The sequence below is a fragment of the Hydractinia symbiolongicarpus genome, chromosome 7, assembly GCF_029227915.1.
Source record: "Hydractinia symbiolongicarpus strain clone_291-10 chromosome 7, HSymV2.1, whole genome shotgun sequence".
In the NCBI taxonomy this organism is placed as follows: Eukaryota; Metazoa; Cnidaria; class Hydrozoa; order Anthoathecata; family Hydractiniidae; genus Hydractinia; species Hydractinia symbiolongicarpus.
In genome coordinates, this window is record NC_079881.1 from 10,419,320 (window position 1) to 10,484,891 (window position 65,572).

At 32.4% G+C, this 65,572-nt stretch overlaps 2 protein-coding genes across 7 annotated transcripts; both read left to right on the top strand.

Annotated features, from left to right (window-relative positions):
- Positions 1 to 4,631: 4,631 nt before the first annotated feature.
- Positions 4,632 to 32,248, top strand: LOC130648891 (atrial natriuretic peptide receptor 1-like). Of its 4 annotated transcripts, none has more exons than XM_057455011.1 (20): positions 4,632 to 5,534; positions 14,179 to 14,479; positions 15,104 to 15,268; positions 16,474 to 16,715; positions 17,104 to 17,239; positions 17,646 to 17,726; positions 18,016 to 18,090; positions 21,784 to 22,029; positions 22,393 to 22,471; positions 23,167 to 23,272; positions 23,450 to 23,602; positions 24,140 to 24,244; positions 24,560 to 24,797; positions 26,597 to 26,746; positions 27,394 to 27,577; positions 27,663 to 27,927; positions 28,738 to 28,806; positions 29,114 to 29,387; positions 30,341 to 30,432; positions 30,809 to 32,248. In XM_057455011.1, the coding sequence occupies exons 1-20, from the start codon at positions 4,734 to 4,736 to the stop codon at positions 31,151 to 31,153; spliced, it is 4,107 nt and encodes a 1,368-aa protein (XP_057310994.1). In that variant the 5' UTR covers positions 4,632 to 4,733; the 3' UTR covers positions 31,154 to 32,248. The 4 variants fall into 4 exon arrangements, with proteins under 4 accessions (XP_057310994.1, XP_057310993.1, XP_057310995.1 ...); XM_057455010.1 differs by having other exon boundaries at positions 4,633 to 5,534; positions 15,104 to 15,280; XM_057455012.1 differs by lacking the exon at positions 18,016 to 18,090 and adding an exon at positions 20,061 to 20,099 and having other exon boundaries at positions 4,633 to 5,534; positions 15,104 to 15,280.
- Positions 32,249 to 32,398: 150 nt separating this feature from the next.
- On the top strand, positions 32,399 to 57,822 carry LOC130648892 (atrial natriuretic peptide receptor 1-like). Of its 3 annotated transcripts, XM_057455015.1 has the most exons (20): positions 32,399 to 33,844; positions 33,948 to 34,722; positions 36,517 to 36,817; positions 38,312 to 38,488; positions 42,080 to 42,321; positions 42,936 to 43,071; positions 43,396 to 43,476; positions 44,389 to 44,589; positions 45,461 to 45,539; positions 47,922 to 48,027; positions 48,892 to 49,044; positions 49,494 to 49,598; positions 49,783 to 50,020; positions 50,866 to 51,015; positions 52,332 to 52,515; positions 52,891 to 53,125; positions 53,558 to 53,626; positions 54,217 to 54,490; positions 56,313 to 56,404; positions 56,899 to 57,822. In XM_057455015.1, exons 2-20 carry the CDS (start codon positions 33,958 to 33,960, stop codon positions 57,091 to 57,093), a joined length of 3,783 nt encoding a protein of 1,260 aa, XP_057310998.1. In that variant the 5' UTR covers positions 32,399 to 33,844; positions 33,948 to 33,957; the 3' UTR covers positions 57,094 to 57,822. The 3 variants fall into 3 exon arrangements, with proteins under 3 accessions (XP_057310998.1, XP_057310997.1, XP_057310999.1); XM_057455014.1 differs by having other exon boundaries at positions 32,399 to 34,722; XM_057455016.1 differs by lacking the exons at positions 56,313 to 56,404; positions 56,899 to 57,822 and having other exon boundaries at positions 32,399 to 34,722; positions 52,891 to 53,027; positions 54,217 to 54,355.
- The last annotated feature ends 7,750 nt before the right edge of the window (positions 57,823 to 65,572 follow it).

Below are 65,572 nucleotides of genomic sequence, written 5' to 3' on the forward strand. Positions count from 1 at the left end.
AGGTCACACTCGGCTGCAATGCTACTAATGATGACTTTAGACTTTGCTGTGTTCACCCTTAGCCCTTTCTCTTCTATTCCTTTCTTCCACTTCTCAAACCTTTGAACTAATTCTTCCATCGACTCTGCTATGAGAACCAAATCATCTGCATACAATAACTCCCATGGACAACCTGTTCTGAACTCCATCGGCAGCTCTTCTAAGACTAATAGCACAAAAAACAAAGGACTAAGTACAGAACCCTGGTGTACACCAACATTAACACTAAATTCATCACTAAGTGAATCGTTAATCCTGACACGACTTCTAGCATTGCTGTACATAGACTGTACCATTGTAATTAGTCACTCATCCACACCTAATTTTCTCATAGCCCACCAAACAACTTTACGTGGCACTATATCAAAAGCTTTCTCTAAATCTACAAAGGCAAAATAGAGATTCTTTCTCTTTCCTAAATACTTTTCCTGAAGATATTATTTCGGTTTGTCTGTTCAGATTCATATTACTGTGGAAAGTTTATCATTTCTTGAACATGATAGTTTAGTAGGCGACGTTTCGGGAGATCCTTCTCCCATTATCGGGCAAAGTAAATAATTCTTCTAAGCTACCCTTCTCTCCTCCTCTGTGCTAGCCAAAACACCTTCATCATTACGTATACACTTCTCACCTACAACATCTTGAATAGTTTTCCTCATTTGCTTTGCTATCTTGAATACCTCATTGTGCTGGTCTTCCCTTCTTAACACATCTGCAAATCTGTTTCTCTCTGCTTCTGATTTTGCCTTATACACTGCTGTACAAGCACAACGCTTAGCTTTTAAGTAAATATTTTTACTACCACCTGACTTGGACTCTTTCCAAAGTTTCCTCTTTTCCTTTATACACTGGTCAACCTCATTATTCAACCACCAGGTCTGTCTATGTCTAGCTGGTCTACCCACAGGTATCATCAGAAGCTTCTAGAGAACAATTTCTCAAAGTAGTCCAACTACTTTCAACATTGCCACTATTACACTGACCATTGTGGGCTAACTGCTGAATTTTTGCATTATATTGTCTTCCTACAATCTCTTTCTTCAGCTTCCAGACTTTACGACGGGGTCTGTATTTTCCCTTGGCTTCTTTAACACTCTTCAAGATAATATCACAAACCAGCAACCTATGCTGGGAAACACACTCTTCCCCGATATAACTTTCATGTCCTTCACCACTTTCTTGTCTGACTTTCTAACCAGGAAGTAATCTATCTGTGTCCTACAGCCACCTGACTCATATGTTATCAGCCTACTCTGTCTCTTACTGAATGCTGTGTTGCAAACCACCATGTCCCTTGCCATTCCAAACTCAAGCAATCAGATCAGGATAAACAATTCACTAAGTGATGAATTTGGTGTAAACGTTGGTGTACATAGCAGTTCCGTACACTTGTTTGTTTTAGTCTTAGAAGTGCAGGCGCCGTAGAATTTATGGCGCCGTAGAATAGTGGTTATAGCTCTCGTACTCTGTGCGGCAGACCGGGGTTCGATTCCTCTTGACAGCGATTCAACATGGGCAAGTGAATGTTACATAGCCCCGGGTTAACCCAAGCCATGTGATGGAAATTGGGAAGATGGCACACTGTGTGGGCCGTTGGATGTTGCCGGGAGTTGTCTAGTAGAGCGCGGGCTCTAATTGGGTCTGCGTAGCTCAAAATGAGCATTAAATATTCTAGGACTCTCCATCTACGCCATGGCCCCTCCTGGAAATAATAGACAGGGTATATCCCTCGATATTTGTGAGGCTAGCCATGTAAAAATATGCACATCTATTTATCTATCTAGGCCTATAAATAAGGGGAGAGCGATTTTTCTTGCTCACGGAAAGACTCGCCCAATTCTGAGAAATGAGAAACTAGCCGTGCCATTACTTGTTCCCCCAATTCCACAAAAAGTGACTGGCTGAGCAATAAATATCAATTTATCTCACATGGAAATCATTGTTACCTTTCTTATTATTTACAGTAAAAAATAACCAAAATAAATAAATAAAGATAAAATAAAATGAAAAAAGACTTTGTAATAAAATATGCGTTTATAAACTTATTTTACTTATTTATATTTGCTCGCTCAGTTCAAATATTTAACCTTGGGTGAGCTATTTATGCTCTAGTGTTATTTTCATATTGATAGGCTTGAAGTGCTGTGGATGGAGTTCAGAACAGGTTGCCCATGGGAGTGATAATGCCAGAGTCGATGGAAGAATTAGTTAAAAAAGTTTGAGAAGTGGAAGAAAGGACTAGAAGAGGAATGGTCAGGGTTCGAATTAGAAATAAAAAGTAGGTTCTCAAAAATTTCCACTCCGTAAGGAAGTGAACCACCTGGAAGATGTGGTCTGAGAACACTGTAGACCACTTATCATAGAATACTTGTTCAATTTCTCTTTTTTTACTTTTTTCAGTGTTTTCCAGTGCATTCCTTCCTAATCCTAGGTTAAGAGTGAATGCAGCAAAGTTGAAAGTCATGATTAGTAGCATTGAACCAAGTGTGACCTTGTAAGAAACTGGCCTAAAGTTTAAGGAGGGAGGGACAATGTTACTGGCAGGATAGGTTCTGCTTGGAAAAGGTTCAGAGAGGAATTCGAGTTTAGATCTAACACAGTCTGGATCAGATTAGAAAAGGGTTATTAATATACCGTCCCAGCCATGTTAGCATTGAAAACAGACATTAAGCTATTTCCATTATGTTCATATAAATATATAAAGTTAAATTAAGTGGGATAAATATATGTATATACTATTTTTGTTTTTTAAATAAGAATATGTCTTGTTATCTTTGCTTAAAAATTTATTTATGAACGTATACTTTACATGTTTATTTTCTAGTAAATGGTCATGAAGGAAGAACCATGGGAATAGCATTAGCTAGTTATAGCTAATGCTATTATATGTAGCTACAACTTTAAAATACTACTAATTTCTATCTGACACAAAGACACAATCTAAAGCTTCAATCTGACACAAGTTATGGATGCCACTTGATCCTAATGCTAAAGTATATGGGAAACATTACACCTCTTCACAGTTTAATTGTTCATTCGTTTTCTGTATATATTTAAAAAAGGAAGTAAAGAGAGTGAATTTAAAAAGGTTTTGAACATTATGAATATTTTTCATTTTCTAAAGAAATAGTTGGTTGCATGGCATGAAAATTACTTAAAACATATGTGAAGGAATTGTACTGTTCTTTTTAAAAAATATATTACAAAAAATTATTTCAATATTCTTTATGGTCAGAGCCTCCTTAATTCATAACAGTTCACTTTCTTTTTTCAATTCTTAATAAGTGCGTTGTAACAAAATAAAGATATTTTTAAACAATGGTTAGCTACAACTGTGAATTCGTGTATACACAATATCTCTCAAAATGCAGTCTAATCGATATCCAAAACTGCATATGTTTTGAATATATCTACTTTTGGGTAAAATATGATGCTCGACCCAGGCTCCCTGGCAATGGACAGAGCAATGCAAGCAGCTAACCCACTATCCATCGTTGCGGGGAAAAAATATATAGGTGAAACACGATAAAACATAATCAGGGGAAAAAAAGGGAAAATGGGTGGGTGTTTGGGGCGGTTTGATATTAAAAAAGCGTACTTAATACAAATCCTACACTATGTTAAAGAAGAAACTCTTGGCTTTCTGAAAACCACAGAACCTATCTAATTTGTATAACACACAAGTAAAATAACGACTTTTAAAAATATTACGCTCGCTGTTAACCCACTTGAAAATTAATTTCTGTTTGATTGAAACAAGCTACGAAAGAAGCGTTGGAAAATATCCTTTTTGGTGATATTTTTTGTAACAAGTTTTATCCAGCTTAAGATATTATATTAGAGGAATTTGTCAAAAAAAGAAGGTATATTATGCTTTTTTGATGAAATCTGGACATATATATCCACATTTGGATATAATTGACATATATACCCATTTTCAGATATCGAGATCAGATTAAAATGTTAGACCTCCTTAGCTGCTAGTTAGCTAGATAACTAGCTAGAAAGCGAATTAGCTAGATAGCTGACAAGAAGTTATTATATGTCATGTTGTAAACACAGTATCCAATGCTTGAAAGGAAAGATAGTTTAGATAGCTTAGTCGAAAACAAATAAAATAGAATGTCTTTCGCCGACGAATCAAATCATGCAGTCATTCGCCCGTGTTCGCACATGTCTGAGCTGCCATTTTAATAGAATACTAGTGCCAGACTGTTTGGAACTTTGTTTATACTTTTCATGAAATTGAATTCAGACGAAGGAGGAGAACAAGCTAGCTCGCCACTCACTGTGATATTGCTATTGTTATACTTTCAATGTAGTGAAAATATATATTTTATGTCACACAATATCAATGCGTCTTTTTCACAACATGCATTAATATTTTCTAAATCTAAAGAAGTTTTTTTAGATATGGTTTTAGTTAATAAATATATTTATGTTGATCAGCTAGCTAAAGTCCTTGTTTGAATCTGTCAACATAATCTGATAATGTCGGATGTTTTTTGGCTTGTCGCACTTTCCATGGATGACATTGACATTCGCTATTATATATAATATTGCAAAACACAAACAATCTTTCTAAATATATATATTATGTGTTTTAGGGTTTTTTTTCTAGATTGATATAATATGAGAATGATATATGAAATGTACAACCCAAACTGGTTTCAGGGAAAAATACTGACTTAAAAATGTTATCATTTACTATATGTACTCCAAGAAGTAGCACAATGAACCTTGCAATTTTATTTATGATATTTATAATTCCTCCGATCCAGACGCATTTTCGTCACAATGCAGATGACGATGATATGTTAAAAAAACAACATTATTCAAATGCAACTTGTGTAAAAGAAGATTATAATTCAACAATGATCATGGTAAAGAATATGACTACAAATGAAATTGTACCTACGAATGTCAGTTTAAGTCGGTATTGTCATTGTCCAAATCCAGGAAAGAACTTATATAATTTTTTGTGCAAATGTGAGAAGCCAAATACTGTTGGTTCAGAGTCTTCTAAATATTACATCGATAGATACAATTCCATTAACTATATCTGTAACTGTTTAAAAAGACTAAATGACACTTTTTCAACAGAATGTTGGTGTTTTAACACAGAAGATCAAATGTTCAATTTAACATGTCATCACTTCCCTCATCCAAAAAAGGGAAAAGATGTTATTTTACTTGGTGTTTTAATACCGTACACCCTTGGTGATTCTCACCTTACATCATACTACAGTGGGAAATATTATGCTTCGGCAATGTATTTAGCTATAGATGATATAAATAACAACAAAAATCTTTTACCCAATCACAGGGTAGAGATAGTTTGGGCTGACACCATGTGTGATTGGAAAAAAGCTGTCACACTTCAAATGGGAATGATACATAATGAAAGTGTTGATGCATTTATTGGAGGAGGGTGCCAGGGATGTAAAGCAACAGCTCGTAATGCTGGTGCCATTAATGTTCCCATGATATCACATGTAAGTCACAAATTTAATTTTGTGTGTGTATTAAGTTTTGGGACTTGTTCTTGATGCCTGGCCTTGATTATAGGCACTTAACTGCTATTGCATAAGCTTTGAAGTACTATATTTTTGTTAATTTGTTTTGTGGAATAAGCAGCTGGCAGCCTAAAATATTGCAATTCATTAGAAAACCTAGCATTCCTTTTGTTCATGAATTCTTCAAAAGGTCTTTTGTAAAAGGTGATGAAAAAGAATATAATATTAAATATTTTTTATCCAAAATTGTATGAAATAGAAAGAACAATATTACAAGCTTTGTAACAAGCAATCAATTTTTAAAACAAATTAAATTACCATGGTTTTAAATAATTGAACATCTATTAATTTTTTACAATCAAAGTTTCTTTTTTTAGTTTAACATTTTATAGCTTGCAATATTAAAAGCATAACACATAAAAGGGAATCTTTGTTGAAACTGTATTTAAACACTTGCAACATGTATATATTTAAAATGTTGTTTTAAACTTTTGAACCTTTTTTGAATCTTTTTAAAAAATCCTCTGACACAACTACCATTAACATAAGTATCCATTGTAATGAATACTGGTATGGATACCTAAGAAATTTTTATCATATTCTTAAACTGGTAGATTGGCTAAGGAAAAAATCCACTTAATTCAATGTTTACAGAAATATAACTTTGTTTGCAATAACATGCAAAAAAAGGAAATTGTTTTTAGGAAACTAGGCTGTTACCACTATTTTGTACAGCTTAAAGTGCTGATAAAAATCTGCAGGATCATATAAATTTTTGGCAATTCAAATTGTATCAGGATTAATTTTTTATGATTCACCAAGGACCCCTCCATACACATATTTTTTTTTCCCTAGAAATTTGTTGATGGTGTCATCATTTCACCCAAAGCATATTGGGTAACTCAGCCTTAAGAAACTTACCAATAAGTGTAATATGATTGCTTTTTAAATTTTAATGAAACATTTGATGTCAACCTGATGTTATAACATTGACGTAGCGTCAAAATAACTTATCGTTCAGGGATTAAGATATAGAAAAGTGCATATCCGCATTGCCCCTTGCAAACACATTAAATTATTGTGCTATTATAAGAGATTTGTTCTCTATATATACTATTTTTTTTCCATTTATTTGATGCTGTTAGAGCTAACTTGTGGCAGTTGCTGTACCACTGTCCAATTTTCCATAAAAGGCATCTTTTGCAAGCAATGTTCTTGTTTTTTCCTGCATTTTCAAATGTTGTGATAGTTCTTGTAATCAGCAGTCTTTTGTATATAATACAGGCCAAAAATCCAAAAGCAATAAAAATTCTCTTTTCATAGTGTTATCACAGACTCATGCAAATCTTTTGCTGATATATTAATGAAGTTTACACCATATGTCCTTTTGTTTTTTATTAGATTGTCTGTAACCAACCAAAAACCTATTAAACTTTATATGACATCGTGGGAATGTCTGATACCATATACCACATGTGGAGATAAAGATAAATCTTGAGTACATTATCAGGAAAAATACATGTAATTGTAAAATAAAACATGATAAAACACTGTCAGATTAAAAATCTCAATAAATAATGTAAAAATATGTCTGGGCTTAAAATATTAATTATTTCATTTTAATTTAGAAAACCAAGCTAAAGTTGTATAAACCAGATTTGCTGTCAAAAATATATTAAATAAAAATAATAATCTTCATAGGCATTAAATCAAGGAAAATTTTTAAAATATTATAAACTATCTAGAACATATAAACCATCTAGAATTTGACATAAAATATTGAGTTTTTAACAAAAAACAGAAGTAAGGAATCAGCCAGTATATGTCCTCAAAACTTTATGCTTAGTTTTGTAGTATTTTAGGCACAACAAACTTATAAATCTAGGATTTTGCATTTCCTTTAATTGTGCAGCGATTTTGTTTGTATTCATATATCCTATTGTGCGTCTCTAATAAAAAAATGGTGGTGCTGTTTTGTTCTACTTGCTTGCATTATAAATTTGTTTTGTGAGAATATATTTTAAGTTTTTTATTGTCTGTCTGTTTGTTTTTTTTGTTTAGTTTCCATGTACAAGATTTAGAGTATACTGAAAGAAATAGAATAATAAAGTATACACATCACCCAATTTTTTATTTAACTTTTCATAAAGTTTTAAACTTGCTGTTTGAAATAAAGCTTTGTAATTCACTTGTCTATCTAAGATTCTTGTTTCTAAATAACTAAAGTAAGATGTCACTGTAGGAATGATTCATTATTTTTAAAAAGTTAATTAATGTTTAATTATTTTATAAATCATTACAATTCGATGTGAGGATACCATATACCCTTTGAGCTTGACTTTTAAAAAAAGGAAAAAAAAACACTGTGAATTAACTACACTCACCTTTTTATAATAAACAGAATGTACTTGAATAACAGCATTGTAGAGAAGGCTACCTGGTTTTTTGGCCAGTGCACATAGTAATTAGTGTCATTATGGCGTCGTAGCTTAGTCGTTACGACTCTCTAACTTTGCGCAGGAGATAACAGATGTGCATACTTTACATGACTAGCCTCACAAAAATCAAGGGGTATACCCTGTCTATTATTTTAAGGAGGGGCCAATGCATTTGTTTTTATTTTCTTGTTTTGACAAAATCATGTTACCCAAGTTGTTTTCTTGGCCTTTTGAAAGCACAAGTGAAGTGTTCAGGCTATCATAAATTAAGAACCAACAAAATTGCGCATGACATACTATACAAGCACAAATGGGTAGAGTGCTCTGTGATGTTCTTTGATGATAATATGGATTTCTTATTATCTCCAACATCGGTATCAATTTTTTATTTTAAGAATTTTAAAAAAAGACTGTCTCAAAACATGTTAAATTTTATAAAAACAATCTGTTTGAGTTGCCGAAATTTAAAAAAAATCAAAACATTGTTTGTTTATCTAGTCTATTACTCCTTAAATAGCCATACAAACAAACAATTTCAGGTTATTTGATATAAGTGCTGTTGTTTTTATTTCAATTGTTAAAATTTGAACTAACAATGTTTTTTTTAAACAACTAGGACCTCAGCTATCTGAATAAATAAACTCAAAGTATTTTATTAGCATTAAGCTTAATTTTAGACAGGTTTCATTTTTATGTAATGTTGTTGTTTACTGTGTAAATTCTACGGGCCTTTCAAAGAAAGCATTCGGTCAATTATGGTGACATATGCTTGCTGGTATTTGTCTTTTGCAATTTTTTTTATTTTGAAATAATATATGTGTTATGATATTTTTGTCTGTTTAACATAAAATTTCTCTATTTACCAACAAGGTTTTGACCTTATCATATTTCTTGTGGTTTTTATCACAAGTTGGAAAAGTAAAACTAAACAAATAAAAACTGAAATTAATTTTCTTCCCATTTTGACAAGAGGTTTTAGACATTTTAAGTATGTGTAAAACCAATTCAGGAAACATGTCTCTATCTGCAAAATCGAGGTTGATCTGCCACCTTGAGTCATGCTCTATATGTGGTGTGCATTTGTTATAAAAGTTTTTGGCACAGTTGTTATAACATAATGACGTACAAAAATATTATTTTCAATGCAGGAATCCCTTTATACAATTGCATTGATGTGAATACTATTTTGCTGTTTAAAATTTTTAATGATAACATCTAAAATTCAGCTGGGGCTGAATGTGCTTATTTTTTATACTTGCTTTAGCCTCAAATGTTATTATTCGTAATTCTTCTGAAAAACAGGGAAATATAATTATATACAACTAAGAAAAATATAAGACTTTAGAAACATATATATAATGAAAACCTATCTGAAAAAAGTGTTTTTTAGAAGCTTTACACTCACAGTATTTTGTGATCAATGAAGGCTAAGTATGTCCTTTTATGTTTTTAATATTTAGCAAAATTTCAACTTTGTTCTTATAAAAAGCATATTGTAGGTAAGCAAAGTAAAAAATATTTATGAGAGTTCGAGAGCGGAGTGCAAAGAATCTTTTATCCTAGATTGTTCTAATTTCATGGCAAAGTTCTTAGTTTTAAAACCAAAAATATGAGCCATGAGCTTTTCTTATTTTGTTTTCATTTTTCAGCAGCATTCAAGGCTTATGTTTTTAACATTGTTTACACACTCAAGACAACTTTCGTGCTTTTACATTTTACATTCTCACTTGTGATATCCATTTAGCTTCCATTCCTTTTTGTCCTGTCCCTTCCTTATTTTTTCATTTCAAAAATTCCATGTAAAACTAGGAAAGAAGTGACACTGTACAGCAATTGTAAAGCTTTAAATGTCTGACACAGAAATTGAATCACAAGGATTATTGAAACTTATAGTCTTGTTTTAATTACTCCACACCAATATATATATAATGACAGTAACTGTGTAACAGGCAAAGGTGATCAGTTTAATTTCATTTAAATATGTTAATACATGAATCAAGGTGAGTGAAGCTGTGACATTACACTTATATTAAATTACACAAGTTAAGGCCTAATAACTTGGAATCCAGTAAATAGAACTGATCTCAACTTCTCACTGGGTAACTAGAGGCCACCTGGGACTGAAATTAGGCCAAGTCACCATGGACCTGCCAACTTGTTTCTTAACTAGTGCTATATGCTTACTGTGTCCATGTGTGTATGGCTTGCAAATTGTAATATATTTTCCCATTTTGCTTCTGTAATATCTATGAAACATCACTTAAACTCTTTTTATTTATCAAAATATTGCTGTCAATAAAGATTGATGTCAAATTTGCTTCAGTTTTTAGCAAAACATTGCTGTCAAAGATTATTAATAAGATTATTCAAGCCATTGTGTTGCACTTATATAACATGTAAACAGTCGAACATTAAAAAAAGTGATATCTTATATATAATATTATGCTGTGCCTGACAGGCATAGTCAATGTAGTCAATGTTTTTTTGAAGTTGCAAAAAATGGATGTGGCAAATGCTAATCAACAAATTAACCATCACAACATCGTTAACAATAATTTAACGTTGATAGCTTAATTTAAATTAACAAAGCCGTTACAATGCACTTATTAACTGGTGGAAAATACCTCTCCTGTGTGGGTAACTAGGGACAACTTGAGACCAAAATGGGACCTGTTACAGAACATAAAAATTGATGACATCATCAAAAAAACTTTTAAACCTCAATATTTCTGCAACCGTTCAACAAAATTACATGATTTGTTGCATTTTTGTAAGCAGTGTTTCAAGAGTAAATGAAAATGAATGTTTGTGTGTTGTTGGGTCATTGCTAACATCAGCAAAATTTTTAAACCCTTAGAGCATGATCCTACACATTATTTTTATTACAGTTTCATACTCTCTACAATAAACTTATAGTAGTCTATAGGTCATTACTGACAACGTAGAACTTGATTAACATATTACTTTCGTTTTTCTTCAGTGGATTTTTCAACAAGTCAGGGAATTTGTTTTAAGTAACTGCGAGGAACTCGATAGTAGAGTTAATGGGTTAACAAATTTCTAGATATAATCTGTTCATTTTTTAAAAAAGAATTTTTCTCCTATAGATGGACCATTTCTTATTGCATTTGGGTCTTTAGTGATGATTGTGTATGAAATTTTTTTAAATCAATTACATTTCAGTGTTCCACAGGGACAAGGATTTTTTTAAACTTTAAAAACAAGATAAGAAATTAGTTTTTAAAACGTTTTTATAAGTATATTATATACATTTTTCAACCCCATGTATTTCACTAAAGTTGCCTACACACCTGATTCATATATTAGCTTATTTTGTTGCAGGTCACAACATTTTACCCAACAGTGAAAAGAGGATGTATGTCCACAGGAAAATGATGAAAAAAAATTGTAACTTTTTTTCTCTATTAAGAAGGTAAAAAATAGTTAGCAAAACATTTTTTAAAGGAGTGATTCAAATCTTTTCTCCTTTCAATCATCAACATATAGGCTTCATTAATAAAGCATTTCAGGGTCTTTATAACTGGTTTTTCGTCCTTGGTGATTGGAGAATTGTTCTATTAAAATTTGCATCTTAGTGAAGTGACAATGTATTTAGTACATTATTATTTTTATGAGTATAGGGTATGTTTTTAAAAGGATATAGTTGATACGGTTAAAGGTTAATAATGTAATGTGCAATGACTAGTAGCATAAACAACAAGGTCACTTACACTTCATAGCAAAGAAAAATTTAATATGTGGTTTTTGCTCATACTCAAAGCATGCTATTAGAGGAAGTCATGAAATCTGTGTAAAAAGAAATTTCATGAAAAAAGTCATTGTAGCCACATTTTTAGTGGCGTTCTACTTTTTTTCATTTATATGTCTGTTTTTAAAAGAGCAGGATTTCAAAGTTATTTTAATTCATTTTTTAATTTATTTAGGCAAAGCATGTTATTCTCAAATCACTCTGTATTCATTACTTCCAGTTTATTACAATTAAAATAAACAGGATTAGCAGGCTTAACAAAATTAATCATGTAATCTCTTAAATGGTCATGTTCATAAATCAATGCACTATTGTTTCTTAAATTTTATTATGATCTAATGATTTTATGAAATATAGTTGTTTCAGGCACCTTGAAACGTGGTGTTAATAAGAAATAAGATTTTGGCATTTTTGAGGTAGAAATACAACATTTAAAATTACAAAGAACCTGATAACCTTTCATTGTAAATTGTCATTCTTCAATTTGGTGGGTAGAACAAAAATGGCAGCATAGCCGCTGTGAGATTTTCTGGTACCATTTAAGTATTGCAATTACAGGGACTTTCCAAAGATAGAGAAAAATTCTGTTTATTCTTGTGAAGATGTTAATAAATTCTTGCTGTCAAATATTTTGTTTAATCCTGGCATTATTAGTGTTTTGCAGTCATTTTTTTTTATTGGTGGATAATCTGTATTAAAGTACAGAACAATTTATGAAAGATTAATATATAAAAGAGCTTACTCTTGCTTAAAAAAGTATAAAATAGTCTGACCCTTGGTTCTGTAATAATATCCTTATTGACATATTCTTTAATTCAATTTGGGAGATTGACATTTTTATCATGAATCTAATAATAATCTAATATAATGTGTGTCTGAAAAATTCACATTTTTATTATCTATATAATAATATGCCAGTTCTGTGTCTCTGTAACAGGCAAAGTGGATGTGTTCATTTTCTATTAATGTTGCCGAAAAATGCATGTCAAATATGTTAAATTTTTTGACGTCAATAACACCAATTTAACGTCAATATGTTATATTAAATTAATGAAGTTGAGGGCACTTTCAGGGCAAATAACTTGGAAACGAGGTGGTGACGTTAATAATTTTTCAAGGGACCACCTAGCACCAATTTGGGTAATTTTCCCAAACATGGGTCCCCGAATCTGTTTCGGAATGGACAGGTTATTGACGTCATCAAAAACCTTCAAATCCTAATATCTCTGCAACCGTTTGTCAAAATTACATGATCCTATACATTTTCCTGATCAGTGTTTCAAGATCTATACAATGAAGGCAACAGGTATACGAATTTCTTAAAAAAAAATTTCGGGTTTTGATGGGCCATTGCTGACGTCAGCACAATTTTTAAGTCCTTATACTCCTTAGGCGTTTGTCGAAAACATATGATCCTATACATTATTTTGATCAGCGTTTTAATCTCTACGCATTACAGACATAGAATAAATAAAACTTCGCCAATTTTTTTGGTACCTGCACTGCTGACGTCAGCAAAAATCTAAAACAACATATTTTTTTATTGTCCTTCTGCCTAAGTGGATTTCTCCACGGGCCTTATTATCGACTAGTGAATCTAATAATAATCTAATAATAAGTTATGTATGTGAAAAACAAAAGAGGTGTGTTCATTTTCCTTTCAATAAACTAAGCATATTATGTTTTTTGCATGTTCCAGTAATTTTAAAGTCACAACTCTCCTCAGTTAGCCAGATATTTTTCAACAATTTTTATTTTCAATGTATCTTGTCTTGGGTATGCAGTGTAAATAGTTTCAGGGTGTCCGCTCTGTCAGAAATTATAAAAATATAGGTCAGGGAAATTTGTTCTTTTTATATGTCAGAAATTCTAAACTTTTCATTTTAATTCAATGTTCCCTAATTTCAGTTTTTATTTTCAGCTTGTATTTTTTTCATTTTTCGTTTATTTTTTCTTTATGTAGTATATTGCAATTTTTCTTCTTCCTTAAACAGTCAACTAATTTATCAGCAATAACTATAGAAAAAGTAGGGAAGAAAATTGTCAAAAAAATGTCAGGAATGTAGAAAAAATCAAGGTCAATATTTAAGTGGATGCCCGGAACTTTATTGTGGCATTAACCAAACATTGTCAGTGTAACAAGCATTCTCCAGTCACATCAAATTTAGATGTAACTTCCATAAAATAGATATACATGGTCTCAAAACATTAAAAAATCCAGGACTTCTGACGGGTAAATCTAGGTTGTAAGTTGATTATTATTGTCATGAACAAACAAAAAAGCATATAAATACGGTAAATTTCAAAGTTTATATTTTTGCTTTTCTGCTTAGTTACAATTCTAAAAGGAATTATGATGTCACATTATTCCTTGTTGTGTTTCCTTACAAATAAAAGCAACTGTCTTATTATTTAGATGTGTCTTGATTCTGAGCTTTCAGAAAAGGAAACATATCCAACATTTGCACGAACAGAGCCAATCGGGCGTCAGTTAACACCTGCAATCCAAGAGCTGTTAAGATATTTCAAGTGGACAAAATTTGCAATGGTGGTTGAAAATTCCACTATGTATAGACGGGCACATAAGAATATAAAAGAGAAGTTTGCATCTCAAATATTAGCTACAAAATATATACCTGCCCCTTCACAGTATACTTATGAATATCATTACCACAAAGCTGTTGAAGATATGAAATATTTGTCAAAGAGAGCTCGAAGTAAGTCTAACTTTGCACAAATGCAATGTATTGTTTAAAATGAAAGAAAGATGCAGATAGAAAAAAGAGCCTTTGAAAACGGGAATAAAAATTCAAAAGCTAGTTCAAAGTAACTGGTAATGCTATAGCTACATATTAATCTGAATGTTTTATGTTTTACCTACCTCCTAATATTACCTTTACCCAATTCCTAATTTTGAAACAAAAACAAACAGATGTACAGCAAGCATGATAATATAGTTAATCTGCAGTATATATACATAAATAGTTAAATACTTCATTTAAGAAAAAAACACAGGGATATTACTTATAATATATTTTACTTTTGTCCACCAAATGTAATTTTACCACATGTTGTAAGACATTTTTATTGATTCAGTTTAAGCTTAAGAACATATTTGATGATTGATTTTTGACCCAGAATTTTTGTGTTGAAATGCTTCTATTTGAAGCACATTAAGTAGGCTCTAGAAAAACAGTTTCTGTTTTTCTCTTTGATATTTTTTATTCACGCAGAAAATTAAGCATGTGAAATATCTTGTATGCCTGGATAGTTGTTGCACATGTGTGTGTGTGCATGCAATTTCTATTCCTTACATTTTTCTTCACCTTTATCTTTTCTAGTTATCTTGTTGCTGATGAGTGTCCGTGTTGTCAAAGAGTGTTTAATAGCAGCTGCTGATCTTAATATGGTTAATGGAGACTATGTGTTCCTTGCCTTTGAAATTGATCTATCTGGTGGAAAAGCACGTCAAGAACGCACATTCAAATGGGCAACTGCTGATTTTGGTAATTTTCGAGGTCAATAAAAACACTTAATCACTAACCTTTTTATTAAAGTAAAATACCAAGCATAGAAGGTAAAAAATCAAAAGATTAAAATATGAGAGAAGCTTTTCGTAAAAACTATTTACATCATAAGTCTCTATGTACAACTATATTCTTATAATAAAATCAACCTACTTTTAAACTTTTAACCCTTCATAATTATTCCATATTATTACTCTACGCAAACCGGAATTATATGATCAGGTAGATCACCAATCATTGTCACTTTTTCGCAATGGGATTACCTAAATTTACGTAACTTAATCGTGATTTTAAGTACTCCCAAGTGGAATAATTATGAAGGGTTAAAAGTTTAAAAGTAGGTTGATTTTATTATGAGAATTTAGTTGTACATATAGACTGATGATGTAAGTAGTTTTTACCAAAAGCGTCTCTCATATTTTAATCTGTTGATTTTTTACGGTCTATGCTTGGTATTTTACTTTAAAAATGGCGTGTTATTCCTTTTCATTTACTAACCTTTTTATTATTATGTTTATGCTCATAATATTAATACTTCACATCAGAAACATGCATGTTTGTATACACCAACAGAACATCAGGGCAATGTCTTAATAAAAACAATAGTTATCATTTCCATGTTGTTTCTAAAAACTCCTAGTACAGATATTAATGAATTTTTATTTAAGGGCAGGGGATTTTAAAGAAGAGAAACTTGGTTTTTTGTTTCAATATCAACCCAGGTCTGTTCTCCGAAACATAGATGCTCTCAAAATAGGTTATACGTCCTGTCCACAAGTGGGTAAAACAATTATCAACCAGAAGGCTTCATGGAGGAGTAGTACCTTTTCTCACCTAAACAATAGTTTTTTTAAGGCAGTATCAGTACCAAATATCCATTTCTATGTTCAATTGGAAAGTCCTGGAATTTTTTTTTTTTTTTTCTGTGACTGGGCCTGAAAAATTTGAACCATGCAGTTTAAGGAATATGTTTGGTTAGTATAGTAATGTGCATTCATCTTTCAATCAAATAACTTACTAATTCCTTTTTGTTTTATGCTATAAAGATAAAGAAAAACTACTCAAAAACATTGACATTTCAAAAAACAATAGGCATGTCAAAGGCATTGCATGTGTTTTGCATAGTTTATTGCATAGTTTAAAAAACTATGGGAATAATTAATGTTGGGTTATTTGTTGTTTAGCTAAAGTAGAAGATCCAAGGGACAACTATCAGTCATTTATTAAAAGAAGTAAAAAATTGTGCAAAGCTTGGGAAGCAACTTTGCTCATGATGACCAAATTACCAAAAGAAACAACACTTACCAGTAACAGTACTCTAGCAGATTTCCATGATCGTGTACGGATTGGAATGAAAACAATGTTTAATGTCTCAGTTTACCATGGGATTATAGATAACACTAATTACTCAAAACATCACTCAAAGGTATTATAGCTCTCATTTCCATTGATGGTTTACAGACCCATTAAGCAAGATGAGGTGTAGAATTATGTTTTATTTTAAAAAACTTATAACCACAGCATAATTTATCTAAAAATTATGTGTTTTGCACAGGACACCTGCACTCTCCCATATGTGTGCCTTGTACTTGAACTTGTGTGACATGGTTCCAAATGGTTAACTCCTCTTCTTTTCCTATGGCAGAAAAGCTTTAAAAGGTTATGTTGATGCCACTTCAACCCTTCTAATTTTTGTGAAATTGAGATAACCATTTTTACGAAGTTCACAGCTCTAAGAGAATCTGTGTGTACATTCATTACAAAAGCCTAAAAGCTAATTATTGTAAGGAAAATAAATTTGTTTTTATTCACAGCCTCCCACTTATGCTCAAAATTTGTATGATGCCATCATGTTTTACTCAATTGCTGTTAATGACACCATGAATAAGGGTCAGGATTATCACGATGGATTGCAAGTTATTGAAAATATGAAGAACAAAGTTTTTTCAAGTACAGTTTATTTTTTAATTCTTCACTTTGATTAGAATAATATGTTTTAGTCTTTGGTTTGTGAGGTGTACTACAAAATAATAGGAGTCATTGCATTTTGTCTTAATTTTCTGGAGACTTAAGATTATTTATGACTTTGTCGTTCATGTATAATATTCTTTTTTTCTATTGGGTCATTAAAACAAATAAACAAACCGTTTTTTTAGAATTTTTTTTAATGCAATTGCAAACAACCCAAATGAGTTTGGACAAGTGGTGGCTTCCTGGGCTTTCATCTAATCATTTCTGTTATTGAAGTACATTATGTATCAGATTATCAACACCATATAAGACTGCTAATTGAAGTTGTACATCAATGTAACATTTACATTTAACATTGTTTTTACATGGAATAAATGCATTTTAGGTATCCATGGTTATGAGATGTTTTTTGATAAAAATGGTGAAGTTCAATATCCCTTTCGACTTCACCATTTTGGAAAAAAACGTAAGAGTTGTCGTTATTTTTTGATTTGTCTTATGCCGAAGTCACATTGTTTTGTTTTAATCAAGAAAGTTACAAATGTTTTACTTTGTCATTAAGTACTGTCAAAAGTTAATGGTAAACATTTGACTAATCCAATATAGATGTAATTATTGGAAGATACTTAAAACATTGGGTAATAAATGCAATGTTGACAAAATAAGAACTAAAGGTTAAAGTAGTTAGTCTGGGCCGACAACAAATGATAAAGACTGAAAGCAAAAGTTCACTTGTTTAATGCTTTTTTTTCTAGTGGTTTGCTATCCGAATAATCAAAAAACATTTTACGCAGAGGGTGAAAAACCTTTGAATTGTAACAACACGTCAGGTTTGGAGATGGTTCTAATAATATAAAAAATAAAATTAATATTAAGTTTTACACTCATCAAAGAACGGATCTTTAAAATCAAGGATGTGCCTGTAAACAATGATATAAAAAGGATATATATCGTATATCAACCGTTAAATGTGTTACTACACAAGTTAAATTATTAAAATTGGAAATATTTTGATGAGTGTAAAATATCTGAAAACATAGACAAAATTAACCAATTAAAACTTAACATTAACATGCACAAGAATATATCACTTCCTGCATGAAAATATTTAATACCATTTAACCGCATGTTCATGCACTGTAACTAGATGGTGACTGACGATTTACATGTGCCGACTTTAATAACATGCAGAAACCAACTAATGGTTCTATGACAAACAAATAAGATGAATCCAACTTAATTGGGCCTGTGGTTGTTCCACAGGCCCAAAAATAATAATCTCAAGCAAAAGTTTTTAAAAAATAAAAAGAAAACCAACCCGCATTTTCTCATCCCATCTCGTGAAAGCATAGAAATGGGCATAGAAAAAAATGAATGATCAATTTTTTGTTCGTTGAATATCAGTCTATAATTAAACTAAACAAGGTGAATCAATAATGTTCCTTTTAGACCACCGTTGGTAATTCATTCTCAATAAAATTATTTTTATTTTGCCGACTGACCGACCATAAGCTACTATCGACTTCGCCCATAGAACAACTAATTACGTTGGAGTCGCCTAAGAGTTCATAATACAGTGCAATTATTTTTATTATTTACCAATAACCGACGTTATTTGGCATAAAAAAATATTTCATGTTGCACAAGACTACAGCACAAATAAGTGACCAGAAGGAAGGATAAGCCTTTACACTTTAACCCTTATTGGTCTGGGGTTTTTCAACCAGCACCGTCCCTGCTTCTCACCCATAACTTTTGATAGGTTTACCAAATATAACCAAATTTGACACAGTTGCAGTATTTCATAAAAAGGAAGAAAATGGTAGCTCTTTTTCATGAAGTCATCAAAACTGTGAAATTTATCTAAAAAAACACTTTCTGGCAAAAATGCATTTACTTCAGTTCTAGAAGCAATTTTAGTGTTAAGAACTAACACAGTCTAGGTGAAATTGAAAAAAGTCATTACTATACCTGTTCAACCTATGTTAGCATGGAAAAAGGACTGAAGCCTATGGTGGAAGTGGTAATAGTGGTGCCGGTGGTGTGGTGGTGGATGATGATTTTTAAGTTTTTAATAGACCAATATCTGGATTTTTATTTAAAATCCCCTAAATTAGGAAACACAGTTGTACAACGATCCCCTTTGGCAAATTAGAGATATGGTGTAAAAATCAAATTTTACAATAATCCTAAAGGAGGTTATTGTTACACCAAGGAGAATCAGAATCAGGCAGAATCCATCATTAAGTTGATGTCTGTTCTTTCGAATAGAAATTATGAACCAATTTCACTATGGATTTCTTCATTAGCGAACGGTTCTTATTTAAAAAAATATAAATCAGCTAAATAAAAATGAAGTAAAATGTTAAAAAATGGTGCTGATTGTGTTTGATATAAAATTAAAATGTTATTTACCAGTTAAGCTTTTTAAAAAACCTAATATGTTTGGAGTTTGTTGGTTAATATTGAAGTATACAATTCAGTCCTATTTGAATGTAGCCAGCCCATTTTTTGGCCTCTATAAAATTTTTATTCTCTGTCAATTTGAATATTTGATAAATATAAAAAAAAAAAATTCAATTAACTTGAGTGTTTAGCTTAGCAGAGGTGTACTATGGTATAAAGCGAAGCAAACAAGAATAATTTTTTACCTTGTCTAATCAAAGTGTAATGCAGTTATTTTAAGGTTAAATTAAAACTTAATGCAAAACATAAGAGTATTTGCCAAATTGCATGTCAAGATCTTTATGTTTATTTGATGTAAAACTGTGGTGTTAATGAATGGTTTTATATTTTGTAGCTGCTGGTCGCATATGTGCGTGTTACCTTACCCTTTCACGTAAGTGTTTCCTAATTAACCTTATCCATGCAAGAATAATTAACAAATCCATAACTCATATAATACACATAAATAATAATTTATCTAAACAGCTAGTCCATTTCCGACAGACAATGTTAGAGAAACTGCTTGAAGAAAAAGAGAATTAATTTCTAGTGAAGCATTATTTTTGTCCAAACATGTCCAGAGGAAATTGACTTAATGAAACATTAATTAACATTTTTTTTTAACTGATAACTAACAAAATAATTTCAGTGCAGTTTAATATCATTTGTGTATTTAACAAAATGTTTTTAAAATACTGCTTTTGTTTGCGAATCATCTTTTGAAGAGATACTAAGAAGCTAAATTCACCAGCCATATTTTAGACTTTATGTTTTACTTTTTGAAATCATAGGTATTAATGATATAACTGTACTGAGACTGATGTAACATTGGACATTATCAAAGTTCAACATTTTAAAATAGCCACAAAGCGGGCAGAAAAGCAACTCATTTATCTGATAAAATTGAGCATGATTCAAACCTGTAAGACACTTATCCACAGACTTTTTCAAAAAGAAAAAAACGAAATTTTTTTAAATATTTTTTCCTTTGTTTGGTTATTTATACAAGTGAGAAGAAAGTAAAGTACTAAAAAAAGAGAATTTGTGTAGACAAAGTTTGAGTTGTTTGAACCATGCTCAAAAGACCACCGAAGACCATACTTAAACTAACCAACATAACAGTTACAAATATTAACATGTGACAAGAACTTTAATCATGTTAAAAGTTAATTGACTAACAAATCTCAAACTAGGAGCAGCACCTTGCACCTTGCACCTTTGCACTTGCACATTAACACTACAATGGCAACTTTCATCGCAGAAACATGTCACATCCAATTGTGATGTGTCATGTACTATTATATGGACACTGGACAGACAATTGCACAAATCTCTCATTGTAATACAGCTGCCATTCTATGTAATTTACCGAACGTCTGCACAGAATCTTAAATAATTGCATGCTTATCCTAATTTACACATGCATGTTTAATTCCATAGCACAATAATCATGACCAGCAATGCATGTTTGTTAACAAATTATTAATTTGCTTCTGTTAGATGCAATGTTTAAGCATAGATGTTTTTTGTTTTGTTGTGAAGAGTCTTATAATACAAACTGTGAAGAGTCAATGGCAAATGTCTAAACATTGAACTATCAAATAACTAATATTTATCTTACAGTGTATTTTTTCCAAAAGAGTTGATGCTATTCTGGTAGATATTAGCTGTACTTGTGATTCCTATCTTTTACGTATTCTTCAATTTATTTGAATGTAATTGAAGTAATTGTACAAGGAGATGAGTCAGCTATAATCAGTTTAACATCATCTTGTTTAAAGTTGCTACGAATTGGATGTCTTCCTGTGTATTAAGTGACAATAACTTAGACTAACTTTTCATTTATCTGTTGTATCTTTTATTACTCGCCAATACTCCATGTCGTAGCTCCTTTAAAGCCAAAGAGAACTGATTTGACAACTGCAGCTCTTTAGCTTTGTAGCCTTTTTGTATGATCATTTGCTTACCTTTATAAACAATCATGAACATTGTAGTGTGTTAAATCGTTCTTTAGGCTTTTCTTGTTGGTTTGTTTGTTGTTGTACGTGTTTTTGACTTTTTGTATATCTTCTTTGTAGCCAATAACAGATGTGAGATTCCTTTTCCAAAGATGGAAGCTATAGGTGATTTGGAGCTAAATCGAGAAAATGTAACAGTGACTAGCAAAAATGGCACTGTAAGAATAGAAGAGGAGTGGCAATTTGAATATAAACCTATAGCAGATGCACCTATGTATTGGCCAAACGGTATGAGTCTTAAAGATATCAAGGATGAGCCAGAGTGTGGCTTTGATGGAAGTAGATGTGCCAAAGAACCATTAAAGAGTGAGTAATTTTAAAATTTTTAAATGTAAATTTATAAAACCTGTCTTGATCAATGTTTAGCAGGCTTTGTGATAGTGAACTTCCACTGAAACCAATGCAACCTTTTTTAGTAGAAAAAGGTCTGGTGTAAAGTAAGAAAATATTTATACTTATTGTTTACAACCTGAAAGCATACATGCTGCCATATTATTAAACAATGAAAGACTTAATTTTTATTTCCTAAATATCGCACTCAGATCTCCATGTAGGTTTTAGGAAATATCAAAACGCGTGTTCCTACCTAGTCATATAAGACAAATGGCACATAGTTTTATGGAGTTTATGTATCAGGTGGTTGAAAAATAATACATATCTAAATTTTAGGTAAAATTATACTTGGCGTGGCTATTGCCTTGACAATTGTTGCAGTGGTTTTGATCATTATACCAATTGTTATGGTGAGGTAAGATTTATAGTTACAGGTTTGTATCTAGATTTTGGTAATTACAACTAAGTTAATAATGTACCTATCAATGTTTATATTAACTCCTTATTACTTATATCAAGATTTCAAAATAATAATGCCAGTACTATGATGTCCTTGAAAAAATCCTAGTAACAAATTCTACTATCAAAAAGTTAAGATAACATCAACATGATGCATTTTTTGAAATTCTGGGCAAATCGTTTGAACTAATTCTTCAACTTCGACAAAAAAGACACCCAATCCCCCATCTTTATTTCACAAATAATTACGAATATGAAAACACACATAATCATGCTTGCAGTAAGAAATATATGCACAGTAAGATTTTTAATATGAATTGTGAATTTTTAACCAAATTTGAGATCATTAAAATGTTCCTAAAATCATTTTGTAAACAGAGATAACCACATCAGATTGTAAAACGTATCAGCCAAGTCTTGGTCATTTCTGAAACCATATGCTGTCCAGTCCTGAAGCTAGATAGATTATTTCATTCTTATTGATCCCAATTATGTTGATTCAATTGGTTACCAATCTACCATCCTTCTGGTTTGCCAAAATAACAAGATTAAACACAAGCATTGGTTCATTTACTTTTAAGTTTCATTTGATGTCTCTCTTAGTTGTAAAGCCAATCAGCACTTGTTATATACATTTTTTATACCTTTTAGACAATATAAACTGGAACGGGAATTAACAAGTCAGCTGTGGAAGATACCTTATGATGATTTGTTTTTCAGAGATTTTCGATCTTCACAAAATTCGTTGGGCAGTTTTGTTAGTGTCTGTCTTTTCTTTTGTTCTGAATGGCTTGTCAAATTTCTGATGTGGGCCACCAACTTGCATGGAATATTGGTTGCCCACATCAGAAATTTTGCAACAAAATAGCCAATCTGGCATTTTAATGTCATGTGACAAGCAGTAAAACTGCAATGGTTTACTTGTAATCTTTAGGGTGGACAGAGTTACAACAGTTATGGCACAGATGTCATGACTAGACAGAAGTTCACATGCGTTGCAATATACAAGGGAAGTTTTGTTGCTGTAAGGAAACTATATAAAAGAACTGTTGAATTAAATCGAAATGTTCTCATGGAATTAAAACAGGTACACACTTGACTATTTTAGTGATTCTAATAGCAAGGGCTAAAATAACAACAATAAAACAAAAAAAAAAATTCTTTACAGAGTTTTACTTACTCTGCAAGTACCTGTAATATAACTTTGCATTTTTAATAAATCCATAGTAAATGAATTTGCTATGATCATATGTTCTTCTTATGTTCAAACCCAAGCCGAATGCAGTTAAATTATGTTAAGATGTTAACTGTGTTATTTATATTCATAAAATAGTTTTTATTTCCCTGTACATAGAACTAGCCTGTTTGCACAAATAGCCAAATTGTGTTTACTATTTTTTTTAAATGAAAAAACTTCTTTTGTTGTTGTAGACAACAAACGTTTTTTATTATTCAAGCAAAAATGGAAATCGTAATACGTGTTGAGTTATTTATTTATAGCAAATTTATTATATGACTTTTTTTGCATTGTCAAGCAACACAAAAAACAATTACACAAATGTGGTAGTCTGTTAATTGTGACGCCAATGAATAAAAATAACACAGAGATAAACGTTTGATTTAGATGCGTGATATTCGGCATGATAATATTAATCCATTTCTCGGTGCATGTGTCGAAACTGGTAATGTGCACATTGTCACGCAGTATGGTGTCAGAGGAAGTTTGCAGGTATTACAATTTGTTTACCTAATTATAGTTGTTGTTGTTTTATAAGGATGTATAAATTGATTAATAACTACACAAAGATTCATATTGTGTTGTCATTAATGCGGCTTGTACAGCACTTTGTATTAGGAATAGGCTCTTTCTTTTTAATTTTCTTATTGTAAGAAAAAGAAAAGTTTACTATCACATCAACATTATTTATCAGATATGGAAAATGCGAAAGTAAATTTTATGAATATCATTCATCATTGGAGGCTTTTTGACTGAAATATTTGTTTAAATTTTACCCTTTTTTTAGTTAGGTATTGTTTTTTGTAGGATATTCTTGAAAACGAAGACATTAAACTGGATACAGTTTTCTGTTTATCCCTTTTACATGATATTGTCAAAGGAATGCAATACCTGCACAGTATTGATATAAAGTCACATGGCAATTTGAAGTCGTCCAACTGCATCATAGACAGTCGGTGGGTGCTAAAGGTGACTGACTTCGGCTTGGTTGAATTTAAAAGCAAACAAGATCTGTCGCACATTGAACCTCATCAATTTAACCGAAGTAAGTTTTCTTTTTATGGAGTAGAAAGAAAACTTATCTCACCACAGATACCAATATGAGTATCTGTGATGTTATTGGTTTCTTCTCTTTTGTGTGGTTTTGCATTAAATTAAGTTAGCCAGGCGTTATTTATATTCAATGATTGTTGTGGTTAAAAAAAAAACGTTTTTTTTAATTTGTTTATCTGTTCTTACATTAAGGTTCTTTTTATACCTTTTTTTTACTATCTACTTATTTGGACAGGCTTGACAGCCACATTAGATATTGCTTTTACAAGTGATATAGCTATGCAGTATAAAATATCCACTTGATCAGAAAGGCGAACTTTTAAAGGGCGATGAATGTTAAAAAATATTTTAAAGATTTTCATTCAAGAATGTAGTAATATGTTAACGTAATTAGTCTCTAAAAATGATTAAAATGCTTAATTTGTAAACAAAAGTAATAACTATGGTTTTTGATGAAAAAGCATTCAATTTTGTGACGTTACTTTTGCAGGAAGAAAGATTATAGTTGCTACTGCTGCAACCAAAAATAATGTTAAGTTTTATTCAAAGCTTATCCTATCCCTTGTATATTAGCAAATACAATTTTTTTTTATTTAAAAATTTTATGAATTTTAACCCATTTACTTTTTTTTAGATTTCAACTTATTTATATTCTTTTTCTTTATTGATTAGTGCTATTGTATAATAAAACTAATTTCACTGTTAGAGAGTGGTTACTTTACTTGATCAACTTTTTGTGAATAAAAAATGTACACATGCACATGCACATATTAATCTAAAATGAAGAAAAGAAACATCAAGTAGGAGACAAGGGCATGAAGAATAAAAAATATATCTCACCAGTAAAAGATGTAACACAAACATGCAGAACTGTATTTCTTTTTCTTGTAAAAATTTAGACACAACTAAATCTTTCTGGGTCATGTTAGGATGTGGCTACATTTATAGTTTATTTCACACAAATAGTATATTTACTTATAGTATCATAACTATTAGAACGTTATTGTAGTTTGATATCAACATCATCACCATCATCATTGGCTAAACGTCTGTTTTCCATGCTAGCATGGGTTGGACCTTTCAATCTGATGTTACATCTAAACTCAAATTCCTCTGCATAAGTTTGTCTTTATTACCTCCTTTCAAGTCTTTTTCAGTCTACCCCTGTTCTTTGTCCCAGGAACTATCAAGTCTCTACACTTCCTTGACCAATTATCCCCCTCCATTCTTTCCAAGTGTTCCAACTTACTCAATCTTCTTATCTGGATAACATCTTTAATGCTACGGATACCTAGCCTGTTTGTTAGCTCATCTGAACTCTTTCTGTCTCTCAGACTGATCTTACACAAAAACAAAACAGTTTTTTACTTTATTTTCAGAGGTTCCTCCAACCACACTAACTTTTAATTTTTATATCAATCTATTATCTCTCCTGCAATAGTGATGTTGCATGACAATATAAACTATACAGCAACCATAATCAAATGGCGACGAATGTAGGATGAAACAATTGGGTATTTTAAAATCAAAGTTTTAAAACTAAATTTTGATGACATCAGCTATAAGCTGCCTACAACAAAAAAAATTATTTCACAGATTTAATAACCTGTTACAGCCATTGTTGTTATTATGTGTAATGTGTAACACAAGTATTGTCTGCCTGCATGATTCAGTGGTTAGCAAACATTAATACTCCAAATTTCTATAACCTGCATGTTTTGTGTGTGTCTTTTAGTAATTGTGAGGCTGATGTTCCTCTGCATATTTACTATGAACTTATTGTTTTTATAGATTTGTTGTACAAAGCACCAGAATTGTTGCGTTTAAGTAATCATCCAGCTCGTGGAACACAGAAAGGTGATGTGTACAGTTTTGCGATCATTACCCAAGAATTTCACACACGGGAAGGACCATGGAGCACATCATATTTAGAACCAAAAGGTTAGTATTGGTATTATATTTAATTATTTAAATTTCACATACAGTATTTGCTTTATATAAGTGTTTATATATAAACTTTATTTGGATACACAATTTTATAGAAAGAAATAGTGGATAAATGTTGTATAAATGTAACTTTCCTACCTACCTTGTGTTTAGATTTGTAAAAAAAAGATAAAAAGAATGTTTATGTATTTTGTATTTTGCTTTATGATATGTAAATTATGCTAACTAAAAAGTCTTTTTTAAAAACTACTTTATTTCAGGAAATTAAGGAGCCAAAAAATTAGAGATCACCAAATTTACATAAAGGAAATTATCATGAATGTCTATAACAACCTATAAAAAATAATTAAATTAACACGATTTAGTTTAACTGAATTACAAAAATCATTAAAGTAACTCCACTCGAATGCGCAAATATATTTATCTGGACAACACAAATTTTGAATATTCATGTTAATTTTGTGCTTCGTTATTTTCCTGGAATAAGGTATTAAAGAAGTACATGTGGGGCGCTATCATTAAATAACTTTGTCATAGTTTTGCAAACTAAATTCTTGTATACCTTTTGTATTTAAATAACCTTATGTGTACTCTGCATTAAGTTAAAATCACTCTTGTTACCACTGTTTTTCCCAATTTAGACATCGTTCAGCGTGTAAAAAAAGTTGAGAATCCACCATTCAGACCACATGTCCCACAGCTCATTGAAAACGCTGAGCAATTACGTGATCTTATGAAGCGTTGTTGGGATGAGAATGCAGATGAGCGACCAGCCTTTCCTGAGATTAGAAAAGAAATTGAGAATCTGATGAAACGAAATGGATTGTGAGTTTTGTTTATAATTGTTTTTTTAGTCGATTGAGCTGGTACATTTATATTGTTGCAATGTGAGAAATATTTATTTTTATAGAAAAACAAACATATTAGATAACATGGTAGCCATGATGGAAAAATATACAAACCATCTAGAAGAAGTTGTTGAACAACGTACTGGGGAACTAATCAGTGAAAAGCAGCGCACAGAGGCACTATTATTAAGGATGTTGCCTAAATCTGTGGCACGACAGCTAATGAAAGGTCAGGAAGTTGAAGCAGAATCCTTTGACGAAGTAACAATCTATTTCAGCGATATTGTTGGTTTCACATCATTGTGCTCTTTTAGTTCACCATTGCAGGTACGTGATATTACCTGTAGAAAACCAGCTTTAGATGCTACTTACCTAACGTATGCATAAAAAAAGTAGCTCTTCCGCAGGCTACTGTCTGCAGAATGTACAAGTGATGCCTCTTGCCAACTTTGTATAATGCCCAAAATTGTCATTGTCTATTTTAGCAAGAGATTTTAGTTTAAGTGACATGATTTCCGTTTAATGCAAAAATCAAAATCAATTTTTATATTGTGAAACATGTACATTACCAATGTCACATTGGCAATCTTAGATTTGTTGCTGCAACAACTGGAACAGGCTTTTGCGTGCCATGGTTCACTTCTATATATATTAGCCTTGTATACGCCCCTTGCGCTGAGAAGTCTGATATATGATCTAAACACCAAATAGGATTTTGATTTGTGTCTGTTGAGCAAATTGAAGTAAAGGTATTGTAAACCAGCTTTAATAGCTTCTTTAATTATATCTAAAAATTTTTACTTAAAGCAGAAAAAGCCAATTCAATTTGGCCAGCAAAAATTTAAGAGGCATGAAACAAGCAAACTAGTGCTCCAATTTTTTCATATCTTTTTTTATGATATTCCATTTTGTTTTTATAACATTTATTTATTCCTGAAGTTGGAATAAATATCCTAACTGGTTTGAAATTATGGCATAAAAAGTCACCCGCAACTTTATTGGGTAAATATGGCGCAATTCAAATCTGACGATTTTTAGCTAGATTATCTTGAGAGAGAATTGCTCTGCATATAAGTTTAATATTTTTTGTCACCATGGATGCGCTTTAATAAGTTACCTACATGCCTATTTTTTTAGGTGGTATCCCTATTGAATGACTTGTACACCCTCTTCGACAATGTGATTTCTCATTATGATGTGTATAAGGTATGTGAAATGAGTTTTTCCTGTTAGTCTGTTTTTCACCTCCTTCCCAATCTTCCTTTTTACTTCTCATCCATTTTAGTTATTTATGTTGTGATAGAGCATTGAAGTTTTTATGGTTGCTTACATGTCTGAGTATTTAAGTGGACTCTATGTTTTCAAAAGCATCTTGGTTGAATAAAAAAGAATTTTGTTTTCTTTAGATGTTTATAAGTATACATAAAAAAGAACATGTTAAATATGTCATAGTGTAGTTATATTGCCTGTTAGAAAACCTGTTTTAGTTCACTACTAGATTTGTTGCTTTTAGGTTGAAACGATAGGCGATGCTTACATGGTTGTATCTGGTCTACCAATCAGAAATGGCCGTCAACATGCCCGTGAGATTTCTGCCATGGCGCTGCATATTCTTGCTGCAGTCAAGACGTTCAAAATAAGACATAAACCAGATCAGCCACTACTAGTTAGAATAGGCTTGCATTCCGGACCTGTAGTTGCAGGAGTCGTTGGTACAACCATGCCAAGATATTGTTTGTTTGGTGATGCTGTTAATTTTGCATCCAGAATGGAATCAACTGGTGAACGTAAGTTTTTGTTTTGTTTTTGTTTCGGAAAAAAATATTCAAGGTGTAGTTCATTGTTTTTTTTATTATTTGTTGAAGAAGTGAAAAATGTTGATTGCTACCTTATGCTACCTTAACAGGAAAACAGTTTACAGGAAAAAAAATTTGTGGAACTTATTTTTGCAATTTTGGACCCTGTTCACAAAACTAAATTAGGCAAAATACACGTGGCAAAAGTTGATCTATTGAATAAAATAAGTTTCATATTCTTTTAAAAAAAACTAGTAAAGTTTGTATTTAAACATTTCATACTTTATGTAGTTAATCTTTAACATAAAAAAAAATCAGAAAAATTGTTAGTTGCTAGTCTGTAGCAAAATCGCAAAAATAGTTTCTGTGAAAATGTATTTTAAGTAAAATTTCTACACTTTGGGCATTCATTCTTCTCATCATTGCTCTTGTAAATATGAACTGCGTTATCTTTTATCAGCATTCAGATATTTCAAGTCATCTTTTTTCTTCAGTTTTCTCCGAGTCTTCTTCTCGAGCCTTCTCCATTTTTCTCTAAGCCTTTCTCTAAATGCAAAATGGCTTTCTCATTCGAATATTAATATTTATTCAAATATTCAATTTGTGTGATGTTTCTAAAAATAAAAAAATAAAAACCGTTAGGTAATTAGGGATAAAGATTTCCACCAGTGTAAATATTAATGTGTCATTCAGCATTACATTCTTCGCAAAACAATGTACTAGTATTGATGAAGAAGAGAGTTGTTTGCTCTGGTTAATACTAAATTGTACCAGTATTCATAAAGAAGAAAGTTGTTTGCTCTATGGTTATTGGTAAACTGTGGAGTAACAAATGCATTCATCCCTTATGTTGCTTAAAATTGTTAGTATTTTGCGGGTCTGTGCAGAGTCCTGAAAACGTCTTCAAAGAACCAAAAAAGTTATTTTTTCAATGTATTTTTTAGCCTTAAAAATTCATGTCAGTCCTGCTTTAAACGATATTTTACAAACGCTTGGTGGTTTCACAACTGAAGAAAGAGGAGAGACATTTTTAAAGGTATTTTTACATTATAAAAACGCCATCTTTGTGTGCCTAAAAGGGACAAATGTGATTTACACTGTTGTTTATTCATTCTATTTTTCTATCAGCCTAATGATTATTACAAAACCTACATTTCCAGCCAGGTGTTAATGTTCAAAGATTCAATATTAAGTTGTTTTTTTCTTACCATAACATCAATTATTCCTTTTAATATTTTGAATATACTGTCTCTTTATGACCAGATTCTGATTGGACTCTCAGTAAAGAATAGTTACACAGATAACATTACTTGTGCATGTTTTTTTTTTATTTTTTTCTTAAAATTTTGAACTTATTTCTTATTAAAGAAAATTATGTGGAATTATTTTTTAGAATTAACATTGTTCTTTAGGGTAAAGGTAATGTGATGACATACTGGCTCACACACAGTGAAGAATCACTTCGGGTAACCAAACTCAACTCTCTTGGAAGCAACCCATTTTACCAAATGAACGTTTTGCGCAACTCTCCTTCAGTACGCCGGAAATTTATAAATCAAGTGAACAATACTCCTAATAGCCACAGAGGCTCACCAATTGCTTTAGCACCTGCGTGGGAAAGAAATAATAGTTTGCGTGGCAGTTTACGAGGAAATTCAAATCATAATAGTAAAGACTACAGTAAGGAATTTGGTAAAGAGAATGGTGTTTTAAACGGGGAGTTGGAACCACTCATGATGCATAACATGATTTCATGATGTTTACGAGGTTGTATTTTTATCGATATTGATAAAGCTGAAGGTTAATTACAAAAGGGTGGAGAATTGTAATGTTGAAGGTTATATTTCAAATAGAAAAGAATTAAAGAAGTGTTATTGAAATTGAGGAAACGATTCCTAATTCAGAAATAGCTTTTGTGAAATCATGTTTATGTGAATGTAAAATACACGATGTTAGTTGCAAGCGAATAAAATATTTATTAGTGAAAATACTCAAGAAGTAACAAAAGGACAACTTACCAATGGTTATATCAAAAGTATATACATGTCTAGTAAAAGAAACAATTTTTCAACTCTCCACATTTCTGTTTTATTGAATGTTTGTTTGCTATATTTTTATGTTTCTTGTTTATAGCTTCTTTCTTTGTAGAAAGCAGAACTTTGTTAGTGACGTTATGCAGTATAAACTCATATTTGAAGAGTTGCGGGAGTCGCATTATTCTCATCCCTTTTGTTTATAAATCTTAGTTTAATCTCCTGGATATTTAGTATTTTATATATATATATATATATATAAATATATAAATGTGTATAATATGTATTTTTTTTGCACATGCAATCTTTGCAGATTAAAAAATAATGAAAAATGCTAACTAAGGGATTTTACACCAATTTACTGATCAAGATGGGTTTAATTACTGAGTACACAATCTTGTCTCTAATTGTATTATATTTGAACCTCTATTTGCTGCTTCCTACAACGTCAATATGAATAATTTTTTTTATAAAACTCTCCCTGTAATGATAAACTTCGCTCGTCATCACGGCAGTCAAATTCATGTCGGTCAACCCTTAATTTCAGCCAAAGCTATAAAAATCAGGTTTTTCAACCTATCTTCACAAGAGAGGTGTTTATGTTTTTTCATCTGTGCTATAATTACCTCCATTGAACAGCTGCTTTATTTGGTCCGCAAATGTAAACGTTATGAGAGGCTTAACTGTAATTTTTTTCAACGATCTCTTCATTATGGTTAAAATTTCACTCATTTAAACGTTTAAATATTTTATGTTGCAAGTTATTATATATAAATATTAATTTTATTTTTGATACCCAATAAATCTTGATTCATATTTTGTGTGCCAATCTTTTATGAGTCAGTTATTTATTTATCCTATTAACTTTGACCCTTCATAGCATTCCAACTAAATGCTCTATTTTAACAAAAGAAAAGTGGTTGCAAGTTGTACCTGAATATTTTGGATAAAAATAGTTTTAGCAAGTATAAATATATTAAGATAATTTTATTGCTGTTTCTTTTTGTTCTAAACTTGACATAATAAGTTTTTGTTGTTGTTTACACTTGTTTCAACAGGAGGAGTGGCCACACCTACAATAATAGCCTGTAAAGTCTTGAAAGTATCTGTAATGTTTTCTAATATTTCTTTGAAGAATCCTATCATCAAGTTTAAAATAAGTCATTATGAATTGCAGTCTGTTTGTTATTGTATAATAACAAATCGATGCTTAAAGAAAATTAAAAACAAAGAATTGTTTTTTATGTAAGTTTAAAAACCATTTTGTTTAAAAATAGTAGAAAGAATGTTTTATTCTTTGTTACTGACACACAAATTCTCTCTACTTTCAGTTGAGTTCTAGTTATCAAATGAAAAAGATGTCTTGAAAATTATTTAATACTTAAAAAATTAAAATACCCATGCAGGTAAAAGGTCTCGCTAGAATGTAATAAAATAAATAAGAGCAACAGAAGTGTTAAAAAATTATTGTTTTTAATGTTTGAGGTCTGATTTTTGTTTAACTTTTAGCCAAGAATGATCATTTAATTCAAAAATATATCTTATTCGTACTTTGGAGAAGAAATCTAAACAGGTGGTTGGAAAATGTAGTAAAACATTAATTTAACAGATAAGATCTGAAACAAATAGTGGGTGAAAAATAGAAAACGTGAAAATGTTTAAAAAAATAACAATATTCTGGTATAACAACAATACTTGTCCAACCTATTAATTAGTTGAGAAAAGTTACCTTTAAACAGAGAGATTCACAACGTTACTAAAAGTGACTAAATTCGACAAAATTGATAATCACAAAATTTTTTAAACACAAATTTTAATTGCTAAACACCAAGCTATCTCTATGTCAATCAAATATGTTCCGCTGTTTGTTTTTTAACTTTCATTTTTGTTTCTATATGTCCAAATTTCGTCCCCCCAAAAATGTCAATTTTTGCAACCGTTGCTGCCACTATTGAACAAAGCTGGTTTGTATATATTTTTTTTGATTCGTGACATGTCACAAAAGTAGCATGTAAACTTTGTTAGGTGATGGCAAGTCCTTCCATATAATATAATAGGATTATTACATCTCAAATTTATAAAAACCTTGACTGGATATTAGTTTTCTTTTCACAGCATCACATTAAGCATTTTTATTAAAAAACAACTTTATGTTTATGACGTCATTGTGTGATGATTTGATATTTTAAAAATAAATTTAAATAAAAGAATATAATACCACAATATAAACATTCTATTTTTCTATACAATATAAAAAATGTGTTTTGAGCTGTTTAATAAACAATAATTTTTGCTTTGCTGTTAAGTAATTAACCAGAATATTGACCTTGACCCTGTCACTTGTTATTAATTGTTAAGAATTAATGATAACGAGTATTTTAATGTTAACAAGTATTTTAATATTGATAAGCATAGGTAAGTTATTCTTTTAGATTGATATTGCTAAACTGATGATATTAAAATGCACAGGCCAAACTGAAGGGAAAATGTTGTTATCAACGGCTACTGTATTTTATAGAATCAGCACAATGAACCTTCTGATGTTACTTATCTTATTTTTGATTGGCCCTGTACAAACACAATTGAATCACAATGCAGATGACGATGATATATTAAAAAAAAAACATTATTCAAATGCAACTTGTGTTAAGGAAGATTACAATTCCACAATAATTATGGTAAAGAATATGACTACAAATGAAATTGTACCTACGAATGTCAGTTTAGGTCGGTATTGTCATTGTCCAAATCCAGGAAAGAACTTATATAATTTTTTGTGCAAATGTGAGAACCCTAATACTGTTGGTTCAGATTCTTTTAAATATTACATCGATAGATACAATTCCATTAACTATATCTGTAACTGTTTAAAAAGAGTAAATGACACTTTTTCAACAGAATGTTGGTGTGTTAACACAGCAGAAGAAATGTACAATTTAACATGTCATCACTTCCCTCATCCAAAAAAGGGAAAAGATGTTATTTTACTTGGTGTTTTAATACCGTACACCCTTGGTAGTGATTCTCACCTTACAACCTACTACAGCGGAAGATATTATTCCTCAGCTATGTACCTAGCTGTAGAGGATGTAAATAACAACAAAAATCTCTTACCGAATCACAGGGTAGAGTTAGTTTGGGCTGACACCATGTGTAATTGGAAAAAAGCTGTCACACTTCAAATGGGAATGATACATAATGAAAGTGTTGATGCGTTTATTGGAGGAGGGTGCCAGGGATGTAAAGTGATGGCTCGCATTGCTGGTGCCAGTAACATTCCCATGATATCACATGTAAGTTCAAACTTTAACGCTGTGTTTGTGTGTTGAATTAAATGTAATGCGATGTGTTTTCAACATTGAGTAAGGTAATAGGCATTTTTGTTACCTGCTATTGCAAAAACTTGCTTTTCCAGTTGTGCTATGAAGTAATGTGTGCAGACGTTCATATGCAAAAACTTTCCGTTTGTTTATTTCAAAATGTGAAATCATAAGTGAGCAAAAACAGCACAAACAAATACTTGATATCAGATATGCCGAATTGATGCTGAGTTGATAAGGTAATCAAAAGAGATGTTTGAAGTGGGGGTTACACAATCAATTTAAGTTGATAATTTAATTTGATTGGTGTCAATAAAAAATTATTGTCCACCTTAATTTTTTTCTTTCAAACTTTAAAAATTTAACACTTTAATTTTATTAAGATTAAGCATAGAAGTGAAGGGGCAGGCAGAAATTTGGCAGAAAAAATTGTTTCTTTTCCGCGACGTTTCCGCGAATCAGTCTTGTCAATAACTTAGGGTTAAAATGGTTCTTGACTTGTTTATCAGTTCAAAGCTAATCGTACCATTGTTAACATATCATTTCCACAAGAAATGGAAACACATTTTGATCGTTTCTGTCAGCTGCAAGTCACGATGGATCGTTTCCCTGGACTTCACAACTTTCCAGGCCTGAGGGCATACCCCTCAGGCCTGGAAACTTGTAATGGTTGACGGAAAATTTAGAGCTGATACATAGAATCTTTTTTTTTATTTCTTTGATCTCTCTTTTCTTTTTTTTTTCTTTTTTTGTCTTTACATAAACTAGACACAGTCAATATTGAGTATGTATAATTCCTCTTCACTCAATACAATGATACGTCATAGTCCCAAAGATTCTTGTAATCAGTAACAATAAAGTATCATTGATTAAACAATTTTTCAAAGATGTTTAGTATTAATTAAGGCAGAATCAAGATATATCTCTATGTTTTGTTTTCTTTTATAGTAAAGTAGATTTTTCTACAGTAACATAGCTAGTTGTTGTTTAAAGTAATTAATTAAATTAAATTAAATTTAGTTAAAGTTCTTTTTTTTTTAATTTTTATTGCTGTTGAATGTTGGGAACATGTATTCAGACCATTAAAATATATTTTTATGTTGTTTGCCAAATATTTAAAGCTGTTAAGTTTTATTCAACCAATACCCTGTCACTATATAAAACTAGTAATCTTTCTATAATATTAGCTTTATCAATGAAGGTAGCCGCAACTTATTTTACATCTCTTATTAGGTTTTTTCCTTCCCTCTTTTCTTCTTCAAATGTTTGGCCACTTTGGGGTCCTTTGTTAACTTTTTGGCTACTTTTGGGTCTTTTTGTTAAGTTTTGGCTACTTTTAGGTCCTTTTCTTAAGTTTTCTAACTACTTTTGGGTCCTTGTTAAGTTTTTGGCTACTTTTGGGTCCTTTGTTAAGTTTTAACTATTTTTGGGTCCTTGTTAAGTTTTTGGCTACTTTTTGACTCCTTCGTTAAGTTTTGGCTACTTGTGGGTCCTTTGTTAAGTTTTTAACAAATTTTGGGTCCTTGGTTAAGTTTTCTAACTACTTTTGGGTCCTTGTTAAGTTTCTGGCTACTTTTGGGTCCTTCGTTAATTTTTTGACTACTTACTTAGTTTTCTTGTTTACTTTAAGGTCCTTTGTTAAGTTTTGAATTTCTAAATGTGCAAGCGTGTTAAATTATGTAGTCCTCATAAAAAATTTCCAGCTGTCATGTACAATATTTAAGTCTGTGTTGTCCCTCATCAAGAAACTACTCCATTACTTTTTAGATGTGTCTTGATCCTGAGCTTTCAGAAAAGGAAACATATCCAACATTTGCTCGAACAGAACCAAGTGGGCGCCAGTTAACTCCTGCAATCCAAGAGCTTTTAAGGTATTTCAAGTGGAACAAATTCGCAGTGGTAGTTGAAAATTCCACTTTGTATCAGCTAGTACATAAAAATATAAAAGAGAAGTTTGCATCTCAAATATTAGCTACAAAATATATAACTGCATCTTCACAGTATAAATATGAAGTTGATTACGTAAAAGCAGTTGAAGATATGAAATATTTGTCCTCAAGAGCTCGAAGTAAGTACACATTGTTAAATATAAAACAAAGAAACATAATTGTGATGATCCCAAAGTCTTAACTTCATTCATGTTCATGCAGTTTTTATTATTATTATTATCATAAACAAATATTTACACATGATACCCCAAAAATAAGTACAATATTTAGAAATATTCAATTTCCTTTGATGTAGCTGAAAAATTTATGTCTCAAATGGCAATCAACAAATTTAACATGGTGACGTTAATAACACTAATTCAACGTCAATGTCTTATATTAAATTAAAGAAGCCATTACAATGCACTTAAATGTTTGAGGCTAACTAAATTGGAAGCTAGGTGGTGACGTCAGTAACTTTTTATTGTGTGGGTAACCAGGGACCATCTGGGACCAATTTTGGTAAGTTTCTTAAGCCTGGGTGTTTAAGTCTGTTTCGAATTGGACAGGTTGATGACGTCATCAAAAAGCATTTAAACCACAATGTTTTTGTAACCATTTTCAGAAGAAAAGTGTTCTTCAAAAACATATATCCTATACATCATTTTCATCAGTGCTCCAACCTCTAAACATTACAGACAATGGATAATTTTTTTTTTGTATATGCAATGATGACATAAGCAAAAAACCTAAACAATCTACTTTTCTTCCTAAGTGGATTTTTCCACAGGCCTATTAGACTAGTTTTTAAACAAAGTCTTTTCAGCACAGTCTTGCCTAAAATCAGTAATTCGTGAATTAAATACCTATCCCCACAAGGTTTTGTGCCCGCTATATAATTAAACCGTGCACATTCCTGTGCCACAATTTTCTTGCACACAAACTTCACGTCCAGCACGCAAATGTTTACCTATTTTTTTTGCAGGTCATTTTTCGTACAAAAAACCACTTAAAAATGCGAGAAAATGTTCCCTAGGCACACGGTATTGTTCCAATAAAATGATTTTATCATTGATTGTATGAATAAGCAAATTAAGAATTTCTTTCAGTTTTAACTGAATTTAAAATTGTTATACTTCAATATATAGGAAAACATAAACATTATTTCATGTACGCTATTAGATTGCATGCATGCTGGTCACCATGCACACACTTGCTAAAATATGCCAATCATATTTTTAAATGCGTTGTTGCATTTTTATGAGTTTTAGGTGCAATAATTTTAAAATAAAAAAACGATTAAAAAAAAATGTGGTAGCATAATGTAAACCCCAGGTGTAAACACATATTGTAACTCTCTTCCTCAAAGCTTTATCACTTTTGTCAATTTTGAATGCTGGTTGCACAATCAGTTTTGGTGTGTTTGTTGGTAGAAATTTTAACATGTTTGGAATAGGAATTTTACAGATTCTGTTGATTAGAAAGCTTAGGTTTCTCTGTATAAGAATATGACAAATAAGGTTATTCAGATTTGTGCTAAAAACGAACTTACAATATCCTAAATAGATGTATTTATTGAATTTTACCCAATGTGTTTTACTTCTAACACCTGTCTTAATCTTTATCTTTTCTAGTTATCTTGTTGCTGATGAGTGTACGTGTTGTCAAAGAGTGTTTAATAGCAGCTGCTGACCTTAACATGGTCAATGGAGACTATGTGTTCCTTGCCTTTGAAATTGATCTATCTGAAGGAAAGGTACGTCAAGAACGCACATTCAAATGGGCAACTGCTGACTTTGGTAATTTTCGAGGTCAGTAACAATGTTATGTTGATGCTTACATGCTGCTAAATGCTTCACTGCCAGCCACCTCTATACCAACCATGATGCAAAATTGGAACCTGTCTAAATGCTTGTTTTGTTTTTTCCCTGAGTGACTATTTTAAACAGGTGTGTCTGTTTAGTCTTTTAAAACAACTGTTGCTTAAGATGTAACGTGGCTTATGGGGCGTGGAGCGAACTAATCCTTTTGTAGGAATCAACAAAATAGGATTTTTTAAGCCAATAAAAGTAGCTATGCATGATGTCAACATATTTAAGTTAAAGCAACACATTTTAGAAATTAAACAACAATGAGCTGGACAGTGTGGTAAATTGTGATGAGATTGCAATCACATGTTAGCCGTGTTATTAGTGAAGGGTACAGATTCCAATCTAAATTCTGACAGAAACTCTGGTGACGGAGATAAGGAATAGTAGAATGAGGAAATCAATGTGGGTACCAACGCAATACACCATGCAACAAATTTGTGTTACTGAAAAATTACTTTGGTTATTCTCCGAAAAACACTTTTTCATCTTTCTTTCAATTCGTCATGGGTTTGCTGATTCATTTTAACATGTCTACAAATCAAAGCATTCGATACACATGAATATAAGTGAAACGAGATGTAGTAAGCAATCAATAAATATAAATAATTATAAATATATTATAAATAAATATAAATGGTTACTTTATTGATCGATAAGATTAATAAGAAAAATAACTTAGAAGCAAATGCTAAACAAGTTCAAGATAAATAAAAATGTTATAGTGCTGCGTTACACAGCAGGAAGAGCACTAAAGTAAGTTAAGCGATACTAAATCTATTTGTGTTTCTGACCCTGTGCACCAGAAGTTATAAACTGGAGCTGAAATGAGAAAGATGAGCAGAGAAAGTGCAAAGTGTTTATAGGAGACTTTGACAGACAGGTATCACGACTGCAGAAGGTAAAAATAAAAAAGGGAAAGATGGGTTATTAGCTGTTACAATGCATATTTTATACACCTATCTAGCATTTCAGATTGTATGCAAAAGGCGATGGTAGTGTATAGATATTCAACCAAAGCTGATACTATTCAAATATAGTATTGCAGCAATGCATCCAACCGATTATAAAAGTTCTTTTAATATTATTTTCAAAACCAATGTCAAAACCAGACTTCAACACGCATTAAATTTATATCTAGAAAAATTATTTGTTTCTGTACTTTATTGTCACAATTTCTTATGGGTATAAAATAATAATGTTTGACAAAATTCAATTGATTTTGCGTGAATAAATATTACTGAATGCTATGACTGACACTGTTTTTGTTTTTTACATTTTATGTTCAACTTTTGTAAGAGAGGACTATATGCAAATAATAGTTAATTTTTATACAATAAAATTTTACGCCTTTTAGGTTGTATTTTTTGTATAAAATCTAATAGCCGAGGACTGTATACTATATACTAAAATGACTGACTTTTGTGTAAAATTTTATGGGCAAAAACATTATACAACATGTCAATTGAACTGATTCTTGTTGATTTAGATTTTCTTCTCAAAAACCGTTCTGTTTTACATTTTGTGTTAACGTTTGTAAGGAAGGACTTTAAAATAAAGATCTTTGTTGATTTGAAATTTACTCCTTGCTCACTGCATTTCTGACACTTCGGTTTAAAATTTTTGATAAAGGGCAGTATGAATCATCATATTAAAAAAACAATTAATTTTGTTTTGTTGACTGGTTGGTTTTTACATTTTGTGTAAATTTTTGTGGGTGAGGATAATTATTATTGTATTGTAGCAGTCAGTGTTATTACTGTTGTTTTTGTGATCATTAGTGTTGTGCGTGTCGATGTTGTGACTGTTGTTGTTGTAACTTTCTATCAACTAGATTTTGCACTTTGAAAGACGTTCTTTTTTATTTTGTGTAAAGATTTCTGTGGAGAATTTAACGCAATTTGACATTTGACATTTTGTGTAAGATTTGAAATCTGTCTGTCTGTCTGTCTGTCTGTCAAATGTTACTTTTTCTGACGTTACAGCGTCACGTCAATATCACTACTTTAATGAGTATACAATTATATTTGGTTTATGCACTGCTGACGTCAGCAAAACACCTAATATAACCTTATGTTTTCCATTGTTCTTTTGCTTAGTTGGATTATTCCACATACCGAATCAACTAGTTACTACAATAATTATAGGTGCAATGATAATGGGATTGGCTTACAGAGTCACTGGATCATGAAATTGATGTAATAAATTCTATAGGTCGTTTGTAGTAGGTATAATATGTCTTTTGCAGCCAACTACGATGACAAGCAATGCTCCGAAACACTTTGGTGTTATAATAAAGTCTTAAATTCTCTGCAATTGATACATGTAGGTTATCTACTGCACTTAAGCTAATAGGAAACTGCCAATGTTCTGCTGTTTTCTTGCTAACTCCTTTTTTTTTACTCTTCCTTTGTGTTGGATAATAGGCATTGGTATATTGCTCGACCAACTTCAGGAATATTTCAGGAATAATTATCCTAATGATTGAGGGCTGCATTAATAATGTGAAAGTTAAGTTCGGAATAATAATTGTCTGTAACAACAGTTCTGTTTAAGCATAATTAGGATATAACTAAATTAGCTGTGAAGGTATTGATGACCTTATATAATCTGCTTTTAAAATAAGCGCGATACATTTCTGCGCTATCTTTATGATTACAAAAAAGTATTCCAAAAAATGTTTAAAAAAATGAAAAAGTGTTTCTGAAAATTTCTCCTGGTTTATTGAAAGTATGATAATTAAATGTTATTGCTGGTGCCATCAAAGTTTTATTTTATTATTTTTCCTAAATTAAAAAGACGTTTTCATAGGCCATTTAACTAGTATCAAGCTAAGGTATTACCATCTAGAGAAACCTGATCTGTCAGCTAAAAAATGAGACAGAAAAACATCCTGTATACAAAAGTCACAGGTAGACACAGTTTGTGTATTAATAGTAATTTTTAGTTGATAAACATGTGGAGATATCCATTTATGCAGAGGAACAATAAAAAAGATCTGGTCAATTTAGGTAATTTTTGTTTTGCAGACAACAAAATTCTTGGTTTTAAAAATTATTCTGTACATGTTGTTATGTACCCATGTTTTAATTCTTTGTGATTTGTTTACTAGCTTTTTCCTTTAATACAATTTTAACCAACTAAATAAACTGATTTTAAAAATTTATCAGGAATTCATTTTTTTTTTTTTTGGAACATTTGTAACGTTTCGCATATAACATTTGAAGCAAAAAAACAAAATACATAAAATTAATGTGAAAATATCCTCCCTTAACGTCGTTTGATATAAAGTAACGCAAAATATATTTTATCATTCGTAGATACAATAACTGCCTGAGCAACCTTCGTTTTTCTTTGCCCCAAAATCTTCTTCTAAACAATTAAGAAATGCTTCTGGATAATAACGTTCAGTAACCAACTGATTATTGCATGTCTGATGCTAAAGATTTACATGTGCTTTTCCATTAGCATGTCACTATCATTGCATGTTTCTTCCAGACACACAAAATTAATATTGGGTCATTTATTGTTTAGATAAATTAGAGGATCCAAGGGACAACTTTCAGGCATTTATGGAAAGAAGTAAAAAGTTGTGCAAAGCTTGGGAAGCAACTTTGCTCATGATGACCAAATTACCAGCAGAAACGACACGTACCAGTAACAGTACTCTAGCAGATTTCCATGATCGTGTTCGGATTGGAATGAAAACAATGTTTAATGCCTCAGTTTACCATGGGATTATAGATAGCACTAATTACTCAAAACATCACTCAAAGGTATTATAGCTCTCATTTCTATTGATGGTTTACAGACCCATTAAGCAGGATGAGGTGTAGAATTATGTGTTATTTTAAAGACATATAACCACATAATTTATCTATCAGTTTACCACGGATTCATAAGTGGTTATGGCAAACATCATTCAACTCACATACAGATGTTTCTCAAATTGCTCCTAAAATGTTAATCACTTCCTGCAGTTTTTATATCTGCAATACCTAGAAGACTCTTGGAAATATCTTACCCTTTTTTTAATATAGTTTTGCCTAAAAAGTGAGTGCAATGTTTTGAGCTACAACACGTTGTGTTTGAGTTAAAATTCCAGGTTTTTACTATTGTAAACGCCTCGTGACTTCTTTTTCCTATCTTTGAGAAATAAAGGAAAACGTTCCTAGCAATAAAAATTGATGTTTCAACATTTCATATTATTCTTATTGTTGGTGAATGATGAAGTGGCGGCTAATTTAAAACGCTTTACATGGTCTGTCATACTATATAAGGTTGTAGGTTGAATCTTGCATATTTTCTTTTGCTGTGATTTCGTTGTGTGATCAGTGTCACCAATCTGAGCTCGCATTATTTAAATTCAAATAATTGTCTTTAATCATAGCCTCCAAAATATGCTCAAAATTTGTATGATGCCATCATGTTTTACTCGATTGCTGTTAATGACACCATAAATAAGGGACAGGATTATCACGACGGATTAAAAGTCATTAAAAATATGGAAAACAAAGTTTTTTCAAGTAAGTTTATTGCAAAAAAAGATTTTTATTGTAATAGTATATTTTAAATGCCTTTAGGATATTATACGGAAATTTTTTTTGTATTTTTTCTCTCATCTCTTTTGGCTGGGATAGTCTAAAACGTTGAGAAAGTCGTTCTGTAAATAAAAGTTGAAATGTATGGGAGAGTGTGTTATTATTGTTCTTTAGATAATCTTTGTGATAAGTCAATGAGGCAATTGCAGCCCTCCCCCCTCTCCCTCCGTAGCAATTTTGAAATTTTCTGCCTCTTACAGTCAACCATGGTAGCCCCTTTAATAGGCACCATATATCATTATTTATTAGGCATCCATGGTTATGAGATGTTTCTCAATAAAGATGGAGAAGTTCAATACAGCCTACGGGTTTACCATTTTGGGAAAAAATGTAAGAGGTGTTGTTTGTTTTTTGTTTTTCAATCTATCTTTAGGTGTGTTGTGACACTTTTGTTTTTACTATCGTATCTTTTTTATGACAATTCAGATAAGCAGTTTAATCATTCAACTTCTACTATAAAATTTTAAGTTTGTTTTTGGCTGTTAAGTAAGGATTGTCAAATGTCATTTTTAAATATCAATTTTTTGAAATATTATTGGTCCATTAAATAATGATAACTTCATTGCGGGAGAGCTGATTATATTGAAAAGGAGTTCTAGATCGCAACTTCATGTGCAGGCTTCTTTACGAATGTTTATGACAGGCATAACAATCACCTGGTTCATTGTGATGATATTGCCCGTTGACTAGAAAAATTGTAGCTTAAAATTTAAACTAGCACGAAAAAACAAATTCCAAGAAGCACTGGAAATAGTTTTATATCTAACTCCTACAATACATTTACTGATAAAAACATTTCATATAACAATGTAAAATTTTACTGTTAAAGGTTATTATTCTGTCTGGATGCTTTTTTCAAAATAGCTAGTTAAATTTTCTATGAAAAACGATAATGAAATATCCAGTTTTATGGAAAATACTGAATACAGAACAACGAACGTACAACACAAATAAGTATTCCCTTGTTTTAAGACTCATTCTTTTACCTTTTTAGTTATATAGTCAATATAGTTGATGCCCATATTCTTAGCTAGCTAGCAAGTCAAAAAATTTGCAAAAGTATTTGTTGTAACTAAACTTTAGTGACCATTCAACTTATACATTCTTTTGAATTGTCAGACATCGCATTGTTTTGTTGGCTGTAGTCTATAGGGATTTTTAAATTCTGCATAGTTTCAATTTTTTACTTCGAGTGTTTGTACCTTTTTAAATGATTTAGACTTTTGTATATCTTCTTTGTAGCCAATCACGAATGTAAGTTTCCTGCAATGGAAGCTATAGGTGATTTACAGCTAGGGCATGAAAAAGAGGAGTGGCTATTTGAGTATACACCTATACCAAATGCACCTATGTATTGGCCAAATGGTATGAATCTTGAAGATATCAAAGACGCACCACGGTGTGGCTTCGATGGGAGTAGGTGTGTCAAAGAACAAGTAATAAGTAAGTTATTGAGAATTCATAAAAATAAGAATTATTACTGGAAGGATCCAAGATATTTAACATTTTACATTGGTGAAAGTGAAACATTGATATTTTAACAAATCTACTAATGAAAATTTAAATTGTAGAGAGTGTAAGCCTGGATAGAGTCATAAACTAAGAAGCTGCATGTGTGGAAAACAATTGTTTATCAGTATACTAATTGCTCAACTTTTTGAAAGTTTTTGGTTAAAATTGTTGCTTTGCAATTGGACCAATACCCTCTCCCTCGAAATCAGTTGTCACACACGTAGCCTTAAAATGGTCTGACTATTACCTGATGATGAGCCAGCTTCCACTAATCTTTTACCTATAACAGCATCAATCACAATACAACTAAGTACAGATACGCCTTGTAGAAGCTGTATAGCAGATTTGAAAGGTCACAAAGAAATTTGGGCTAAAACTTGGATTATAAAAATACAATGAAAAAAATATCATATAAATTAGACTCAACACGACTTCAATGCAGCAAAAATCATTGTATGAAGTTTATAATCCAAAGAGTTAGTGAAAAAGTGATCCAACTGTTGCAAACATAACCTATCTTAAGCGATTATTATTTCTAAAAGACGTAAACAAACTTCTCAGTGTAACTTGCATATTACGCAATTCGCGTTAAAGATAGTTGGTATGGGTACTTTTAAAAACACTGTTGTTTGGTGGACTAAATCCATGTGAGCCTAGCCTTAGGATTCAAAAGTTATGAAGATACCAGTATTTGTTATCTGAAAATAGGTAGAATAGACTAGAAATATTTGATTCCTTTCACCTGATTGTATTTATTATCAAAGTGTAAAAGTACAAAAGATAATACATTTGAACTTTCTAGGTAAGACAATACTTGCCGTGGCTATTGTTGTAACAATTGTTGCGGTGGTTTTGATCATTATACCAATTGTTGTGCTGAGGTAAGATTTATAATTACAATTTTATAGCTAGGATTTGATGACTACACATCACTTATTGATGTACAAATCAATATTAATACAATATAAACTGTTTTGTCTATCTATATCAAGAAATGTAAACTGTGGTCGAAAGTATAGACCGAGCTTGCGAGGTTGATACACTGACCAAGTATTTATTAACTGATAGGTATTTTGTTTGGTTTTGTAGAAGTATTTTTACTTGTGAAAAGTTGTAAAAACCAGGTTTTAATAAAAAAACAAGAAACATTCGATTTGAATTATTGAAATTTTTCAAATACATGTACAAAAAGAAAACAAAACATTCAAATATGCATATATAAAATTTTTTTAAACGTTTTTTAAACCAAATCTATCACACAAATTCGGCGCCGTTTTGCTTGTTGCTCATCGTTGCAATAAATGTTGATATAAAAAACGCAGTTGACTTAAAAGTATCAACATTTGCTGTTTTTCTGCCGAGATGTAGCTATGAGATTAAAAGTTTTATTGCTGTATAAAGCCCGTAGTAAAGCTTTTTAGCCTATCAGTGCTGCGGATTTCCTGTAGTAACTGGTTATAAATAGCTATCAGTTAATGTCTTATATTACTTACCTATGTCATATAGGTAGCTAGTGTTATGATGAGCTAAATAAAATTAATCAGCAGCAAAGCCGTTTTCAGTCTGGTAAATATAACCGTTTACATGTAGCTAGCTAAGGCTATGCTGTAACTTTTTACACTTCAATTAATGTTTTGAACATACTTGAGAGTTTGACTGACTGAGCAAAGCAGCAAAGCCTAGAAGTTTTTCAGCCGCAGAATAGTTTGGCTTGGGGGCTGTTCATATGGAGGCGGGCTGGCTCGGTTGACTGGGCTGGCTTGGTTGACAGGGCTGGCTCGGTTGACAGGGCTGGCTCGCCTGAGCGGGATCTCGCTGCTATTAAGAAACACATGAAAAAATGAAAATGTGTTCATATGATAATCGAGCCAGCCTGCCTTGCCGAGATCTCGCTTGTTTGTACCGAGATCTCGGTCAGGCGGGATCTTGCTGTTCTTAAGAAACGCATAAAAAAAAGTGTCCATATGGCAGGCGAGCCAGGCCGCCTAGGGGAGATGAAATATATTCTTTTGTCTCCATTGTTTATGAATCTTTTGTGAAATGTAAACAACTTTTCCATCCCGGCTGGCCGAGATGTAACAAACTTCATATGAGCACGAGATGAAAATCACCCCGGCTAGCCGAGCCAGCCCGCCTAACCGATCCAGCCTGCCTAACCGAGCCAGCCTGCCTCCATATGAACAGCCCCTTATGTGATATATATCCTCAAGCAGTTATTACTTTTTTATTGTTTAAGATTAAAGCTTATGCTTTAAAATAATGAGAGTTGGATCACTGTTTTAGCCACAGCAGTGTAACGGCAGGCTGTGGCACATGTGCTTTAAAGCTTCAAGTGCCTAGAAAAGTCAGTGCTATAAGAAACATTATAGCCGTATTTTTCGCATAGAATTTAACTGATATCTTCAGTAAAATAAAAATAAAAATCATTTGAAACGTGGTATGACATAGTTTTAGACTGGTGATGAAATGAAACTAAAAACTTTTTCACTATTATCATAGTTTCTGAGTTTCTGATTTTAGCTGTGTTGGGAGATGCCGATAAACAATCTTGACAACATATCAATTTGACAAAGATATATGTGTGGAGAACATTAAGAGCAATTCATGATTAAAATAAATCAGATAAGGTCTAAACAAAACGTGTCACGTTTAGTTGTACAACACTTTCCTGTGTGTTAACATTTGGAACACACGAAACCAGAATTTCTTGAAATATCTATTGTCATCTCACAAAAGCCACCACGGCGATAACAACATTCCGCAAAGATTTTTTTGTAAAATTCTGTTGTTAAAACAGGCAGATTTTTAATATACAGCGGCTTTTTAAGCAACAGATCAGTTGGTTTTTACTCGCCTGGGATATGCAACTGTGTAATAGGCTTTGGCTTGTGTTTTAATGCAACCTTAAGTGACAATAAAGTTAATCTCTTAACTATCGCAATTTTATCAAATCTAATTTGTTGTTGACATTTTAACGCGTTTACACCATCATCATTGTCATCATTTTGAAGTAATAAAAAAGGCTGTGTTAAATTTGCGTGAAATAAATACAATAATAAAAACAGATAAATCAATGTTCAAGTATAGAGCGACAGTAAAAGAAAAAGTATGGAGAGCCTATACCATTTTAACCTTTCCTGGTGGATAGCTTATATAGTTTTACACGTGTGTAAGAAAAAGCCTAAACATTTTAAAATCCTCTAAAATGATAGAAGTAATCCTTTATTTATTAGGTATCCATTATCTCCTTTTGTATTTTATAGACAAAATAAACTGGAGCGTGTATTAAAAAGTCAACTGTGGAAGATACCCTACCATGATTTGTTTTTCGGGGACTTTCACCAATTGCGAATTTCGTACGGAAGTTTTGTAAGTGTTTTATTTGTTCTGTTCTCAATGCCTTGTGTATTTGTATATTATGCATCGAATGTGTAAGTTAGGCTACAAAGTTATTAAAATCAGTGTTTTTCCCCAATTTTTGTTAATATAAATGGAACCAAATTGAGCAAATAAAAATATTACGTACTAAGAGCCTGATTATATGAGGCGAGTTGGCTCGGTGCTGGCTCGCCACATGCTCAGCATGATAAAATTAAACAGCTCGGCATAATGGCAGATCACTACTAAAACATATTTGAAATTATGTGAGGTGAGTCAATCCGCCTATGCGGGCAGGCTCGTTTTTGCAACCCGGGACAGGTTGGTTAAGTTGGTTGACTCGGTTCATGTAATATCACTCTGCCGAACCAGAGCTGGGTTGAAAAACTATTGCGATCTAAAACAAAAGAAAAAACAATAGCGAGTGAAGCAACAGATTAGAAGTTTAATTAGACTTCAGAACTTGTGAAGCAGCTTATAAATTCCCTAAATGATAATTTTAATTTAATTTCGCTTGTTTGTTTACATCTTGCATCCGCCATTTTTAACAAATTACGCGCATTTTTTTTCAACCCGGCAGCAGTGTAGGTCTTTTTCCATATAATATGCATTTTTTTCAAACGGGTTGACACGCCAATACGGAGCCAACTCGCCTCATATAATCAGGCTCTAAAATATCCGTTTAATATTAACAAGAATAAGATTATTTAGCAAAGAATCTGCAGTAAAAACACAATACCTGCATCAATAGAATAATTTGATCAGACGCATTGATTAATTGAAACCATTTCCTTCTTGCGTCTTAATGTCATGTAACAAATGGTAAAACAGCAATGGTTTACTTGTAATCTTTAGGGTGGACAAAGATGCAACACTCATGGCACAGATGGCATGACTAGACAGAAATTCACAGTTGTTGCAAAATATAAGGAAAGTTTTGTTGTTGTAAGGAAACTGTATAAAAGAACCGTTGAATTAAATCGAAATGTTCTCATGGAATTAAAACAGGTACACACTCTTCTCTTACCATTTAAACAAGGCTACCTTGTTAATGTTGTGTTATTTTGTTGATTCTGGTAATAATTTTAAAAATAATTTTCGGTGCAATACACTATTAACTATACCGTTAAGTATTCTATTTTTAGTAAACTTGATGTATAATTTATCGAATGTTTGCCGCCTAAAAAGGACAAATTTCTGTTCTTATTAAAACTTTGATAGTGTAAAAGAAGATTCTTAATCTTTTCAATGTTACTGCTTTTGTCATAAAAACATATCTCTTAAAATGATCAAGAATTTTAACTTAGTTTTGCTAGCCTGTGAAATTGCACAAAGGAAAAATTTATTGCAACAGCTCCCCTCATAAAGTAATGTGCTATGTTGATTGCTGATGCGACTGTTTGATTATAGTGCCAATGATAGCGAATAAAAATGACAAAGGTAAACGTTTGATTTAGATGCGTGATATTCGGCATGATAATATCAATCCATTTCTGGGTGCATGTGTCGAAACTGATAACGTGCACATTGTCACACAGTATGGTGCCAGAGGAAGTCTACAGGTATTGAAAATAATAGTAATAAATTGTAAAAGTTTGACAACTTTTAATGTTATTTGTAATCGACTTCCGAAAAGTTGTGTCGAAAACGGAAGTTGGTTGTCTTACAAAACATTCTTATTCATTTTATTTTTTTAGTTTAGATTTGTTTTTCTGCAATCCTACTTTTTATTTCATTCTTATGTAGGATATTCTTGAAAATAAAGACATTAAACTGGATACGGTTGTCTGTTTATCCCTTTTACATGATATTGCCAAAGGGATGCAATACCTGCACAGTATTGATATAAAGTCACATGGCAATTTGAAGTCCTCCAACTGCATCATAGACAGTCGGTGGGTGCTAAAGGTGACCGACTTTGGTCTGGTTGAATTTAAAAGCAAACAAGATCTGTCGCACATTGAACCTCATCAATTAAATTGGAGTAAGCTTTGTTTCTATGTTAAAGTGAATTTTCATTTGTCCGTTCTGTTACACGAACGGAGTAGGACAAATGGGAAGGAAGGGAAGAAAAAAACAGGAAGGCGGGAATTAATATAAACACAATTAATATAAACAATAGATTTTTTATAAATCTGCACAGTATTTGCAATAATTTTTAAATATAAATATAAATTATTATTTGTTAGGGGCAATAAGAGAAAGATTTACAAGTTTCGTTGAGAAAATGTATTTTCAATATGTAATATTTTGTGCACATTTTGTAACTTATTGCATTTAATTTACAATTCTTGTTTGACATAAGGTTCCTATTGTGTATTTGATTAAACGAAGAACGTTATTGGCTTCTTGTTGCTCTGTTGGTTACAGAAAAAAGTTGAACTTTTCTCTGGTTTTTCCATTAAAAATTAAGGAAATTCTGGTTTGTTCTTTTTACGTGGAAAGACTGACAGGCAGACAGGTGGCAAGAATTATAATATAGGCTAGTCGTTATAAGAAAATACAATCTTAGGGCGAAACCTTACCCTGTGTCAGTCGGACAACAGCTGATGTTAACATGGAGATAATGTTTGAAAATAACCGGTTTGCATTGGTATTTTATCCGGATTGTTTTCTATAAAGAAGACATCCTTATGCAGTTTGACATTTTTTGACTCACCAAGCAATAATTACAACAGGCTTCCGATCTGTCTCCCCGCCTCGGTTCATCACTTTTCGCTGTACAAACAAATTTTTCATACTTAACATGCACGTTTTGCATGTGTTCTTCCAGTAACTGTGATGCTGTTGTTTCTTTGCATATTTACTATGAACTTATTGTTTTTATAGATTTGTTGTACAAAGCACCAGAATTGTTGCGTTTAAGTAATTATCCAGCTCGTGGAACACAGAAAGGTGATGTGTACAGTTTTGCGATCATTACCCAAGAATTTCACACACGGGAAGGACCATGGAGCACGTCGTATTTAGAACCAACAGGTTAGATTTCGTTTACGTAATTATCCAAATTTTTTATGCTTTATTTCTATCTCGCCTGCGAGGATAGCATTGGTTTCCAACTTGTAACTGACTATGTCCCAAATGGTCAATTGCAACGTCACAGATTTAAACTTCGTACCTAAACTCTGTAAGTACTTCGAAGTCATCTAAATGACGTTTCAGGCCAAAATTGGTATTTGTTTTCAACAAAATTTTCACTCGATCCATCATCTTTGCAGCACTTAGGAAGATAATGTGCAGGATTAATTATACGAATATAGCTCACATATGCACGGTTGTTCCTACAACATAGTTTGTTAATTGTTTTTGATTAAAAGTGTTAATCAGTGTCGCGTAGCCATCACAATAGAGAAAGTTGTTTTGTATTGTTTTTGAATTTGCTTGATCGATGTGTTAAGACAATAAACTATAAATAACATTCATCACACATTGATGTAAACAAAACTGGTATTTCTTAGCATAAAGAATATTCAATAAGGAGTTCTTTTATTCTTTAAAGTCAACTCTGACAAACTCTAATCTTTTAATCACAGGGCGTGGCTGCCCCACCTTTGAGGCACTGTGATGTTTTAAAATAGAAGTGTTAAAAAACAAGGTTATGTTTTTGTTTACTATCTTAAGTTGATTAATCTTTGCAAATACATTTCGCCAGAATTAATCTTCGAAATTGGTTATGTCAGGATATTTTCTTCGCGAATGAATCATAATATGGTTATTTGTAAAGAATTATTTTCACGAAAACTAGTATTTTTTTCGCAATTCTAATGTATGCCAGGCCTATCATGAAGAGATTAGTCGGTGGGCCGTGGATAAATCCACGGGTTCTCCCGCCCTTTATATACCGCATATCGTTTGTATCGCTACTTGAGGTACCATTTTGCGCAGAGAAAGATAGAATACTATTATTATAGAGAAGGTAGCCTTTAATTAACCTTATGTCACAGGGGCTGGTGCAGTGAACACTGATGGCATAGCTTGCCCGAAAATTTAATAAAAAGTAAGTTATCCGCATGTTACTTTTGTAGACAACCCTAGCCACTTCCATCCACCTAATTTTTTATTCCCTCAGTTTAGGTACCTGTCAGTTACATGCCATTTTTATATTTACCGTGTCGTGACAAATTTAATATCGAGTGGTAAAAAAAGGAAGTGCAAAATGAAAACTTTTCAAAAATTCAAACTATGTTGAAATATTCAGGGGTTACACTGTGCAATAGAATTTACGTTGCAACACTTACACACTCTATGTTTTTTACCGTCTGTGTCCAACGTAACAACTATTTTTCCCAATTTAGACATCGTTCAGCGTGTAAAAAAAGTTGAGAATCCACCATTCAGACCTCATGTCCCACAGCTTATTGAAAACGCTGAGCAATTACGTGATCTAATGAAGCGTTGTTGGGATGAGAATGCAGATGAGCGACCAGCCTTCCCTGAGATCAGGAAAGAAATTGAAAATCTAATGAAACAAAATGGACTGTAAGTTTTGTTTCTTTTTGTGTAATTCTTTTATAATAATTGTTTTAATTACTGATTTGTACTGCTACTTATTTTTTATTTGCTAACAAAATTGTTTTTTTTTTCAATGTGGGGGAAATCAGTTTCCGCAAAATTTACTCGCTATCCCAGAATTTAATTCTTGGAAAAGATTTGGACTTGCTAACTTCTCGAAAATTATTAATTTTTTTTTCAAAAGGCTTTTTTGCGAAAGTTAATTCATTTAAGATAACTTAACTAGGCCTTGTATAGATAGATAAATAAATAAATAAATAAATAAATAAATAAATAAATAAATAAATAAATAAATAAATAAATAAATAAATAAATATTCTTCATCTTTGAATCTTTTTTTAGAAAAACAAACGTGTTAGATAACATGGTAGCTATGATGGAAAAATATACAAATCATCTAGAAGAAGTTGTTGAACAGCGCACAGAGTCTTTACTATCTAGGATGTTACCTAAACCTGTGGCACAACAGCTAATGAAAGGTCAGGAAGTCAAAGCTGAATCCTTTGATGAAGTTACAATCTATTTCAGTGATATAGTTGATTTTGCATCGTTGTGTTCTTCTTGTTCACCGTTACAGGTACGTGGTTAGATAGGTGTACCTACTTTCATATCTGCGACATAATTTCTCTTTGTTGCGCACCATCAAAATTGATGTTTAATCATCTATTTAAGACTGGAACAGGTTTTTACATGCTATGATTACACTTATAATATGCAAAAAAAACAATAAGCAGTTATTGAGCATGATTTGATCATTAAAATGATAGTGTACTTTCCTGTTTTTTACCACTGATCATTAACCATGGCAAGTTAAACCTGATCAAGTTTTTGAGCTCTACAACTCTATAAGTTTTTCCACTGGATTTTCTTATATATAAATATGTCTTGTTTTTAAGATTTTCTGATAAATGACTTCTTAAAAACATTTTAAGCTCTACAAAATAAGTTCAACATTATTTGTCATCATTGGTTCCCTTTAATGAATTATCTACCTATTTATTCTTCGTAGGTGGTTACCCTATTGAATGACTTGTACACCCTCTTCGACAATGTGATTTCTCATTACGATGTATATAAGGTATGTAAAATGAGATTTTCCTGTAAGCCTTTTTGGGCTACCCCCATCCCCCTCCAGCTTCACCTGACCCCCTGACCCCCTTCTTTTCGTGGCAATTCATGATGTAATGGAGCATAGTAATTGTTATGGGTATTATAATGCGCTTTTTCCATGTCAGTTAAATTTAAAGAACACTCTTAATAATGTCTTCTCAAGTGTCATTCAAATATATATGAAAAGTTATGCAAACAAGAAAACCAGGCTAATAGCGTCAAAGAATTTAGTAAACATCAGTGGTTTTTGATATTATTGTTATTATTGAAATTTGTTTACCCAGGATTGCCTATTCAGTTCCTATTTGGTACTCCTATTTGAGCAATGAAAGTCGTGGAAGTACAGCAATCGCTAAACGAGACAACTGCCTAAGATATCAATCCTATTCTCATGCTGAACGCTAAGCAGAAAGGATAGATTCATACCTTTATAGTGCCTGGCATGACTCGGCCAGAGTCTGAACCCAAGACCTTCTGCACTGGAAGCAAACGCTCTACCACTAAATAAAATATGCTTGGTAAGATCGCATGAAGTTCACTACCCTCTTGTAATTTTAGATTGCGGCCGCCGGTTACGCCTATATGGTTGTATCCGGTCTACCAATCAGAAATGGCCGTCAACATGCGCGTGAGATTTCTGCTATGGCGCTGCGTATTCTTGCTGCAGTCAAGACTTTCAAAATAAGACATAAACCAGATCAGCCACTACTAGTTAGAATAGGCCTGCATTCCGGACCTGTAGTTGCAGGAGTCGTTGGTACAACCATGCCAAGATATTGTTTGTTTGGTGATACTGTTAATTTTGCATCCCTAATTGAGTCAGCTGGCGAACGTAAGTGTTTTTTTATATTTTAGCGAATCACCTTTATTAATCGTTGGCTTTTTTGTTGTGTGTTGTTAAAGAAAATTTTAAATTATAAATTGAATGTTAATTTTACGATTTATTGCTTTGAGAAAGAGCATATAGTTTCAAGCTGGAGCTGCAAAGAATAAGAATAGGCTTCTACCAATAAAGGCTGAAGTCAACTTCGATCGCAAAGCACGGCGTACTTAGTACTGTGCGGTCGAGTGTCCAAGCGAAACAATGTCCACTGGAAACAGAAATGCGCGCACAAATTCGAAATGGTAGCGATTCAAGCAAATTTATTGGTCGAAATCGTGAACTTACGTAAATATACACTGCACCGTTCACAGCGCTTTGAAAAAAGTGAAATGATTTGGCGTTTAAAACGATTAGCGCGTACAAAAGCGCTCCTAAATATTAAGCGTTTTGATGCGTGCGCCTTGAACCGTCGTGCTAAAAGATCTAAGTGGACTTTCGGCTTAAGATATAATAGGTTGTCAACTTCATATTACGTTGTTACTACACGTAATTTCATAGGGCGCTGTGGTAAGAGATTTAGAATGTGCAATGAACAGTCTTGACTTAATGAAGAAATCATTGGCAACCTCGATTATGACTTTCTTGTTTGGCGTAACTAAATACTATAATCAAATACATTCGTGAAGAGACCGTCGTTTTTTAAAAACATTAATAAAAAATGTGTATAGTTCTAAAGTCACACCTGTGTTTTTTACTTAATCTAGTGGTATTATGAGTTTACCATCGTGACTCCTGCAATCCTCTGATGTCTCTTAGAAATACTTTTAAAACTTCAAGCGTTTTTAGAAGTTTAAAAAACCGGTTAGCGACATGATAAATTTACTTTGTTCAATATTGTTGCAAATTATAGATTGTATTTATCATTCTTACTGGCGCCCATGTCCCTCTCATACAATTTTACTAAAGTGCGAAGATACTACATTTCTTTTATTTCCTGACTGATACAAAAAATCGGTTAGTATTAGAAATCCGATGATTGGATTAGTTTACCATTTATGATAACATTGAATTTATTTGGCAGCTATTATTAAAATGGTACCATAAAAACGTAAACAAATAAAAAATAGATTTCCATAGCACACGAAAGATGTAAAAGTCGCCAACCTAATACCCATCAATAGAAATCTAAAGATCTTGGATTCCAAAAGTATCACAATCAAACATGTTTTTTTTTCTTCCTTTCTCCCATAGAAATAACAACATATAATAATAGCTTTGATTTTTGGGTTACATAAGGAATTTTATTTTTCAGATGAGATGCAATCACGTAATTAAAAGGATACTGACCGGTATTGATTTTGCACTATAAAATTTAAAGCCCGGGGTCAAACGCACAGATCTTACAAGCTTGGTCTGTACTTTTGATTTTGGGATTTGTATTTGACAGTAGAACCTCAAAACCGGTCAGTATCCTTTTAGTAAAAATGATTAAAACAAAATATTCTAAAATAAGTAAATAAGATATAACTCGTCGAGTTGTCCGTCAGTACTGTTATCGGTTCGGAAATTTGTTAACTATTGATAAACAACACGGTACATTCACAAGCAAAACAGGTTAAATCCTACCAGTGATTATGGAAGGAAAAGTTCTACACTATACTACCAACGAATTAGTTGTTAGTTATTTGTACCTACAGATTCGAAACCTCAAAATGCTTGTTTTGGTTTTAAAAGTCTTGAAGTTAATTCTAAGTGAATTATTGAATAGTGAAACACCACTCACACCTTACGCGATATGTAAATGTAATAATCTATTTTGCTATCTTTTCAGCCTTAAAGATTCATATCAGTCCTTCTTTGAAAGATATCTTACAAACACTTGGTGGTTTCACAACTGAAGAGAGAGGAGAAACTTCTTTAAAGGTGCTTAGGCGCTGTTGCTATTTTCAGTCATATTTTTTTTAGTCCCGCCTACCTTAAGGGTGAAAAAGTGTGAAACTAATTAGTGCGTTTTGTTCTTTAAAAATTTAGATTTTTCCGGAAGTAGTTAGTGTGAATCGGCAATATTTTTAGAAAGTGCGGGATATATTTTGCAATTTGGGGTTTTGCAATTTGCACTAAATACACTAATGACCTTGTGACAGTATCATTGATGATATAATAAGTTGAATATTGAAATAAGTTACAATTTTAAAACTTTTTTGGACTGTGGAGATATAAAATAAAACATTGGTTCTAAGAAATTCCACTAAAGACCTAAGAAACAACTTTTTTCCCTTCGCAACATATCAAATTATGCTTTTTATTGTTCTTCTTAAATGTTGGACATTTGTACCTTGTGATTGTAATAAACTCAATTCGTATTCAGTTTAAGTCTAAGGTAGAATAGTATAACTAAATGTTGTGTGTTTCTTTAGGGTAAAGGTAATGTAAATACATTTTGGCTCACACACAGTGAAGAACCACTTCGAGAAACTACGCCATTAGCGCCTTTGCGGGAGAGAAATGACAGTTTCCGTGGCAGTTTAAGTCGAAATTCTAATTATAACAGTGGAGAGTTAAGTAATGAAAACGCTGTTTCAGACCTAGAGTTGCAGCCACTCATAACATGATTGCGTGACGTGGTGACTTTATGATGTTGTATTTTTTATCGATATTAGTAGCTTCGTTCGAAAAGATATCATTTCAAACGAAGAAAATTAAAAGATTAAATAAACGATAAACGAACTTCTTTATCTACATATGGTTTTAAAGTAATACACAGCTTATTTTATGGTCATCATCTTTTCTTTATTTTTTTATTTTTTGTTTGTTTATACCTTTATTTAATCTTGCAAATTTTTTATCCTTTATAGCTATATCTATATATTTTTTATATATTTTTTACATTTTTCTATTTTTATTTAAGCCTGGGAGAGAGTATTTTATTTGAATTTCATAATAAATAAATGGTGTGGTTTCTATTAAAACGATTTGGCAACTTGACTTTGTATAGCAGTGTCTGTAAAGAAACAAGAAGCAGTGCCAATTACCAATACCGTAAATGCTCGATTTAGCGCCCACTCTCGAATAAGCGCCCATCTCGAATAAGCGCCCACCCTGAAAGTTGAATTTTTAAATAAACGCCCCTCTCAAATAAGCGCCCATGGGCGCTTATTCGAATATAATTTTAGAGCCAAAGGGGGCGCTTATTTGAATATTTAGGATATAGGAAAAAGACGTTTTACTCAAAAATAGCTTTCTTTTTAAAATCATTTACAGCGTTAAATTTCATAGCAAAGTGTTCGTATCTATTTTTTCTTTTCAATAGTTCATCATTTAGAATAGTTATCAGTTCTTTACGTGTTGTCATAGCACTGTACTTTGCCGGGATGACAAGCCCAACTTCTCTTTTTCTCTTTCCAATCACGGTTGCTGTCACGACGTTATAATGGTCTGCGTTTAGAAATTGTTTTATGAGTTTTGATAACTCCAATGGAAGATGACCAACAAGCCCATCTACTGTTCCTTCTTCGCCCCATAAATAAACGCCGATTGCATTTTCATCGTATTCTGTAGCTTCATTTCTTGTATCAACTGCACATTTCAGTTTTAAGTTTATTTCAGGCGTCCATTTTGACTGGTAAACATGATGACCACGGATAGCAGTTTCAAAATCCAAAGTGTAAAATATATTGCAGAAAGAAGAGTTTGTTCTTGCCATAACTTTTATGTTAGCTATCTTTATGACTAGTAGTGAAATATAGTAAATTGGCACTTTAATTAGATGTGACTGCAGCTGTGATAACAAGAGAAACAAAAAACACCATTTGGAACAACTATTAAGTTGTCACCTTTGTCTTTTGATCTTTGTGAACATCGATGAAAACACTCCATCTTATTGGCTTTACACAATGTTAGATAGTTGAGGAGCTTGCAGAAATTGTCTTCTGTGGTGAAGGACATTTAAAAAAGATCTGCGAAGTGAAATAAAGATAGCTTTGGAAATAAAGAAAAATTTCAAGGTCAAGTGTGGTACGAAAATATGGCGGATGGAAACGAAACTAACGAAGTCGCTATTTCTCATAAGGGTAAAAAAGTATCTGGTTATAGCTTAAAGTTTAAGCTTGACGCAGTAGCTTACGCCGAACTCAATAGCATAAGTTCAGCAAGCAGAAAATTCAACGTTGATAGAAAGAGAATAAGAGAATGGTCAAAGTGTAAAGAAGAATTACAATCTTTAAAAAAGAAAGATCACGGTTCAATAAGGAAACGATTAGACGGTGCTGGACGCAAACCTCTCGATCAGCAGATGGAAGAAGTGCTTGTTGAATGGATTTACGATAGACGAGATAAAGGACTTCGAGTTTCCAGTAAACTGATCATGAAAAAAGTCCTTTTTGTGTATAATGAGAAAGCGAAAGAAAGTGATTCAGAAAATAGCATCACATTTGTAGCAAGTACAGGGTGGTTGCAGAAGTTTATGCTTCGAAATGGGCTATCTCTGAGACGAAAAACTTCTGTCGCTCAAAAAGATCCTTCTAAGTTGATCGATAAACTTGTGTCTTACATACTCCACACTTGACGTTATGCTTCTAAGTATCATTATTCACCTTCAAACATCATAGCAATGGATGAAACACCCGTTTGGTCAGATATGGTATCTGATACAACAGTACATAAAAAAGGTGACAAGACTGTTACAATGAAAACTACTGGCCATGAAAAATCACGAGTATCTGTCTGCTTAACAGCAAAAGCGGATGGAACAAGATTGAAACCGTATATCGTATTTAAAGGCGCAAAACGTGAGTCAAAAACACTAAACGACGAATTCAAAACACGCTGTATAATGGCTTCTTCATCAAATGGCTGGATGAATACTGAATTGACTCTTGACTATACTAAGAAGGTTTTAGGAAGTTTCTCTTTCGGTAAGCGATTTTTAGCGTGGGACTCCTACGAGTGTCATATGGAAAGTAGTGTTGCAGCAGCATTAAAGTCTTCAAACATTGATCAGGTTATTATTCCCGGAGGATGCACGAAGTACATTCAAGCACCAGATGTGTCATGGAATAAACCATTTAAGGCGATGTGTACAGAAAGATACGATCAATGGCTTGCAGATGAGGGAATACACAACGAAACCGTTGATGGCAATCTTAAGGCACCACCTCGTAAACGTATTGTTGAATGGATTCTAGAATCGTGGTCATCCTTATCAGCTGATACCATTAAACAATCATTTAAGTCATGCGCACTAAATATAAAAGTTGATGGTTCTGAAGATGACGATATTCATTGTTTCAAAGAATCACAACCTTGTGCAGCAGGCAAAACAATGCTTAAAACACAAATGCAGGTATTACGGGATGCCGAGGATGAAACAAACCCTTTTTCATCACATAGCGTAACTGATTCCGATGTAGAAGAGGCGGCAAACGAAGTTTTTTTATTGGACGATGACGAAATCGAAGACGATGATATTGACATAGAGAATATTTAGTTTTTAAGAACATTAACAACGTTATTTTTAGAGCATGTCTTCTTTTTTATTCTATTATTTTATCACTTACTAATACTGTCTTAGTTGCTAAAAAATTTTTGATTTGACACAACTTGAGTTTTTTTTTAAGCGCCCCTCTCGTTTTAGCGCCCCTCTCGAATAAGCGCCCACCCCAAAAGTTGAATTTTTAAATAAGCGCCCAGGGCGCTAAATCGAGCATTTACGGTAAGCCCCATAGCATATTGGTTACTTTCATGTGACCCAATCCAAATTTTTGCCTGATTTCTTTCATTTAGGCTTATTAAAATATTTATTTTTTATATTGATCCTATCTATAGTAAAATTTTAAAAATTAAGGCTTAGGGTTGGGAATGATAGTTCATTTTATTTGTTAAAATTCAATTAAAATAAATATAGTTAAAATTTCAATCCTTTAACTTTTTATTAAAATATGTAATATTGCAAACGATTTTATATTGAATTTATTTTTGATATTCAATAATTCAGCTATTTTTATCCCGCTATCTCTGAACTACATTGAAGCTAGGTACTTTATTGAAAAAATAAACAGGAAAAAAGGTCGCAGATCGTACTCAGTTATTTAGGATAAAAATGGATAAAAAGGTTTTTTTTAGGTTAACATATATTAACATCATTATATTGTCTGTTGATATTAAAGAGCAGAAGAGGTTCGAAAACGATATAACGTCGCAAGAGAAAGAATAGTCTGCATAATCTGCCATTCTTAGCCATGTTAAAAAGGTACTTCTATGGTATTCAGATTAAGTATATAATTTATGTTCCAGTTTTTGTACTGTGTATAATTTATGTTCGAGTTTTTGTACTGATCTTGAATCGCTGTACTTTAATTTTGCTGTCTTCGACACTCTTCGTACTGCCCCGACCTGAACATCATTAAGAGTCCCAGCAAAAACCTTCAATCTTTTTCACGTAAAATATCCACAGTCATGGTGCACTCAGCCTGGTGTTTCTAAGATCACGTTCACTTAGTTTTGGTGCGGGACCTTTATTAAACGAATGTTTGTCAATTATAGTATCTCCAATTGATTTTTTCATATGACGATATACTGTTGCTTTCGAATATTGGCGATAGACTGGCAGTCTTCTGATTTTTAACCAAGTCTTTCCAGGATCATGGTGCAAATTCCGCCAGGTGATAGAATGCCGTAGAGGGACACAGTTCTATGCGCATTAGCACGATAGCAGAATAGCAATTATATACAGTGAAACCTCTATTAACAGTCAACTGCATACATCGGTCAACTCCTGATAAGCAGCCAGAAAAGAAAGTCCCTGCTGAATTAATGGTCAAACTCTTATAAAAACCCCTCCATACATCGGTCACCTCCAATCAATGGTCAAACGCCCACTTTCTATTGTCCCAATGTCTAATTTCACCTCTATTAACGGTCAAAAAAATCTTTATGCAAGCAAATGAAAGGAAAAATAAAAAGAATTGTTTTTTTATTATCAATACGTATCTAGCCACATTAACGCTTTCACATGTCCCCTTGCTTGATATGTTTGCTTTGAATCTTGTCACACTACGACTTGAAGCATTTAGGCTAAAAAATCTTTCACAAAAAAAAGTAACAGATTATTTCAGTAAAAAGTTGTAACATGATTGTAGATTGTACTAATAAGATACATGTATTTACTTGTGTTTAAAATTGTTTTTTTCGCCATGTAGGATTATTATATAAAAGAGAACATATAAAATATACAATAAAATATACGTAGCTTTTCGTAAATAAAACTTTACATCTTCAGGTAAGAAATACTGCTAATGTAAAGCCACTATATATATAATAAAAATTTTTGCTGAAACTCTCAAAGGACTGTGAATAAAGAGATGAGTAGAATAGAAAATAAAATACATTAACGTCGCAATAAAAAATTATATTTTTACGTCACGCCGTTATGGAAAATTAATAATCTTTTAGATTCAACTTGTTCGTTAAGAACAGGCCTTAATGACTTTATATAGAATGCCTCCAAAATTTTCCGCCTTAAACAGTTTTTAGGAGCGCAACTTAAAATTTTCCAACAAAAAGAGTGTCCATCATTCGCGACAACATGATTAGCTGGTTCGGACTTTGAAGACATTTTGTTTATTCAGACCATCGTGTTTGCGCATTTCGTACTGTTTCACCGATGTAGTTCACACCGCATGAACAAGTACCTTCGTGGATAACGCATGCTAAGTGCTTTATTTTGTCTTTCAACGGAAATAGAGACTGGATTTTCTTAGTTCTCCAGAGCACAATGAAAATGAAATTCTCATTTGTCCAACGATTTAAGTTATTAATAAAACTTTTTACGTCTTCTTCATTTCGTTTCATTTCGTAAAAAGTTTTATTTACGAAAAGCTTCGTATACTTTATTGTATATTTTATATGTTCTTTTTTACTTGTGTTTATTTTGATCATGAATCATTTTTTGAGCCCCTCCCACCTCTCCTGACCAGACATTTTGATAAAAAAAGGATATTCATGTAAACCTCAATCACCCCTAATGCAACGGCCACTAAGCTGGGTCCCCCAAAGTGGCCGCGATTAGAGGTTCCACTGTACATCAGATTTATACCTCGCTTTAATAAAGATTCATTGTTGTTTTAATACACCCACAGTGCATTTGAAAACACAAATATATCTGCACCATTATAAACCATATAATATGATAAAAAATAAAGTAAATCGGTTCCCAAAATGTTAGATATTCGGTTCGTTTAATGCTTCAACAAGGCACTGTCAGGCAAATGAAACTGTGAAAAGCACTAATCTTTGCTATGAACATCTCAGTGCCAATTAACCCCTCCCCCCCCTCTTCCTACCCCCCAACAAAAAATGTTGGCATTCACAGATCTCATAAAGGTGATTTTAACATTGCTTGCTGGGGTAAAGGGGGGTGGTCGATTTTGTGGAGGAGTATTTAGTTGGCAGAAAACAAAATTTTTATGTCACTGTTATGCATTTTCTTTTCTTGTTCAGTGCGCCAATTTTTTTAGAAAACCAGGCATTTTAGAGTTTTGGACCAATTTTGCCCGAAAACAGTATAACAAAAATACTTTTGACGTCGTCAGCATGCTTTTCTTTTAGTTGTGCTAAATTCGTCAAAAAAGGGAGCTAGCCCTAGTCAGCAAGATTGGTACCAAGACACATGGTACAAGAAAAACGGCGTTTTGGCAAATGTGGCACTCATATTTAAAGTGAGGCGAAAAAATATTCTCTTGTGGCGTGTTTAATCACTCTCCTCAAGGGCGTTATTTTATCTATGAAATTATAATCATTTTTTTTTATTTGTGTCTATTTTTAAGTGTCACCTTTGCATGCAGCGCATTTCAGAGGGCGGGGCTTAAATAGAGGGGATGGAGGTGCGCCTAAACGTTTTCAGGTTCTGAGGTACGGTCCTTACAAAAAGGCGGCGCTTAAAAGATGAAATACGACAGTATTTCCATACAGTGAAAGCTCCTTATTGTGGAAATTCTTTACACCGGACGCCAAAGTAACGGGTGAAAAGGAGGTCAAACTGGTATAATAAAAACTTTATAAAGCGAACACTTTAAAGCATACACCTTTCTGTAGCGGACTTCATTTAATTGACTCTTTTATAGTTTGCTCGACTAACATTGGTCCTGAACTAATTCTTGTAAGAAGTTTGTCGGTTTAGACAATCTTCAAAATTAAGACAAAGCAAATTCTCAAACTATCTTTTGTGAAGACTTGAGTCTATTCTACTTTTTTTAGAATGAAAGATAACTCTGCGTGGGTCGCGTCAACGTGGGTCAACTTTCGATATTCTAATTTCAGTTTGCCCGGCCCTCTCTTCCACATTTGGCCCTGCACCGACTCTACTTGCCGCTTAGTCCGCGTAGTCCGCGTATCCTATATGCGTCTGCTTAATTTTTTACTCCAGCAAAGACAGCCAGCAAATACAGCCAGCCGTTTGTGGCACTTACGAAATCTGTTAAGCATGGCCAATAAACGAATTATATAGAGTTAAACTTTTTTGTTATAAATAGACCCTTCATAATGACTGACCGATAACGCCAGGTCGGGTTGTTTTGATTCTATAATGGATCAATTTCACTACCTGAGCAGAAAGCGGTATAAGAAACACGGCCCGTGCGTCTGATGAAGCTCTTGTTTCTTAGGTCATCCCTTTACCCACACAACATCCTTTATTTACATACGATACTTCAAATCCTTCAGTGGAGAGTACAGGGTTCGTGTATCGGGTCCATTTGGTTGGGGTAATTCAGTCGGCGGGTGCTAAATAAAGTCATTATTGCCCTCGGGCGGGACGGGGATGGAAGAAAAGACCCCTTAGTTTCAGTGGATTTGATTATAAACTTTTCACAAAGGGTCACAGGGATAGGGTATCATTTACAAAGATGGCTGCTCCACGTGAATGTTGAAAGACGACAAGTTTGCTTTACTTCAAAATTTACTTTTGCTTATGTGTGTCCGAATTGATTGAATCCTCGTAAAATATTTCGTTTGGTTTTGTAGAAGAATCCAGTTGATTTGACATGTAGCTAGCTAGGCTAGCTATACCCTCTTTTTTTAGCTAGCTAGCTTTAGCTAGATAGAACTAAGCTTTGCTGGACATATACATACGACGCTGCCTGTTTTTTATTTTTTGACCTATTTTTTCTTTTTTTATCTCTATTGATTCAGATTAATAAAAAAACTGCTTTTATTGTAGCCAAAACAAAGACTGAATTGTTTAAAACTAGAAATTCACGAACATCGAAGATATAGATGATATGTAAATATTTACGCACACGTCCTGACAGACAAAAAAGGAAGGACTGCATAAGAGAAATTGGCTATATTAGTTCTAATGTACAGATTTTCGGGCATAAAAGATTGAAAATGAACTTGGGAATAGGTTTTCGTAACTAGCTGAGGTGCCACATCCATACTCACGTTGCCAGGAAAAACGTCCAATGGACGTTTGTGGGTACCCCTCAAAGTGCAATGAACGTTTCTTTTGTGGCAATTCGAAACTACAGTTTTGCCCACTACAATCAACAACAAGCGCTGAAGAGTTGGACTCCACTCTAAAGACACGTGAATAAAGTGTGTTCTTCTCGTGAACGTATATATAAAGAACGGGCAACCCCATGGATTTGTCCACAGGTTAACGAAAAGTCTCTTTGATAATAGCCGTCCTCTGTCTGTCGGTCGGTCACGCAAAATAGTAGCTTAGCTGCGCAAGTAGCGAGACACACGCAGTGCCGTATATAAAGGTTGGGCGAACCCGTGGATTTTTCCACGGGCTAACGACTAGTATATTCAATTCAAAGTGAAGGGACAGGCTATTTCGCCCTAACACGGGACCACCAAAGAACCTCTGAAAAGGCTCTTCACCTTTGTAGGATAGGTTTTTTTCTAATGGAAAAATAACTGCCACGAGTGGACGTTTCTCAGGGTGGGTGGGTGTCTTTGAAAAGAAATGTCCATTAGACATTTCTTGTGGCAATGTTAGTATTAATGAGGCCCCTAAGGGGCCGTAGACAAACAGTTTTCATCTTTGTTTAACCACAAATTGGCCGTTAAGGAGGGGTTGTTGTAAAAATG

Excerpts from the sequence above, each read along its gene's own strand:
- LOC130648892 (XM_057455014.1), top strand. The coding sequence starts at position 33,880 with ATGATATTAAAATGCACAGGCCAAACTGAAGGGAAAATGTTGTTATCA. Across the intron at positions 42,322-42,935 it reads ACTCAAAACATCACTCAAAG|CCTCCAAAATATGCTCAAAA; the intron begins GTATTATAGCTC and ends CTTTAATCATAG. Across the intron at positions 51,016-52,331 it reads GTCGTATTTAGAACCAACAG|ACATCGTTCAGCGTGTAAAA; the intron begins GTTAGATTTCGT and ends TTCCCAATTTAG.
- LOC130648891 (XM_057455010.1), top strand. The coding sequence starts at position 4,734 with ATGTTATCATTTACTATATGTACTCCAAGAAGTAGCACAATGAACCTT. Across the intron at positions 18,091-21,783 it reads GAATTGTAACAACACGTCAG|CCAATAACAGATGTGAGATT; the intron begins GTTTGGAGATGG and ends TCTTCTTTGTAG. Across the intron at positions 22,030-22,392 it reads TGCCAAAGAACCATTAAAGA|GTAAAATTATACTTGGCGTG; the intron begins GTGAGTAATTTT and ends TCTAAATTTTAG.